Genomic DNA, 71,028 nt, shown 5'->3' on the forward strand with positions numbered 1-71,028 from the left:
AATAATGATAAACATAAAGATTGTGCACGCATTAAAAAAAAAGAGATTTAAAAGTCTGGTCTTTCAACGCCCAAAATGACTAATTATTACGTTGAATCGTACAAAAGCTTGCTGGTATTTTTTTGATATAAAAACCGTTATCTGTTGACTTCGCTCATACTAAAGTTACTCTATCATTTGTTATTATTTATATTTTCGTTTTCCATTCAACAGAATCCCATGAGCCCGTTGTTTATGTTAAAGGTCTTGCTGGTGTGTTGGGTGCTCTGGCACTCATCTTACTTATCGCAGTGGTAATTCTAATCCTCAGAAGACGAAAGTTGCGTGAAAACAAAAACAATACCTGGATTTTGCTTGCTACTAGAGAACACAGTGTACAAGAAGAAAAGCAAACAGACCGGTTACAAAAAGCCCAAGCGGAAATGTGAACTGCATGATGTTAAAAAATCATATATTTTATATAATCGTATTGAAATGGAGTATTTAAATAAATTTTAAAGTAAAGTAAAGAGGACTTATTAAATTGGCGCACTTCAGCTTAACAAATGTGAAAGAAAACCAAAATGGAAAAGATATACCCTTTGCTGACAGACTCAGAAGGTAAACTCGGTTACTGACCATTTTCCCTCTACAATGATAAAGCCAGAGCCAGTTTAAAGGGACTGTGACACGGATTTGAGCTAAATTTAGGCATGGGAAATGACGATCAAATTCGTTGAAATATAAAAATAACCTCTTCAAACAGAGAGGGAAAGTTTCAATGACACAACAAATACAAAAGAAGGTACGGATGCCCAAAAGTGACGAATATTGAAACAGATTGCGATATGGGTTTTTGAAATATTGTTGGGATGAACAGTTTTCAAAGTTAATCCCGTTTGCTAGTATTCTTAAATTGTAACCCCCGGGAGACACAGTTGGCTGTAGTGAAGCCATGGTTTTGTCATTTAGATCCATAGAAGTAATTTGTTTGCAAACATTAAGCCTTCATAGCGAGTATTTGACAAAACGTAATAAAATAAACTTAACTCAGCCGTGACACAGTCCCTTTAAGTCTAAGCTCCTTTTTTAGAAAGGAAGACTACTTTAACTATTAGTACATCTTCATTATGCATGGAAGACGCCATGGCTAATGTTAAGGATGAGACCGTCACGGGTCCGACTCTGGTATATGTAATGTTTTGTGCTCGTGTGGTTGATTTAGGTGTATTTGTGAGCGAAGTTCTTTACTCTAAAAGTGCGTTTCTTTGCCCACGAATGTACACGGATAATGGCAAATTCATTTCTTAGAGGAACTTGGCTGTAAGATTGAGAAAGATGGAAGGCAACCTGTAATGGACCAGTCCATGCAGGGGATCGAGTAGCAATTCTCATTTGCTTCACGCCACCGAAACTTGAATTAAGCACGATTATGTGAGATATTTTGCCGTTTTTAAGATGACCGATAAATCGTAACATTTTTTTGAAAACAAAAAGGCATAGCAATCATAAAAATCTATAAGTTGGTCTTTTCCCTAAATCGCGAAGACGATGAAATTGCATACCTTCTGGTTTAACTTTTCCTCTCTAATTTTAAATCAGTTTAACCGAATGATAGAGCAACCTTTGTTATGTATTAATCATCTGGCTGCAAGCCGTCCGAGTCTGCGTTATAAAATGCGATATGTTCAAATACTAATTTACTCTGTTATACTGTTACATTCAATAAAAGTAAAACTACAATAAAGTGCAGTTTGTGTAACTGGAATACTGGTGTCCGTTCAAGGGACGCCAATTAAAATGTCGGGATCCAAAGATTATCAATAGGGCTGAGGGGGATGACGAGCCTTTTCTTGTCTTAAAAGAAGGGCGGAGTCAACTGAGTTATTCTATAAGTTGGTCTTTTCCCTAAATCGCGAAGACGATGAAATTGCATACCTTCTGGTTTAACTTTTCCTCTCTAATTTTAAATCAGTTTAACCGAATGATAGAGCAACCTTTGTTATGTATTAATCATCTGGCCGCAAGCCGTCCGAGTCTGCGTTATAAAATGCGATATGTTCAAATACTAATTTACTCTGTTATACTGTTACATTCAATAAAAGTAAAACTACAATAAAGTGCAGTTTGTGTAACTGGAATACTGGTGTCCGTTCAAGGGACGCCAATTAAAGTGTCGGGATCCAAAGATTATCAATAGGGCTGAGGGGGACGACGAGCCTTTTCTTGTCTTAAAAGAAGGGCGGAGTCAACTAAGTTATTCCGTTTGTTATTGGGTTTCTCGATGTTTGGGCACTTTGAGCTTAATAGGTTTTTCTTTCAACGAAGAGCTGGGAGACCGTATTCTAAAACATTCCATATAAACAGATTCAGCCAAACACGAATAACATGAAAAGAAAAAAGCCGAAAACCCGGATTTTCGATTGCATGCGATTTCTAAATACAATCGACTGTTGTGTACCTCTTAAAATGCTTGTGACTCCCAATACCACCTTCCTATCTTGTTTCTATTACAGCGGCCAGCCAGATACGATTGGCGTTCAACCCCAAAACACAGAAACCAGGCTATTTACGCGACACATGATTTCTAGACTTGGAAAAGTTCAGCGATTGAAGAAAACAAAAAACAAAAAACAAAAAAATAACTAAACGGCGTACAATTTTAGAGGTCAGTAATAAAAGTCTATAAAACTGCAACCAATATTGCCTGTAGAGCTGAACTTGGAAGGTCCCGTTTAATATTGGTATTAGCTAGATAAAACTGAATTCATTACTTTCAGCCGAAACAGGTTGCTACATCTTTATAATAAAGACCACGAGTCAGTCATTAAAAAAAGATACTTTTATTTGTTTATATTCAAGTTATACAACTTGACTGATATTGATTCTGGCCATCTAAATCAAACAGTACGTCAGCATAACTGGAAATATATTTTTTAACTTGCAACATACTCTTCAGAATCCAAATTAAAAGAGCTTTATAATCACGCTTTCTTATTACTTAACCGAAGCTTGCAAATAGTGATTGAGCCCAGCAGATATAAAAAAACCGCTGGAATAATGAACCGAAGATAACCTCACTTTCTTTTCTACTGTCAAAATAACTTGACTTTCTGGGATGAGTTTTATAGTAAAATGCCAAAAAATGAAGGTATAAAAATAAAAGAAATAAATATATAAATATGCATGGTCAAATATGTATGAAAAAGTAACAAAATGTATCAAAAGGTCATAAAACGGTCTTACTACAAATTCGTCTTGAAATAAAAAACAAATTAAATGCTTCACTCGAAAAAACAATTAAAGAAATTTCAGTCAACTCCTTTACACGATAGCAACAGAAATCTCTTATGGGCTTTTGAAAGCAATCAATATGATGTCTTAACCACAAGCTCGCTAACGTTTCCGTAGAGATGAAAATATATTATTTCGAAATAAAATACATCCATGTTTCCAACATAAGTTTCTTTTAATTTCTTTTAAATTTTATTTATTTTAATGGCACGCCTGTGAATTAGCTTATAAAACCAAATTGATTGCAAGGCTGGTACAACGGCAGGAGGGCAAGATTTATTGGCCAATATTTCAACTAGCAGAGCTAGTCTTCTTCAGGGCCAGTACTATAATATAAGGAAAATAACGGCTCTAAAATTTGAATTTGGATAATACAGTGTGGGTTAATGTTTAACTAATACAGGCTATATAAAGATATACGGTGACAAGATATATAATAATAATAATAAAATTGAAAAAACCAAAAATAATGAAATTGTCAATGTTCATTTCTACGGTTAATACCATTAGGCGCAAGTGTTTGGACTCTGTGTATCAGGTAGGCCTCTCTAGCCTTTCTGCGGGATGCATCATTTGTCGGTTGGAGATCCAAAGGAATGAGTGTTATGTCTTGGATAGAATATGCGTAGGTACTGCTGCTGAAGCGTTTATTTTAATCTACCTGATCACTCTATCCAAGACATGACACTCATTCCTTTGGAACTCCAACCGACAAATAATGCATCCCGCAGAAAGGCTAGAGAGGCCTACCTGATACACAGAGGCCAAACACTTGCGCCTAATGGTATTAACCGTAGAAATGAACATTGACAATTTCATTATTTTTGGTTTTTTCAATTTTATTATTATTATTATATATCTTGTCACTGTATATCTTTATATAGCCTGTATTAGTTAAACATTAACCCACACTGTATTATCCAAATTCAAATTTTAGAGCCGTTATTTTCCTTATATTATAGTACTGGCCCTGAAGAAGACTAGCTCTGCTAGTTGAAATATTGGCCAATAAATCTTGCCCTCCTGCCGTTGTACCAGCCTTGCAATCAATTTGGTTTTATAAGCACTTAGAGTGACGTCTGGTACGAGCATTTCTTGAACAAGAGATCCGGCAGCAGAGAAGCCAAGCAGTTTTTTCTTCGTTGCGTGGTCCCCTGCATTTTTGTGAATTAGCTGATGCATCTTATTAATGGGCTCTAGATGCACCGAAACCCTAGCCAACTGCATAAGCCACTTTTAGTAAAGTTATGCTTATGCTTATTACCTGGCTCTTACACAAGAGCAATATTAAAATTAGGTAAAACTGACCTGCTGTATCAACGAGTGTTTTTTTTACTTTAAAATTACTGTTAAACACCAAGGCGCACTATAGAATGGCCCCTTCTAATTTGCATCCCAAATTTAGTTCTGCCCGCGAGACTTAAGAAGAAGCTTACATTTCTATTAAACTATTAGATTCGAGCTTCACTATAAGATTAATTTGCTTACCTCTAATTAATACTGACTATTGTCCCGTTCGCTCTTTTATTGTGCGTCTTCGTGTTTTACCAGTTTATCTTTCATTAAAAAAAGAGTAACGGTTTGGACTTCGAGGCGGAGCCTCCCCGTATAAAACTTCGTTCCGTACCCCTCCCCCCGAGGTCACGAAAAGGCAACTTGCTTTTTACTCAAGTGCTGATGTGAGGTCATTACTCTCAGTCAGAAAATTTTCTTCCATGGCCACGTTACCACTGTCAGCTCTATAGTCTCCCAAAATGCCCTCTTCATATTTGTTGCCGCTAGTTTTTCCATTGATGTCGACATTTCCAACCTTATACCCATTTACAGCACAGCTCCCTTCACTGTCACGAGTATTGCCAATGCGAAGAATACCACCACCGACTTCGACGAAGTCCTCCCCATTGCGATAAGTAACTGTATTGCGGGAACCAGCGTCGCCGACTTGGGGGGCACTACAGTCACGCTCAAAATAGGCCGGACATTTATTATACACAACTCCGCCCAATGCAAAAACAACAACAGAAACAAACAATCCTATGAACACCCCAGACAATACCTTCCAAATGGTGCAGCTCGTGCCTTTCTTGGAATTGTCTAAAATAAAAAAAGGAATAAAATTTGCAAGAACGATATCGTTGCTATTATTTCAATGTAAGGCACGAGAGGGTTTTTTGGTCAAGACTTTTTGAGTGGGGGGGGGGGGGGGGGGGGTTAATAGAGAGAAGGGCGTATTAGATCTAGACGAGGGGGCCTATTTCAAATCATGTATCAGAAAATACAAAGGGGATAATGGGAATAAAGTTGACTTTTTAATGTATTAGTGCTGTTTAGTAGCACATGTTCACAAAATAGTAAAAATAACAAGTAAATGCCGTGCTACCTTATTATAGGAAATTAACGATGCATGTTATTAACGCGAATTTCAAAAATGCGAGTTAATTTTATGCACCATGATTTACGTCATTGTTGATTTAAATCATACTATTTTACTGTATATAGTTTTTTGTTGTTGTTGTTTTTGTTTCTATAGTCATTTTAGTCACGTTTATTTCCAGCAAAGTAACATGTAGTCTACCTCTCTGCAGAGTCAGTCGACTTATCGTCATTTTAATTGTTATGTTACTTCATCTTTAAGATAAATATAGAAACCGCACACTTCTTCTACTTTCTTGTGCTTCATATTCATCGCGTTTCTGTCTTACCATTTACCGGTATTCTGTTGTTAGACGTTGTTGTTTTTGTCGTGTAAAGAACGCTGTAGCTATAGAAATTTTTACCGTAAGGCATGCGTGTAAACGAGTATCATTTGAAATTCGCGTTAATTAAGTGGATGTATACATAACTTTTCGAAAATTCGCGTTAATTTTATTACGCGTAAATTTTGTTCGGGTTGTTTAAATGCTTCGTTATATTCCTATAATAAGGTACCTTGTAGTTTTTTTCATAAAATGTGATCATCTACCATCTAGGAAAGAGGGGGAGGGCTTAATAGAAATATAGGAGAATTATTACAAAATACGAATTCCCGTTTTAGTTTTTTGCTGGAAAACCGAAATTTGTGGAAAATCTTAGGCTGATAACATAATACAAGCATTGAAAAATCGAATTTATGATTTCTCTTTCATTCGCTGTTTCAAATTTTCCCGCTATTCGTTACGTGTCTGTACTCAAATAACATAATGCTCTGGACAAATCGCAGTGCGAGTTTCACAAAATTTACTGTATAATATGATTTCTTACCCGGGTCGTCCTCGTTTCCACTGTCCGTGCTGTCGTTTTTCGGGGTTCCTGCACCTGTTCCTGTTCGTGGTAGAGAGAAATCAGGTTAGAGAACTGGAGGGGAGTTCAGCTGATATATAGCTGAATTGGTCAACATTTTGACTATAACATAAACTGATAGAAACCTGCGTCACAGACAGTCTAAACCGACGGTTTTGTGACACGTTCTGCAGCAAAGCAGGCTAACCAAAGGCCGTATCTATAAAATTATCTGATAGCTGAGAAATCTCCCAAAATTGAACTGATAACTGAGATCCCAGCATGCCAATTCAGACCCACAGGTTAACGGACTCCAAGGAGACGGTGCCATTTCAAAGACTGATAGTTACTCACATACAAATTATTCTGTCTAAAGTTGTTCTGTGAGATCTGAAATAGCGAAAATGTGTCTGAAACTAAAATCTTCCTTTTAATATTTTCGTGTAGAGACTTTAAATTTTAGCTTCAATTTAATTTGGATTACGAAAAATAGCTTCGATTACTACGAAGCTATTTTAGGATGAGAGTTCGACCTCGTCATTACAGTCTCACTTAAGTCGTAACAATTTTTGCACTGCTACAAAATTGAAGTACATTAACCATCGCCAAATGAAGTTAATCCCTCAAAATCTTCCACCCCTGGGCCCTCCCCTACTTTATCTATAGTTAGTTCTCCATCTTTCTTTTCGATTAATAATGTACTGACAAGTCCCTTTTCCTCACAATCCCAAAAGAAACTTTAATATAATATTTCCCGATTAACATGAGAAAATGAAAACAACCTAGATTTTAAATTTGTATAAACTAGGAATACCAACCATTGAAAACAATGAGCTCCACTTCTGAATCATCTGAAGCCGAAATATTGGTGTTCTTGTATTGGCACAGGAACTTGCCGGCGTCGTCCAATTGAACGTTGTTAATTATGAGGCCATAGCTGGGTGAGACGTTCACTCGGCCGTAGAATTGGACGTTCTTTAGGCTGGCATTTGGGTGGATGGTGTTTTCACCCAAATTCAGCTGGCGAAATGTTTCTTTCGTCCCGTTTTTATCTTTAGTGATTACCAGTTGATAACTGCTTGCTGTTTGCTTTGCCCACATTGACTCGATGTGCGAGGTTTCCGTTATACGGCCAAGTTTCTCGAAGGCGATGCAAGGTAGGTGGACTGTTGGCATCCCATCATAACCATAAATCACGGTAACCGAGGCGGAAGCTTGGAAAAATAAAGTGAAAAGAAACACATTAATGTTATAGTAATACGAGAAACAAGAAACAAGTGTTGTGAGTCTACGAACTAGAAACTAAGACTGACGGCAGTATTCTACTGAGGGGGATCTGCAAACATGTGCAGCTAGCACTAAAAAGGCGCGTTTACACGAGCGAGAAGATTGGGTACGGACCCGTCAAAAAATTGGTCCGGACCTCACCACTTTTGTAGAAAAACAGTCAAATCAAAACGGGGCCATAGGCGCCTATGGCCCCGTTTTGATTTGACTGTTTCTCTACAAAAGTGGTGAGGTCCGGACCAATTTTTTGATGGGTCCGTACCCAATATTCTCGCTCGTGTAAATGCGCCTTTTAAATTAAGGCTACGTTTACACGGGCCCGGTCCGGAACCGTTCCGAACCGGACCGGACCGGTTCGGCTTCAGTTTACGTGGAACCGTTTGGAACCGATCCAGGTGTTTACACGAGACCGTTCTGGAACCGGTCCGGAACGGATCCATAATTGGACCTGCAAAATAGTAGGTCCAGTTTTGGATCAGTTCCGGACCGGTTCCAGAACGTTCTCGTGTAAACAGCTAGAAGGCCTATCCGGTCCGATTTATCGGACCGGATCCGTTCCGGACCGGTCCCGTGTAAACGTAGCCTAAAATGTCAGGTCATTAGTTAACAGTCATCTTCGGAGACCCAGGGACAGTAAGTGGAGGCGGGGGAAGGTCTATACGGGCAAAAAAAAATATTTCTTGACTTTTCTTTGCCGATTTTTTCTTTTAGACTTTCCCCCCGCCTCCACTAACTACCCCTGGGTCTCCGATGATGGTCAACAGTGAAATTTTTGCCGTAACAGTTACAGCAAGGCGCCCAAAAGTGTGACCACCTTTAATTAATTCACATTCTTTCGTGCAACCACCATCCAATCAGAAGCCAAGGACAGGTTCCAGTTGACTTCTGATTGGATTAAATCTGCCCGGAAGAATGTGAATAAATTAAAAGTGGTCACACTTTTGGGCGCCTTGCTGTAAATAAAAAATTAAATAAAAAAAAAAATAAAAATAAAACAAAATAAAAAATAAAATAAAACACATTAAAAAAATCAAGTTAAATTAAATCAAATCAAATCAAATGAATTTACGCATTTTTAGTAATGCTCTGACCCTAAATTGCGACCACGCTATCTTTACAACACTTTGCTGTAAAAATATCAAGCCCCATAACACTTAACAGTTAACCCCATCTAGAGAGGGGGTGGGGTGGAATTTTTTTCTTTCTTGGCAATAATTCCTTTTTAACCTTTAGTTTCACGTAGTTTTTACAATCAATTTATTTTTGAGACATGCACTTACATCTACAAGCACAACATTTTATAAACATAACAATTACAATTTCTGACAGAAATAAAGGATAAGATCGACCTCAGACCGTACCAATACACTCTTTTTATTTTATATTGAGGCTGAAATTTGCGAATTTTTAAGAATATTTTAAGAATAATCCCGAGGCTGAGATTTTGAAAAGAATATAATTTTGAGTTGAAAATTTGTAAATACAACACAATTGAATATTTTTTAATTAACTGAACCGTATAAAATCCTTTATTTCCCTAAACAGCAAAACCTTTAACTGCCAATAAAACGATAAAAACCTGCACTAGCCAAATGTTCGATGCTTATGACAGTTCGAAGAACGGTACATTACTTGATACCCCAATACATGCTAAAACGGAAATGTCAAACGGTATTAGCCTTAAATCGGCAGAAAAATAAGAATATTCAGCCTGGGTCGGAAAAACAATACTCTTATAAAATAAAGAGAGTGTAGATATGTTTTACAATGTCCTTCATTCTCCGCATCCTCGGCCGACCCAGGGGCAGTTATTGGGGGCAAGGGGAAGTCTAAACAGGCGAAAATAAAAGGCGTAGAAAAGTCACCGTTTTTGACTTTTCTTCGCCGCTTTTTTTCCCGCCCGTTTAGACTTTCCGTCTTTCCCTCGCCCCTAATAACTGCCCCTAGCATGTTATTTCCGAGAAATTTGCATGCAAATTCCGAGAAGTCTGTCTGCGCCATCCGGCGACCTGAGAACAAAGAAACTGTCAATCAAGAGTGCAATCAAGCGATTAAAATTTTCACGTTACGGCATGTCACGTACTCGGTGCTGCAGATATTTTGTCTTCAAAACGTAAGCTTGATATTTCCATCAATAGGTCAGTTAAAAATGAATTTTGCTTCATTCGAATACGTTGTTATCCCTCAGGAACAAATGGTGCTTGAATATCATTGAGCTTTGGCGGGGAAAGACACGCATAGTTTATATGGTAAGCGTTTGTCAGTGAATCGCTTTAGAAGCATATCAGTAAGCTTATTAAAGTATTACTAAAGCGTGGAAAATTATTTCTTATCATTTTATTTAAATTCTTGTGTATACACCCTATATCAAGAATTTGGTTGTTGTGCATATGGACTCGCAGCGCTGGTTCGATTCGCTGTCGTTTTAACAGTTGCGTGTCCGTGGAAATTCTCGTCAACCTAAAGGCCGTAAACATTTGTTGAGTTTGCAAAATCTTTTAGTGCAAAGCTGCTTTAGATAATAACTTCATTTGAATTTTGTTGTTGTGGAATGGGCCTTAAAATGATGCAGTACACGTACCTTTCCTTTAATTTGTTATTGGACAAGAACTTCGTATACTGTGCAGTGCTTTGTCGAATAAACGCTTCGGGGAGGGGGGAGGGGCTTATTTGTTGATATTATCTGGTGGGGGTAGGGGGCTACTGGACGGGCGAAGGGGGCTTATTTCAAATAATATATCAGTTAGGGTACATATAAAAGATTACTAATTAAAGTGAACATTTTAAGACGGTTTCCGCTGAATATTTGAGCAATAAAGGCAAAAATAAAGTTACCAAAAAGACCTCATAGCATGGGCACAGTTTTAATACAGTAAGAAGAACCTATCAAAATTTTAGCTTTCAAGCTGACCCCGTGAGAGAAAAACGAATTTGAAGTTATCCATATTTTAGTTAAAATAGACGTTTCACGTCAGTTCAAAACAAAACAACATGCATTTTAAGGTTTGACATCAAGTCTCTCAAGAATGCTTTAGAATTTAATAGCGGGGTCTGTTGAAGCCACAAATGTAATAATTGACCACAAATGTAATAACGCCCTCAAGTGTAATAAGAGTGTGACCACAAATGTAATAACGCCCTCAAGTGTAATAAGGGTTTGACCACAAATGTAATAACGCCCTCAAGTGTAATAAGGGTTTGACCACAAATGTAATAACAACTTATCACACAGTGGTGCGATGCGATATGAATTTAAAACTTGAGTGGTAAAAACAATATACTACAGATGATAGCATTAGTAAAATATTGTTTTTAACACGAATAAATATGATTAATATCTTCAATTGGCCGTGTATTTTACTTTTTTATTTTACAGACAAAAACAAATTAGAAAGCACAGACATTATGAGAACTGTTGCAGCTAGGTGGCTAGAATTGATTATTTTTTCGTATGAATTCACTTTGCAAGGAAAGCCTTGAATTTCAAGTGACGTTTTCTATGAAGTTTTCTACCAGCTTCAGTAATCTACCTAATCTATTACTGGCCATTTAGCAACCGGCGTTTGGCAGCCAGCTTATACTTCGAACTGTGGAAAGGGGATAATGACGAAATCGATATCCTCACAAGTGAGAATATAAAAAAGGCCACTATAGAGTGCCAAATGTTGTTTTTATAATGAATTTGACATGTTGTCCAAAAATAAATACCGACTTCCATATAAAAGTACAGTTCCTTGTATACCTTGATCACATGGAATTGTTGTTTTCAGCCTGGATACCTTGTTAGCTGTATGCATATGTCACTTAATAGTTTGCTCAGTCTCAGTCTTTTCTGCAGTCGGGGTCTTAGTCTTCACATGCATAATTGAATTGTAAATTCCAAAACAAGAAATAATGAAACTTCAGTTCTAATTGACCACAGTATATAACACACTGTCACCTATACACAAATAATAAAAATGTAATCCACGAAAAACACATTCTTCTAGTTCTTTAATCGACAAAGATATTTTAAGTTATCCTTTAAGTTAAACTGACTTATAGAGTATATAACGTTTAACCCTCAGACGCAGGAGCAAATTCCTTTTCCCTCCCTGGTACAAGGGGGAGGTGTGAATGGAACCCCTCTTCAAGTTTTTGTTGAAATCATTTTGTGCTGAGCAGAAGGTTTTTGGCTTACTCTACAAGATGGCATGTTTTTTTTATGGGCTGTGATGCCAGATGACGTCATATGCCACACCATCTTGGATCTTGCCATTTTCTTAGAAAGTCTGATATTTTGGCACAAAAGAGTAAATTCTCTTTTCAAAACTCCGTCCGAAAAAAAAGCTAAAGAGGAGATGCATCAACCCCATGTACTTCCGTTAATTAAAGTTACCGAATTTATAGAACACAACGCCTTCTCAGAAACCGAACATTTAGATTATTTCATTGGGCTTCAATTGCATACAACATCTAGTAAAAACAGTAAGCAGCGCTGTTTTTTGCAAAAGAGAAATTTCCACAAGTCAGAAAATTAATAATGTAAAATAAATGACGCAATATGATTGGCTTACACAAGTGTAGGTCTTTGAATTTGAAATGAGCTGTTTCAATTCTTCCAATTGATACCTGTAACCCATTACATTTGAAAGGATTGTTACATTTGTGATCAAACCCTTACCATACTAGAGGGCGTTATTACATTTGTGGTCAAACCCTTATTACACTTGAGGGTGTTATTACATTTGTGGTCAGACCCTTATTACATTTGAGGGCGTTATTACATTTGTGGTCAGACCCTTATTACATTTGAGGGCGTTATTACATTTGTGGTCAGTTATTACATTTGTGGCTTCTACAGGGTCAACTAGAGAAATGAATTACAGTGAGATGTTTCAAACAGGATACAAAATGTTACTGCATGTACTATGAATAGATTTTTGGTAATTAATTTTTGCATTTATTGCTCGAACCTTGAGCGGAATTTGTCTTAATTTTTAATTTTAAGTACTCATGTATACTTCTTTGCAAAATAACAACAATAATAAGTAAATGTGTTGGATGAAAACCTTTTAAAGCATAAAAAGTTGCCTTGTTTGCTTGTTTAAAAATTTTCATGAGTTAAGCATTTAGAAAAGGGGTGGTCTTAAAAGGAGCTACAGCACAGGGGTTTGGCAGAATTTTGGTCTAAACTCTTCTTAAATTAGTGGTAGGCAACTATAACCCCTGAAAAATGTTGTCTTTGACCATCTAAAGGAATGTTACCGGAATTTGCGGAGAGAAATCAAAGCTGTAAAATAATATCGATTTTTTGCAGACGCACAGAAACAACTTGAAAACTTAAGCCTTAATTTTTCAAGTTGTAATCCATTTCCATCCTAGCCATCTGCAGCCAAAGACGCCAACAGTTTCAGTGCTAGACTCATATAGCAATTGTATGATAATAAAAATGGAGCATTGTTTTTTACAATAACTTAGGGAATTATCGCATGCTGATTGGCCAATTTTTATTGGCAATAAGAGCACAGATGGATGAAATTTGAAAACCTGAGGTAATCAGCGAAAGTTTTGTCAAACTTTTCAGCACTAAGATTCAGCGCTGCATTCTTGATAACGCAAGAATCATGCCACAAATCTAGTAGTCTTCAATGAGGAAATCATCGAAAATTCATGGGTTAAAACTGAAGAAACCATTGCAACTTTAGAGCGAAAAGATGAGGATGTTTATTGAGGCTTCAGACCTGAAAATCCGCAGTGAGTGGGAAATTTGTGCTGCCGATGAAATTAAGAAGCTGAACTGCGTTTTAGCGGATAATTTTGTGTTTCACAGTTTTCATTGGATAATTTAAAGGTTTAAGTTGGGCAATTCCTGGCCATATTCTTACTAAATGTTTAATTAATGAGCCTGTTCAATCTCCGTATTACAGCAATGAAATTCAGATTATGCGACAGTGCGGTAATCGCATCTTCCATATTTTGACTCTTGCATTTCATTTTCTTAGTTTGAAGATCAGTTTTCGAGCTTTTTGTTATTGTAAAAAAACAAGTAGATGTCAGTTTTTTATGCGTCTGTCCTCAGTTATTAATGATAAATTTCGTCAATAACAGCTAGGGCAGATGCATAAAAAAACTGAGGTTAATTTTTTAAACTGATGTGTTAGAGATCAGACTTAAATGAAAGAATTTGTATGCATAATTAAGTTGGGGCACTATAGGAAAATCTCTTCTCATTTGAACCAGGCATTTTAGCTAACCAAATCTGTTTAGAACAGCCTAATTGGCTACACCAGCACATGATGCGGTACACACAAAGAAAGAAAGAAAAGTATCTGTACTTGCAGTTGCATTACCATCCATGCAATGAATGAAGCAGGTAAATTGAGCATGCAAGCACTAGTAGGAACAATATCTAAAAACAGCCTCTAAAGGCCTGCATGTTTACAAGAAGGGAGGGTGCCCTGGCTAACCAAGTTACCTGGCTAACTGAGCTACCCTGGGCTAGCCAACTTTTCATACTTTTCTTTATAAAATACATTGAAGCGTTTACATGCTAGACAGGGTAACCCGCCTTCCTGGGATACCCTGTCTACTTGCCTGAGGCACCCTTCTAGGCAGGCTATTTTTTGCCATGTAAATGGTTAGTCCAGCTCTAGCCGGGCTACCTGGGATAAGTCTTTGCATGTGTTTTATCGACTGGAAAATATATCTTTGAGCAAAAAAAAACTACATTAATTATAATTCCAAAGTATTTTTTTTTTGAAGGAAGGATTATGTTAATTCATGCAACAAAAAATTTAATTTTAGTTTTGGCGGCCAAAGACTGTTGAAATTATAAAGCCCTAGCAAAATGTACGCAATAAAATTAATTTCTAAGAGCTTGAACACTAAATATAATAGCTTTCAGGATGGCTGGCCTTGATTATTGAGTAAAAAGTATCATGTTTTACTTCAATCATTTGAAGCAATTAACATGGTTGAATTTCCCATGCTGTGACACTTCAATGACGCGGCTGTCTCAACTTGTGTCAAAGGGCTGTGAATTCTGCATGTATAAATTAAAGGCGGGCTATGTTTCAGCCCTCTCATGATCAGCTGGGGTGCCCGGATAGCTGGGCTGCCCTCCCCCCATGTAAACAGGCCTAAATCATTTGTTAAGTTACCATGAATCTTCATTGCTACATGTGAGGGGGGCTGTTTGGGGGTCATAGGGTAACCTATGGGAGCAGTTTAAGGGGTTGACGGCCCAGGTTTTGTTCACATCCTGGTGTAGGCTACCAGTTACTTAATTCACTGCTTTCCATTTACACGAAGTAACAGTAGGACATCCATATTAGGACACCAACATGATGACTTACTGATAATTAAAATACTTATTACTAATAATTACGGTAAAGTTCCAAAAGTAACAACCCTCCAAAAGAAGCAGTTAGAATTTTAAAAAAGTCTGCATTCAAGCCTTTTAAAAGTGGCCTATCAGGCCAGAGCTTATCACAGTTTCAGTAGCATGAAGCGACTAAGAGCTAGTACTTCTACTCCCCCTTGGATGGGATGCCAGTCCATCACAGGGTTACCCCACTGGTGCATATGTTAGGCCACATGCCTTCAATATAGAATAATATGGGTGTAAATCCTGAAAGTAGCGACCATGGGTAAGTAATGATCCTCCAAATTAAAGTAGTGACCTCAGTTGTGTATTTGATGTTTGGGAAAAAAAAGAGTGGTTAACAGGTAACCAGAACGTTTACAGTGTTAATTCTGATGATACATTGTTTATTATTTTAATGGGACACTGTCCAGTGTCCTTTGCGAGCCTCTGTTGCTGCTGTTGTAATTGTTGTTACACAAACATATCAGAGACATTTTCAGTAAAAGAAACTATTTGGAGATATTGGGCATTAGAAAGACAACATGCAATCTGTTAAATTAGTTATCCCTATCACAATGTACGAAGATCCATAAATTCTGTAACTTAGAAAGAGGGATGAAGACATTAAGGTTGACAGTGGCCCTTTAAACAACTTCCTTAAGGTCGCGGGGGACACCTTAGGGCTCATCATTATGCATTTATTTAAAGCGTATGCACGAAGTACAACGACTGACATCGACAACTTTACGAGATATTTATGACTGGACAAAAATATGGGCGCGTGTGTGTGATTTGTAAAAAATCCCTGTTTCTTTGATATTTTAACCAATTTAAAACAACACTTAGCGATATACGTTCATATAGATTGTAGAAAGTATTTATTTATAAGCTTATTTTCATTTAAATTTGAATATTTCTGCAACTCAGAGTAATCACAAAATATTTGGCATAAACAATCGTGCCCTATTTAAAAACGCATTGCTCTCACCATAAAAGCGTGGAATATAATTACCATAATTACATCTTTCCTTGGCAAAATGATTGTATTTAGGTCGGGACACCTTCGGAAATCTCAAAGTTTGGACTTTTCCGACAATTTTGTGGCAGAGAATACAGCGCGGATACAGAACTTCATTACTTGCCACTGCAGATAGGTAAACTATGAATACTGTAGTGTGTCATAACAGAAGCGGAATTTTAAAAGAGCGCTTTTAGAAAGAGGTAGAAGACATTGAATTCAAATTTGCGCACTTAAACCACCATAATTTGCTGGCAAACTTTAAATTAAAAAATCCGCTTCTGTTATGACACTCTTGAGGTATTGACTGATTAGCTTTTGACATTAGATCACAGTGTGCTGTCTCCTACTCGTTCCGCAAACTCTGCCACAAAATCATGTTTTTCCAAATTTGGTACAAACGAGGCTATAACATCGCCGTTAAATGCAATCTACCAAATAAAAGATGACATTCACAATCTTTTGTCATTTCTTTATGTCTCTGTAAAATTTGAGCTTAATCGCACCCATAACAGCTGAGAAATAAGCGTTTTAAAAGATGCAGGTCAAGCAAAATTTTCCTTCATGAATTTATTCATGCAGTTGGTATCCCCCGCGACCTTAACAGAAACTTTGGTCTCCAAATTGCCATAATTTTTGTATGCATTTTTTGTAACGATTTGCAATTTTGTTTATGTTCACATTTTTTACCTGTTGATGTGCATTTTTTCACATTGGACACAACAATTAAGTATATAAGGTACATAGACCCATATGGGAGGGTCATTATGCTTTTGGAACTTTATGGTACATGACAAGTAAGAATGCAGAGATTTAACATCAATAATTTTGTTTAAGGTATGATTATCATCATCATCATCATCATCATCATCCTTTCAGCACCTCCTGGTGGTGCATAAGGCCACGTACGATTATAGCTAATCAATTAAATCAATGACTAAAAACTTTGTGGTCTACTTGATCACTCATCTACAATAATAAATTATTGTTCATTGATGTTAACTCATCTGTGTGATTAGGGCTATTCATGTTTTAAATGTAATAATTGTTTATGGTTACTAAACTGAATATCTTTTAATTAAATCAACAGATGAAGTGATGTGCGGCTCTGACTATTTAAAGACTTATACAACCCTCTGGGACTTTTGTGTGACTTGCATGACCATTTCCTTTCAAGTCAACAATACATGTAAGTGGTCAAACTTTAACCATCCAGTTTTGAGGTTCTTTAAGCTTCATCTTAATATACTTACTAAAATTATTAATGCAATTCATATAATTTAGTCTTAAATATTGTAGTTTAATCTGTAATTTTTAGGCCTAACTTCGTGATACATGTATGTTGTCAATGTACGTATATCATGATCTACTTGCAATAACTAATGTGTCACAACATACAGATGACCTTGGTTTTTGCAAATGTAAGAATATAAAGTTGATCGTAGCGTAAAATGTGTACTTCCTAACACAGAATTATCAGGAATTTATCAGGCTTTTATATTTGAAACACATGGGAGGCAAGAATCCATCCTGGTCTTATGTAGTTTAGTAAATTGACTGCCATTAAAGGTTTCCCAAAATTTCTAGCTGTCACTCTCAATCAACTACCTGTAGGAGGTGGGTTGTGTTAAATTAATTTCTGTTAATATTAGGTTGGAGGGTCCACCTCCCTCATCTTTGCTGGGACAATAAATACTGTACTACGTTTTAATAAATGTGAGCTACTCTGTGCTTGTTATAAAGATAGATGGCCACACTTGTGGCTAGAACATCTCCATTTATGCCATGTTTTTATTACATTTTTCATCCCAGCAAAAAAGGGCTCATCAAAAGCTTCACACACATATTTAGAAGGAACATACCCATCTTCAGGGTGCCTGTATTATAAGTGTCAGGTGTAATGTTCCTTATTTTGCTAAATAAAAAAACTCAGAGATTTATTTAACCCTAATTGATACGAATAATTTATTATCATTTGTAATTATGCTTTTGGTGATAAAAAGTAATTAAAAGCATGTTTAGGTTCTATCCTTATTATCTGTAAATCTGCTGAATCTGAATTACATGTAGTGGTTGCATTTCACTTTGAGCAATGTCAACTGGTAGTTAGATAATAGTCACAAAGTAAGATTCATGCTGTGTATAGCCGACGTGTATAGAATAATGTATGTTAACATGACAATATTTTGTGCTTATTAGGTCTTGTTCAAACGAGCTGATCTTGTATACCTGCAAAGTTATCATTTAACATGGGGGTTGAATTATAAGCCATCTTCTAGATTCGACAAGCTAACCCGAGAAAACAGCGCGATATAAGCAATTGGATGCATGAACTTATTTGTTATCTTTCACTATGCCTGAAATCAAAGCTTTCGCACAACCGGTCAGGAAAATAACGCTTATCTAGCTCTTTGTTATACACTGTATACTATATGATGAGTATATGTTGTCGATAATATTATGCTGAGTCATAGCACATTGTACATGTGTAGTATTATGTACGCTGGCGAACTTGAGTTCGATCTCGATTTACAAGCAGTTTACACCCGAATTCGATCAAAAATATAAGAAAATGATAAAAAGATTTATGGTTAGTACTTATTACGTTTCGTTCTGTCGATGTGGGCTCGCAACGTGCGTGTCCACGCGCCATGTTTGTTTACACCGGGTTTTCACTCGGTCATTGACACGAACCGGATTGATCGAAGCATCAAGCTTCCTTTTATAATAGTAAAATGTAAACACTTTCATGCCTGAGGTTGTATTAACAACCAACAAAAACTAAAGTGTTTTCTTCTTTTGATTCAATTTTAAACGAATCATTCGAGCCATGTGCGTCACGTTGCTGCGGATATTCTGGAGATGTTAAGCTCCCAGCCGGGGACTACTCCCCCTGTAACTTACAACGAAGAGTTATTGTCACAAAGCAGGTTGAGAAGTGTTTTAACATACCTTGGGTCCAGAATATCAGAAACAAGGAAGTCCAGAGGGTGAACAGAAAATTTCCCATCGATGCCAACATATTGATATAATTCGATAACATTCAGAAGTGCAAATGAACTACACGCGCCAGTGAGTTAAACAACGGACGTAAGCTGTCCAATCAGAATAACGCTGATCCATGACGTAAAACGAAAGGTCACGCACATTTTATATTAGTTAACATAGCGACGATTGATTTCTTGTGCGAGTAGACGGGTCGATCTTTCGGTCTTTCGCTCTGTTGCGATCGAGCAGAAAACAAGTTTAACTCAACAAAAAATCGCCGCGTAGAATACAAAAGCTTAGTACTCCCGTACAGTTAGAAGGGACAACATAAAGTAAATAATACGGTGTACGATGAGTATCATGCGTTAAAATCTTGAAAAAATACATGAAATCTTGAAAAAATACATAAAATCTTGAAAAGTTACATGAAATCTTGAAAAAATACATAAAATCTTGAAAAGTGACATGAAATCTTGAAAAACACGAAAAAATCTTGAAAACAAAGTGAAAAATCTTGAAAAACGCGAAAAAATCTTGAAAAACGCAAAAAAATCTTGAAAACGCGAAAAAAAATCTTGAAAAACGCGAAAAAATCTTGAAAACGCGAAAAAAATCTTGAAAAACACGAAAAATCTTGAAAAACTGTAAAAAATCTTGAAAAACGCGAAAAAAATCTTGAAAACGCGAAAAAGCTTGAAGATTAATAAAGGTCAAATGAGATATTGATCTCACGTGAGACGACGTGCTTGCATGTTGAATACATGTCAGGATTTAGTTTCGTCGGCGGCGCAGGCTAAATACATGTCTGTTAGGCCAAACACTACTCCCTTTGAGCTGTTTCGGTAAAAGTATTGGTTGAGATTTGCGTTTTGGAACTCAACTAACTGCCTCCATTTTTTATTCGTTTTGTCTCGTTACTTGCATCCAACAAATAAATTCTATTACAGTTTGATTACTGCATTTGAAGTCTCCAGGATGCGGTAACGATGATCTCTTCTGGCAATTTTTTTATTCTTAAGCAAGACTCGAGTTTCGGTTCTTCAGTGGAACTCATCAGTTGCTCCTAAAGTCTCGTCCAATTATTTGAAATCATTCGATTTGCCGTTTTTGTACAAATCTCAACACCCAAGCTAAGGGGAGCTTGAAAAACTGAAATAACTCACAATGCTTTGAAATAACTCACAATGCTTTGAGACTGCATTATCCTTGAAAGGACTCGGATCTTAGATCTTCGCATCCGTTGAAAAGACACAATCCTGCGAGCTGACCGCACGCTTATGATAAACAAAATCATTGTTCGAGATAGCCTGCGAAACAGGCGGTTTTTATATTTTTCATTCGCGCTTCGCGCTCGCCCTCGCGTGACCCGCTAAATAAAAACCTAGCACTTCGCGCCTCGACCCGCAAAATAAACCGCCTGTTCTGCAGGCTATGTTCGAGCGGTCTACTGATCCGATACACGTCCCAGACAGTGAGACAACAATATATTCTTTTAAAGGACTGATAAACGACTTTTAACTTAACATGCCACAGAACAAGCAAACAAAATGGCATTAATATTTTTACTGAAACAGCTCTAGAGATCTAGAGAACGTAAAATCCATAATTAAACAGACTGAAGGTTAACTTTAAGCGGCCAACGGGAGTCGTGTTTGGCCTAACAGACATGTATTCAACAAGCACGTCGTGTCACGTGAGATCAAGATCTCATTTGACCTTTTCATGATAATTTTCAAGCTTCCAGCGTTTATATCAAGATTTTCGCGTGATTTTCAAGATTGTTTGGCGTTTTTCAAGTTTTCTCGCGTTTTTCAAGATTTTTCGCGTTTTTCAAGAGTTTTTCGCGTTTTTCAAGATTTTTTTTGCGTTTTCAAGATTTTTTCGCGTTTTCAAGATTTTTCGTGTTTTTCAAGATTTTTCGCGTTTTTCAAGATTTTTTTTCGCGTTTTCAAGATTTTTTCGCGTTTTTCAAGATTTTTTCGCGTTTTTCAAGATTCTTCACTTTGTTTTCAAGATTTTTTCGTGTTTTTCAAGATCACATGTCACTTTTCAAGATTTTATGTATTTTTTCAAGATTTCATGTATTTTTTCAAGATTTTAACGTATGATACTCATCGGACACCGTAAAATAAAGTGCAAACAAAAAAGGCTAATTATATTGGAAGAGTTCTTTTAGTTTTAGAAGACAGAAATTTCTAAATTCTTTTAATAAAAAGGGCCCGTGAGCAAGACACCATTTGACCTTAAGCTTGCTCGCGTGTATCGTATGTCGTTTATTGGATGTACAATGTATAACGTCCAATGTTTATTGGATGTACAATGTATAACGTAACCTTTGTTGAAACAACAACGGGAAATTTAAAAGAAAATGAAAAATTCAATAAAATTAAATAAAATATTACTGTTGTTCATTTGAGCAAATCTATGACGAAAATGTATTATTTGCATCATGATTACCGTATCACATTAATTTGAGTTCCAACAGATCCTTACAAAGTCAATTCTAATTTATGCAATCACTTACATTGCGCATGATTGCGTCTTATGTCAAAACATGTAAGCTGCAGTTTGCTAACAGTCATTTCACGCACAAGTTGCCAGATACGTTTATTTACGTTAATTTTTTTCGACAAATTTTCCAAAAAGTATTGACGACCTTGTGAAACGTCGCTTCTGCATGCATTGCGTGCCGTTTACTTAATTGAATAATGGCAACTGCACTTAAGATGGCCCAGGGGCGTGGGTAATTCTCGGGCTGGGCGTTTTCAACTGTGAAATGGTAAGCGACCTCTTAGAAATTTCGTATGCTCACAGAAGAATCCTTAATAACACATAATTGTAACTTTTCTTTTGCGGAGTTCAAAAATGGTCCAAATCCAAATGGTTTCCAGCAACGGAGAAGTTTTAAAGTGTTCAAATACAGGGGTTTCAATAAGTTTTGAAGTAGGCGGCAGACCCTTTTATAGTAGGCGGCTGTGACATGGAGGGGCCGTAAGGCCCCTCCCCCCTAGGGGGGTCTGGGGGCATGCCCCCCCAGAAAATTTTTAAATCTAGAGGCCCGGAAATGCCATTTCCTGCATTCTGGCATCCATTTCAGTACTAATTATTGATTAAGTAACAACAGCATTAGTGACAACTATTTTTAGTTTTTCAGGTGAAGTTTAATTTAAATAAAAGGATTACGTCACCCATAGAATACTGAATCTTGGGAATTTTTCATTATATACATTATACAGCAATGTGAAGCATTCGCAGATGCATAGCTGAAGTCCAGAAGTATAACATCAAATGAAACAGGAAAACAATGTTTACAAATAAAATGAAAGTTCATCTTGCTTTGTTGTTGTCTTACTATCGATCTATGGTCACTAGCATATTCCATTACTGATTTCCACATGTGACTTCACTTGTAAAAGCTACTAAAAACTGCTCGTTACCTAAAAAGATATTTAAATACTGCAGCATTGGATAAATAAAGAACTGCTATCCAAGGACAAGTTAGCAAGGACGAAGCAATGTAACGCTTTGCTAGACTATAACTTCAGAGTATGACGCACATAACTATAACGTTAGTCATAATCGTTGTCTGACTCAAAAGCGCTATCTGAGTCACTGTCTCCACCATCTGGTAGTTTCATCACTGCAATAGCAGCATTAACCTCAACTTGAAGCTGATCTTCCTCCTCAATCTGAACTACTTCGCTCTCAGCAATATTCTCAGGCTCTTCGTCTTCAGTTTCAGAAATCTCCACTTGAACTGCAGCATCACTGGTTGAAACTGTACAGGTGTTACGATTACCAGTAACCCCAGTTGCAGTCTTCTTGGCCAGCTTTCTTCTAGGCTTCTCCTTTAACCACTGTTGGACCGACTCCTTCACAACACCACTGCATTCCTTCACCTTTGGACCATTAATAGAAATATGCATCAGTGCCTCAAGCATATCATCTTTGATTGTGCTTCTCATCCGCGTCTTAATGCGCTTGATTGCTGAGGCGCCCCTTTCAGGCCAAGCGTTGCTTACTGGCAAAGAAAGGCACACCTCAGCAATGCGGAGCATTCCAGGAAAAAAATGCTGGTAAGTTGAACGCAGTGAGAGCATCCGCTCTAGAAGCCATTCTGTTGGGGACTTGGTAATCATGTTGTTTGTTGGCTTAGCAATTTCAGGTGGAATGTCTTCTCTTATTTGCAAAAAGTTATATTTCAACTTTTGCCATTCAGAGAGGAGTTCCTCTTTCTTTTCATTTTTCTTTTCCTCGGGCTCTTCCTGGAAGAAGTGTTCAGCCAGAATTTCCACATCTTTGACTCCGTACTCCTTAAATCCCACGTCAGATCTATTGGGAATGGCAGTGACATCAAATATGCGGAATGCAGTTAGGACAGGAAGGCTCTCGTCAAATCGGTTGTTGATGTTCTCTTGTAGAGCTTTGACATATCGATCAGTCAGGTTAGTTAGATATTGTTCCTGATGGGCCGAAGGAGAAGACAAATCACAAACTGAAAGCCTGCCGTCTGTGCAAAGATCTTTCTGAAGTGCACTTAGTGGCCTCTTCTGTTCTGACACAGTCTTAAGCGCCTCAAAAGTGTAGTTTATAGCGGGGCCTATTGCTGCAAATGACACAGAACCTGCTTGAAACACTTTACTCAGGTGAGCAAGTGGGGGAAGAACCTGGTGCAACAAATAAACAGCTGAAAGAAACTTGATATTTCCAACCTGTTGCAACAGACCAGTAGCCATTGAATCTCCATCTTCACTCAACAAGCGAAGTGTTTGAGTGAGAGGAACGAAATCATTGTAAACACCGTCTATTGCCTTCTCCATGGATAGCCATCGAGTTCTGCAAGCCTTTTTGAAAGACTTTCCTATTTTCTTACGACCTTGGGTTGACAATGAAATCTGGTTGTAATTAACAACTGCTTTTGCATAAGCAGCCGTCTTCTTTGCTGAATTATGAAATAACGACCACAACTGTATAAGTATTTTTTCCACCGTCTTAATGTAGGCAACGTCATCATTTGCATCGTTACATGCCAACGCAAGGCGATGGCAAATACAGTGCACACTCAGCAGTAATTTGGACTCTCCACGAAGCTTACAGGCAACGCCATTCCTCTTACCTGTCATTACGCTTGCTCCATCTGTTGCCAGACCTGTCAGCTTTGACACTTCCAATTTCGACTCTGCCATTTGTGTCAACACAGTTGATTTTATTGTTTCAGCATTGGCTGACTCAGAGCTTGTCAGAAGATTCTTGGTGGATAGAAATTGTGTGGTTGCCTTACTGCTGTCAGGGTCAACGTACTTAATAAAGGTGACCAGTTGCTCATTGTTGGCAATGTCACAAACTTCGTCGCAGAGGAGGGCAAAGCAACTAGCTCTTTTTACTTTTTCCAGGGTTGCATTCTTAATTACCTGTCCAAGAATGAGAAGCATTTCGCGTGTAGCACCTGCTGATCTGTGGTTAAAGAATTTCATGTCGGAAAGCCCAAGGAGCTCTGTCATTTCTAGAAGGGCTGCAAATTTTTTGTTCGCCACCTCCTCTTTCGCAAGCCAATATAATGAGAGAAATGCTGAATGGATTACATCATCCCTAGACTGATCTCTTCGTTCAATTTCCTTATGGAATACAGAAACTCTTCTTATCAGCTCTGCTTCTACTGCAGATTTGTGTTGATGTGAGTTTCCATGTTCCAAAACAGCAGTGCGCTTAAATCTTACAGAGGCTTGAACGTTAAATTTACTTGACTTGTTTTGTAAATTGATCTTGTTGTGCTTTTTGCATATAAGACAAAACATTCCAACGCCCTCCTCGTATAGGAGCCAAAAGTAGCCAGTCTTTTCACAATACGATAGAGCTGGATCAAGGAGCCACTGATGATTAAAGCAATCCTTTCCGGGCCCACGGCATTTAATCCGCTTCAATTCCTGGGAGCTTAGATTTACGCAGTTCTTTTGCGAGCAAGTGTATTTACTATGGACTATGGAAACATCATTAAACGCTTTCTCTATAAGTTCTTTCCAGTCTTGAGGAGTGTCAGACGTATTGGGGACTTTATTTGCCGGCAGTTGGCTATTTTCACTCGCACCGGTGACTGACGACGACTCAGCGGATGAAGTACTTGTTAGCTCTTTATCGTTTAAGGCAGTACCTACGACATAAACAGGTATACTTTATGGGTCTTTATACACACGGTTTAGTAATAATAAAACTTACATGAATATAAGGCGTCCTAATTTCACGCGGTAAAATTTGCACGTGCAGCAACACTTTGCTAGCGGCGACAACACGCCGACAAGACAAGTCATTTCACAACACGCTGACAGCATGAAGTTAGTTTATACGAGCCTCGGCTCGGTCAAATTTCATTGAAGAATCGTTACTTATGAAAGTGTTTGCGGATATTAGCGAGGAAACCAAAGGGAAATCTCTTCAAAAAGGCATTTGTATTATAAAGCGATTGAAACTGCAATTTTGCCGTGTTAAAAAAATTCAGTCACTGTCCAGTGATTTTTTGCGGCGAGTTCGACGACTGGATAAAACTACGAATGGAAAAACAATGATAATAATTAAGTTTACATACCTGTTTCTGTTTCCGGTCTTGACCTTTTGTTAAGATATGCTAATATACTGCCGCCTCCCGTACGTTTTCGTCTTGGTTCCATCATCGCACATGGACCAGAACTGAAGAGCGAATGTGATCGAGGCAACTATTGACACCAGTCCCTCTCCTGTTTAATCGACGTGGGTGACTACGCAAGTAAACTATCGCGTGTTGAAATCGTTATACAGCCGTAACCTTTCAGAAATATACTAATACAGCGACAAAAAAAAAATGGACACAGCAAAGAAAGCGTTTTTTTTTTATTCCATATTTCATATTTAACAGGTGAGAAATTGTGTGACTCGAGAAACTCAAGGAACTCGAATGAAATTTAATGTTAGTTAATGTTAGAAGGTCTTAGAAAGTAGGCGGCGATGATTTGGAAAGTAGGCGGCGAAATTCGCCGGTTGCCGGCTTCTATTGAAACCCCTGCAAATACAAATTACCTTTGTGACGTTTATATTAGCAACAAGGGTGCAACAGATTGATTTATTGTTTCATAGGTTTGTTCACTAAATATATAAAAGTAATCGTTGTTGTCTAGCTGAAATTTACTTGAATCTAACGTGCGTCCGGTCATGTACGTCCTCATTGGTAGTTGCGTTTGCGCTTTAATGGCCAAATTCATTCGTGTGATACAGAATTCAATAACTGAGAGTTTCTAGTATAATATTCAGTACTGTTAGGATTCTAACTATAGTCCCAATTCTACCTGAGCAAGGGCGGCGTAAAATAAATCGAGTTAAGGGGAAGAGGGAAAAGATCTGTTACAGATTGTAATTAAAGGGACAGTGTCACGAGAAGTCTTCTAAGTTTTTGTGTAAACTATGCTAGAACTGCGAGGGTGCACTCTTTGTTCAACAAAGTAATCTTGAAAAATAAAAGAAAGGCATAAATCCATTCTCCAAGATGTGAATAAACCGCAATCAATGGTTTTTACGTGATTTTCTTCCAAGCAACACTGTGAAACTTGAAAACATCGGCCCGACTTTTTCAAGTTTTCGGCCACTTCATTCCTATCCGTCCGTAGCCACACCACTATTTAACAATTTTAATGACTAGTACAGTGTGTTAGCAAGGCCAGGCCACTATTAGTGGATTTCCAATTAATACCAACATTTTTATTGGATTTTCAAGTAGCACTAAATCTTGGTGAGACTCCCCCTTTAAATTTAATTTATGGCCACTATACACGATGAGACAGAGATATCAGTACAATGCGGGTCATATGTGTTAAGAGACTTCATACTGCGCGTCTTGCCTCTATATTTGCTACGACAATTTTTTTTTTCCATTCGCGCTCTTTGTTAGCTTCACGCACGACGGACTAAGAAAAAAAAGGGACTGCTCGTAGTCTAGGACACTTAGCAGAATTCTAGGGAAATTTCAGACGGATTCTGCTGAAAGTTCGAGCAATGAGTGCAAATTTAAGTACCAAAAATTTGCTCATTTCACGGCAACGTTTTGTATACTATTTAAAAGGTCTTACTGACATTCATTTGTCTTAGTGACCCCGTAACTAAATTCTAAAGCATTCTCGAGAAAATTATAGTCAAACCTCGTAAAAATGTTCAAAACGCGCGCCATTTTGAACTGGCGTGAAACGTCCGTTTTAACTGAAATAATAATTTCAAATCCATTTTTCTCTCGCGGGGTCAGCTTGAGTGCTAAAGTTTTGGTAGGTTTTTGTTAGTAGTACTTAAACTGTTACCATGCTAAAAGGTCTTTTCGGTAACTTTATTTTTGCCTGTATTGCTCGAATGTTGGGCGGAAACCATCTTAAATTGACTGCTAGCCCCCCTTTCCCCCCAAGCAATGTTGAAAATTGACCATCCCACACACTAAAATAAGGTGATATATGCTTGTCAACATTGCCTAGGGGAAGAAGGATTAAGAAATGAACGAGAAGCATTGAAAAAACGTTCTTTTACAAGAAGAGTTGTACCAAAACATTATTCTCTATGATTAAAAGATCGCTTTAACAAGTGCCCAGCTACTTTTGACCTACATTGTAGTTTTAAAACATAAAACAGTAAACGCTTCTTTGAGAACAGCAGTATTTATTCTGGAGTAGACAAACTTGGACAGTTAAAAATATGTAACATCTTTCATATTTCTGGTAAGCACAAAAAAATAATGTATCAAAGGTTCTTAAAAACGATCTTTTTTACAACAACTTTATAAAAGTAAAAACAAAAGCTTCCTTAAAAAATGTTATATTGGTTTCAAATTATGAAATATAAAGGCAAAATTGACTCTTCCTTCTATAATGATTAAGAAATAGAAAACATGTTCCGTGTTTCTATCGAGTTATAGAAACACGAGTGGAAGTTTGGGAGAACGAGAAATGCTGTGGGAACACGAGTCGATAGACGAGTGTTTCCACAGCTTTTTCGAGTTCTCCCAAACTTTCACGAGTGTTTCTATAACTCGATAGAAACACGGAAAACATGTTTTCTATTTCTTTTAGAAAACAGCACAAAGAAAATAACGCACATCAAAGTAATATTTAGCGCTTTATTTAACATCAAAACGTAGATTCTCTTCCCCTCGCGGTTTTACGTCATGAACATAATCAACCAATCATAGTAAGGGAGTCGATGAACAGAAATAAATCAACTGTTCAACATTCGCTTCAAGGCTAAAATTCACCGGTTTTTGGCCAAACAAACAAAGAAAACAGGCCCCAAAGTTAATGTAATTATGAGAAATACCTAAGCCCATGGTTTAACTGAAGTCAAGCACTGGAAGGAGTCAAGAATTGTGGTTTTATTTCGCTTCATTGACCTAACCGAATGGTTTGACGACCGACGCTGCCGATCGAGCGACTCGAACCTTGGAGGTGAAAGTGCATTATTTTTCTGTTAAAAGAAGTTTGACTCGGCATTCTGGACGAATATCTTGTCCTGTTGAGGAGCTGTGAATAGTTCTGAAGTGCTGCAAAGCCTAGAATGGAGTGAAGTTGCGCCAATTGATATTTTTTTAATTGATCACTTGCAAATACAAAAAAGAAGCAAATAACGTATACAGTACAAACACTAAAGCACGTAATATATACTTCTTGATATACTTGATATCTTGTTATACTTCTTTGAAAGGTCAGCCGCTTCGATAATTTCTTTCACAGACTATTTTTGAATGTGTAGCGGGCTCTGTAAACATCTTACTCGCTTGTTTTCAAGTGTGCAAATATTTGTTTTGTCTTAACCTGCGTTTTGTCAGCTGTGACATTAAAATTTGGCACAATTCTTAGTTGTTATTTTTGCATTGCTTATTTCAAGGCCGTGAATATTGATTGCTGTGTCTACGACAACTGTCTGTGTCTCCATCGAGTTATAGAAACACAATTTTTAACCAATCAGCGCACGTATTTACTTTGTGCTATTTTCTAATACTCTATAACCAACATGTTTGTAGACCATACGTTCAAATACTGTACATGTACCAAAAACTCGAAATAGGTAATTATATCTTATCTATAGAATTATACCAACATCAGCCTAGTACCCAGGCATTCCCTTCCCGCTTAGCGATTTGGCTCGAAATTTCGTGACGTCACCGCCGGCAAGCCAACCCCATCCCGGGCCCTAAGGTCAACCTCGCGCTCGCCTGAGAGAGGAGGAGAACGCCTACGGACTAGGCTGTATCAACATTATTTTTGGTGCTGGAGCAAGTTTAAATAGCTTTGAAAAAATATTCACTTGTTATTTTACCAATCCTGTCAAAGAATTGATAATATGCACTTTCATCACTGCTTGCCAGAGCAAGATAAAAAGGAAGCGGGTTGATGTGTCCATAATTTTAAAGTCACGGGAAATAAGCAATTAAAAACTACTGTTTTAGCGCTTAAGGCCCTTAGTGTTGGTTGGTTTTTCATCATTACTACTATAACCGTCATCAACACTGCAATTCAGGATTAACGATGACTTCCACATCATTCGCAGCCCCATTATTATCATTAACGTCTCCAATATCAATTTCATCATGACGAGCATTGACAGCCTCAGGGCCACCACAGATGTCCTGAAGGGTGCGTTTGAAATAGGTATATATTTTAAATTTATTTGAATATATAACGCCTGCTAAAACAACAACATTCAGCGCAAACAACGCCCAAAACGCTGGTCCTGTCCACTCGTTAGGGTTTCCTGAAATAAAATAATTTAATGAAAAAGTTACAGTAAAAATGACAAAAAAAAAAACAACAGATTATAAAAATCCTTCGAATTCAATAAATTGTAGCTAAGATTGTTTTAGTTTCTACCCCTCGGATAATACCCATTTGGGAATAGTTATTTCCCGTGTAGTGACCTCGCTCCCGCTTTCTTCTTTGACTATTATGGCGAATGTACGTAAGCAATCCGTTTTTGACACAGGCTATAAATCCCGGAAATTTCGTTTGGGAAGCAGTAAAACAGTAATCTTATGTACAAAACAATTTAAGTCTTGAGAACTCAATCAACAGTCCGTGTACGTCTGCCCTCCCCCAGGTCGGAGAAAACGTTTCTAGGTGCATAGTTTGCATATATGTAGGTGCATAGTTTGCAACTCCCAAGCTTAGATGCCGAGGGTGTAAGTTGAGATTTCTTCTTGCAATGCCATCAAAAAATTAAAGCTCTTTTTGACAGCCCCCCCCCCCCTAGTTACTTTCTGCTACTTCTGTTTTCTCACTCATGCACACTGTACTCACGTGCGTAATTCTTTCTCAATACCTTACCTTCTGTCTTCTTTTCATAGTCAGTGCAGTTGGTCCCTGATGATCCTGGTAAAAAAAAAAAAAATGCGCTAATGTAAACGACTAAAATGCAATGAAATTTATGGCAACGTTTTTCAGTTTCCCTAAGGAGACATCATTCCCCAGTATAAGCCTTTTGCTGACATATCTTTACCAATGTACACTGTAGTCACCATACCATACCTTTTTTCTCGATTGCATCCTCAGTACTGTTGGTTTCTGTTCGTATCAAAGAAAAAGACGTTAAAATGACTTAAAACCCAGGGAAAATTAAAGAGAACAATTTATTATACTTATTAGCTTTAATTTTTTTTTTCCAGTCAAGATTCTCTTGTAAGAAGAAGCACGTTAAAGTGAACAAAATACAAAAAAATTGATTGATCAAATTCACGGCATTTGCAATGAAGATACTGATACTCTCCAGTAACAGCGCATTTTTAGTACATTTTCGCCAACTTATGTGTACTGCCTTTATTGCATAAGTCACAATGTCCGTTACCTTTTGTCTTTTTTTCATGGCCAGTGCTGTTTGTTCCTGTAAAGAAACATTAATTGTTTTGATGCGAAAACTGGCAAATGCAAATTAAATTTACGGTATATTTTCTTCTCAGGGAAAATAAATTGATTCATGTACCTATGACATCTAGTTCACATGCCGTTTGGTTTCCAGGGCTAGTGTCATTCATTTCTGCTGTTGGTGAAGGTGCTGAAAAAGAGACCACGACCACAATTGTTGAAAGACGATCAAATGGTATGGTTCAGTGCTTTCTAAACGATCAGTACAACGTCAGCCTGAACCGGCGCAGACGAAGTTTTAGCTGTTGTGTCAGTCTGCGTTCGTAGGCTGTAAAACGTCTGAAATTACGAGGTAAAACACCCTAGCCTTGGTGTTTGCACAAAATGCCCTCGAAGGCCTAGAAAACAGTAATATTTTCAAAACCCAACCCAAAAACAGTTTAGCCTTGAAAACATTTGAAATTTAGCGGCTACGAAAACAGCCATGTCATACATGTAAAACAATCCAATTGGATGCTATCTCTCGAAAGGTCGAACATTGGGGGTACTAAAGTAACTCAATTTCTTTTCCCCGAAAATGGCGAGGCGAAGGGTGCGTGTGATGGTGTGTGTTTCTCTGAGTTGTATATAGGTATATACTAACCTTTAAAAACGACGAGTCTTACTGTCGCCTTGCCATGTTCTCCAGTGCGCATGTTCTTGAAATGGCACAAGAACTGCCCAGCGTCTTCACTTTTAACGTCATTGATGACGAGGTCACCATACGGTATAGTGACGTTTACGCGACCGTAGTACTGCCAATTTTTATAACTTTGGTTTCCGATGGTATTTGAGCCCATGAAGGGTTGCCTGAACGTTTCCATAACCTGCCCATCTTTATTTATCACAATTATCATTCTCCAAAGCTCCTTGTTTCTCGTCTCTTCCTTTGCCCAAAACGAGTCAATTTCACCAGGTGAGACAGAAGTGATGTGGTTTATTGCGTTGCATGGCAGCTGAACTTGTGGCATGCCAGCAACAGCATAAATGGTCGCAGGAACGGAAGCTTTAAAACGAAGATGGAAACGGACGCATTTAGTAACATGAATACATGTAAGCTTAATTATTAGTGCTAAAAGCTTGGGTAGTAGCTGTGAAAGCAGCAGGCATCTTACACTGCTGGAGAGAGGTTTGCAATTTTTCTGCAGGTGTAGGGAACATTTGTGTAAAATATTTACCGGTCGATACTTCAAACAAACAAAATCAAACAAAAAAAAAATCAAGCAAATGAACAAACGAACAAAATAAATCGACAAAAATCGCTTTGGTCCCTGTGGTGGGCAACAATTGAAACAGAAACAAAATCATCAACATAAATTTGAGTTTCAACCAGAGAAAGAATAAGAAAAGTTTTTCAGACTAACAAGAGGGTTCGGATCTGTATGGAATTAAACTTGTAGCAGAGAATTGGTAAAAAATTTAATTGTCAGCTGAGAAATGACACTCTTTTAGCTGATAGCTGAGTTCTGCAGAATATACTGCGTGACAACTGAGTAATTGGGCTGACATTTTACCTTATAGCTGAGAAACCGCCGAGAATTAGCCTATAACTGATATTCCATTCTCGTCCCCATAGCCCTTTCGTTTCTCTTAGCCGGCTTGGCACGAGAAAACGGAGGGCTCTGGGGACATAGAATTTTAGAATTAATTCGAATTTTTTTGATTGGCTGTTTGGAACAAGGAATTCCTAAACGGAAGTCGAAAAACAAACGACTCTCTTATACATTCTTTTGAAACGTCAGGACCGCATACATGAAGACCGGAAGTCCTAGAATCTAGGACTGGAAATTCTGTGTCCCCAGAGCCCTTCGTTTCCTCGTGCCAAGGCTCAGCCGGCTAAGAGAAACGAAAGGGCTATGGGGACGAGAATGCTGATATTCTAGCCCCCCAACATTCAAATCCAGACCTTTTATATAAATTACCAAACATTGGCGATCGAAGAGGCCTAGGAACAAGGGAAATATATATGACGAACAAAGGAATTTGTCAATCACACATGCAATCAAGCCAAAAATTGTCGTATACAATCTTCGCGTTACGGCACGTCAACAAGTCTTCGCTTCAACGAGATTTACTTAGTCAGTGACAAAAGTAGCTGTTTCTTTTTTCTTCTTTTATAAATTTCGAGCTTCTTTGTGAGAAATATGTTGCTGTTACCTTGTAGTACATGATTATTACTCGGAAATGGTGTCTGCGAGCATGTGCATGGTGAAGGCCATCCTAGATTTTTATGCATCGACTTGGAAAATGCAAAGAATAATTTAAACACGTACGGCACGGTATGTCAGTGACTCATGATTATTTATTGTTTCATATGTGAGATTAATTCACAGATATAGAGTTTATCGAGAATTGTGTTGCCATTATGTACTTTATTCATGAATGTGTGTTAAGATGTCAGCTTAACTTCACTCACAATTTTGTGATACAATTTCGGTGAACTTGCTGTAAACGAATAGACCTTTAAAATGATGCATTACCTTCAGTGTGATTTGTTTTGTGCTTGTGTACATGTAAGGTAAACAGCTGTAAACTATAATTGACTCTGTGTTATGCTTAGCCTATGTACATCCTCCTCAACCTTGTTTTCTGGCGGTGGTATTTTTTTTAGGGGGGGGGGGGGGGGGAGTCGATCTATCTTTATATGTTTATAACACAAGTATAACCATAAGAAAACTTGCTTTGGCTAGTGCTTATATATTCCACAAGTGTGAACCCGTGTGTCTTGTGTACATGAACACAGGACTCTCATCATACAATGTTTATCAGAATTTCAAGAGCACCACACCTGCATTTCGTTCTGGTTGTTTTGCAAATGTAAACATCCTTTTGAATTATGCTTGTGTTTTAATTAAGACTATTATGTTTACTTCTCAAGCTATTAACTCAAGTGTGGGCCATTAGAAATAACCGGGGTGACTTTTCCTCAAAGCAATTTCCTGCAAGGGAGACTTGTTAAAAGAAATCTAGCAAGCAGTTGAAATCCCCACTATTTTCTGGTGTTCTGGGGCAGTGGGAGACACGACCAGACTCACACACATTACAAAATTATATTTTTGTTAGAGTCGATTAGTTGAATTAAGTCAATACCTTGTAAAAAGAGTTTCAAGTGGTCCGAATAAAGTAACAAAAAAGCAATCACTTCTTCATCTAAACGTAATTTGACATTCAGTCATGACCTTTCGAATTATTAAGGATGAACATTTCCCTGCCCTAGTATTTTTTGATGTGGTTTATCTTTATTCGCCTCCTAGATGATGTGTTGAATCAGAATATCCCAGTTACATGTATATAAGTACACTATTTCCAGAGGTGAATAATTTTTTTAGAACCTTCAGGAAATTCTCACTGAATGAGAACCTGTATATAATCTTCAGTGTTTTAAGTTATAGCTGCTGACAGTAATTAATTTGTTAAATGACATTTTTATTTTTAAATTAAAAAAAAATATATGAAAAATTCAGTCCATTAGTCATGTATTGTTTTAATTTGGCATTGGCAAAAATGACTAGCATTTGAAGGAAAAATATGTTTAAGGCATTTGAACTGATTCGGTAAATTCACACCTGAGCCATACATATATGGTCAGAATTAACTTTTATGAGACCAGAACTACTCACTTCTAGTCAATGTAAGTACATATCGCTTATGTAAACATCAAGGATAGGAATAGGTAATTATTAAGCTATAGATGGATGGTTTTTTTGTTCATTTAAGTGCCTTACTTTATCCACAATCAATGTATGAAACTGCAGTTTATGGTGCATGTATGTTGCATTAAACATTTATCATTGTTTTCCATGCTCTAGATTTTTGTAGTTCTTGAGGAAAAAACATTTGGTTACCTCAGCTTTTTCTCTAGGAGTAAATATTCACCAACATAATTTACTTACCTTTTTAATTTCACTGTATAAATAATAATAATTTACAACAAATTAAAGCACAAGCAACCATGTTCTATACATGGTTGCTGTACATAATATAGTAATTCTTTAACATTAGACAAGGTGCATTTAATGTGCTCTTAATTATTTAAGCAAGAATTAAGACATTGTAACTGATATTTGATTCAATTACCTTTTACCTTTTTTAATACATTGAACAGTTACTTAATATGCAATTTTGAATGCCCTAAACTGGTTAGTGACTATTCATTGTTCATCTATGACAGAAGATTATTGTATTTTTGATTATGATGAAAAGTTTAAAAGCGATTATTGCAGGGTCAACAAAAGTTATTAACAATCATGTAGTTTGTAATCTTAACCAGTTGTTATTTTATCACAATAGTTTTATCCTATTATATTTACATCGGGGGGTTAAGTACCTCTAGGAACCCAATACTCTATTGATTAAAAAAATCAATGCCCCTTTAACTCTCCAACCCTTCTTTCATGTTTGTAAGAAAATACCAGTTTTAAGATTAGCTTACTTTTTAAAAAATAGGACCACAACCAACTTGTAATAAATTTTTTGGAGTGTTTATTCCCATGAATATACCTCCTTTTTTGTTTGAAAAGTAAATTATAACCATTTTAGTACATGAAATATATTTTTAACAATGAACAGTAACGAGAATGCCTGTCTGAAATTTTAATGCTCAGCTTCACTTGAAATAATTTCATAGTAAGATGATCATAGCAAACCTAGTGTAATTTACGTATAAAATACACTGTACAGTTGTTTACAAACAAACATGTTTAGTTGTATTTTGAAACAGCCTATCCATAAATATTTAATATTTACTGCCTTATGCCTGTTATAGTAAACTGGTTGACAATCGATCTTAATCTACACTAATCGTCACCATTCTTGTTGCTCTTTAATTAATTGATTAATTGTGATATTTACATGTATGGTATTTTTCTACCTTAGGAAACCTTTGATTTAAGAATTTAAGAATTTTGTAAACATAATAGGATAAAATTATTGTGATAAAATAACAACTGGTTACTATTACAAATTACAATTGAATGTTAATAACTTTTGTTGACTCTGCAATTATCTCTTTTTAACTTTTCATCATAATCTACAATACAATAATCTTCTGTCATACATGAACAATGAATAGTCACTAACCAGTTTAGAGCATTCAAAACTGCATGCATATAATTACAAGTGTTCAGTGTAAAAAAAGGTAATTAAATCAAATATAAGATACAATGTCTTAATTCTAATGCTTTAATATACTTCACATATTTACTTGCTTAAATATATACTAATTCTTGCTTAAAATAATACTAAATAATTACTACAGATTACACATTACGGTATTTTATGTTGCTGAATTTGGTGTTTTTCCATGTTAAAAAACTATTATTTTGAGGTCTCCTTTAATTTGGAAGTAGTCAGAAAATGTCTTAAAATATTGTGACATTGCTCCTTTAACTGTGAGGAAAAACCATTTTAGATGTTTAAATAACCAAACCAATCTACGCTACTGACTGTGTTGATTTAATTACAACAGAAATTTGAATTCTAAAAACATCGTTAAGATTGAGAGTAGAATGTGGAGATCAATTGTTAAAAAGAGATAATTGCAGAGTCAACAAAAGTTATTAACATTCATGTAATTTGTAATAGTAACCAGTTGTTATTTTATCACAATAATTTTATCCTATTATGTTTACAAAATTGCTCTGGAGGGTGGGGTGGGGGGGGGGGGGTACAAACCCTTTTTAGTACCTCTAGGAATCCACTACTCAATTGATTAAAAAAATCGATGCCCCACGAGCTCTTCAACCCTTCTTTTATGTCTGTAAGAAAATACCAGTTGTAAGATCAGCCTACTTTTAAAAAAAATTAGGACCAGCTAGAACTCATCATGTAGTATTTTTTTAAGTGTTTACTCTCATGAATATTGAATAGTTTTGGTAAATATAATATATTTTTAACAATGAACAATAATGAGACTGCCTGTCTGAAATTTTAATGCTCAGCTTCACTTGAAATAATTTCATAGTAAGATGATCATAGCAAACCTAGTGTAATTTATGTATTAAATACACTGTACAGTTGTTTACAAACAAACATGTTTAGTTGTATTTTGAAACAGCCTATCCATAAATATTTAATATTTACTGCCTTATGCCTGTAATAGTTAACTGGTTGACAATCGACCTTAATCTTCACTTATCGTCACCATTCTCGTTACTCTTTGATTTATTGTGATATTTACATGTATGGTATTTTTCTACCTTAGGAAACCTTTGATTTAAGAGTTCCTTGGATTGAACGGGTCAGAAAAGCAAAGCAAATTTAGCCTTTAACTGAGTAAAAACCATTTTAGATTTTAAAATAAAAACACCAAACTTCTCTACTGACTGTGTTAATTTAGAACACAAATTTGAATTCTAAAAACCATCCTTTTGTGCCAAACAACCTCCTGTATATGTGAATATTGTATAATTTTACTCAACTCGATTAGCTTTTTAGTTATTCTGAGTAAATTTACCTATTTGTGTTTTAATATATGTTTGAATTGTAAATCTTATTTATTCTTTTGGTAATAAACCGTGTGTTGTTGTTCGTTAAGATCGAGAATATATTATGTGGGGATCAAATGTAAATTCAGCAACATAAAATACCGTAATGTGTAATCTGTACAGTAGTAACTGTTTATATTATATTTACACATCAATATCCCGTATATTCCAAAATCATCAGGTCCAGTTAAGAAATGCTACTATAGCGTGATACGCGTAAAATACTTGCTAACGTTTAGTTCTTAGTAAATAGGGGCATTTTTCTGGTTTCTATGCGGCTATCAGTGCAATATCATTCGATTAGCTGACTAAGCACCTTGTGCATGAATTTGAACTTCAGGTTTTTCACTTAATTTGCGAACTTGAGTTTGATCTTTTAATTTGCTAGCGCATCAAAACTTAAGACGATGTGAAACCAAGTTGGTATTAAAACGTAATTTTTTGAGAGGAAAAATTTCTTATCGCGTTGTGGTCGCATTAAATAGGAAGTCTGTTGCCGAAGTATCCAAAATACTGCAGAATGCAAGTCGACACTATCGGACGTGGATGGCGTTGTTATAAGACATTTAACAACAAAATAGTAAAACATACCTCTTGCAACAGGGACTGTAAAAATTTGAAGAACAAGCAGCCAAAGAAAACACGTTGAAATAAGAAACATCTCTTCCATGATACAACGCACAGATACGTCGTGTAACAATCATATAGTGGATTGATATATTCATATATTTGCATACATACAGTGTATGCACAATATACCCATGAAGCCCTTTAGCAAACCACTTTGCGATTGTTACATAACGTACCTACTGAAACAACCGTCATGTGATTGTGAATGACCCAAATAATTTGATCCACTTTGCCGACCGTTCTACTGAAGGCAGAGCATCAATTTGGCGTAAAAACCAGCGACATTTTAAATAAGCTAACACGAGGCTGTTGTCTAAGGAAGGATAAAAGGCCAGTCAAAGCTACTCATTCAGCCAAAATTTCATATCTAGGATAAATTAGTTTAACGTGTAACGAGTGTCCATTTTAGCGGTCGTCCGTAGAGTTGGGTTTGCACTGTACCAAAAACAAATAGGCACCTATCACTGACAAATTTGTTCCTAAATAACAAAAGTTAAACGCCTTTTAAATGTCGCTCGTGAAAAGTAAGCAGTTAGTTTTATCACAGAAGCTCTTAAGCTCGCAAAGAAGTCGAAGAAAGGTACAACTTGCCACCTTGCTCGCGTGAAGCAAATCACGCAACCACGTTCGTTAAGTGACTGCCTACGGGCGACGACCGCGGACACTACTTCAAAGCGCGTTTTGTCGTTTTATTCTGGGGACATGCCATCCGTGTAAATGAACTTTGAGGGAAGTTTAGTGAGACAGAATATAGATGTATTTGTTGCAGTGGTACGGACAGGAGTCGAGGCGTACTGTGCGTCAAAGATTTCCATTTTGTGCATGCTTCTCATACAACCTGCCTGAATTTAAAATTCGCCTCTTGTGGCGGTCTTTTTACCGACATAGTAAGATAAACTAGATATCGCTTGGTCAACTTCTTCTTGACGCATCAGCGAAAAAAATTAAGATTAGGATACACTTTTCGTCATGACTTTGTACTTAATGTACGTACAGCTCGTCTCTGCAAAGTATGACTTCTGTGCCGTACTTGTTTTATATTACTATAGGAAAAAACCTTAGGTCTCTTTCGTTAGATAGAAAACCGTAATCTTTTTTATGATTCGCAAAGAGAAAGAGAACTGTGGGTTATTTCAATAGGTTTATTCGGTCGAATGCGTTATGTTATTGTTGAAGAATATGTAAATCCGTAAGAAGGCTCCGCTAACTACAACTGGAGGCGTATGAGGGGCCCGCACGCGTATCACAAACGCTAAATAGGAAAATATTTGTTAAGTTGTACCCACCTTGAGTCCAAGGCACCAAACAGGCGAAAATCAGTAGGTAATCATGCGATAAAGCCATGTCAGTTTCTATCAAAACGTCAAGAGCAGCCTACCATCAAGTATATTTACTTCGGGAACACGGCGCACGTGAATGTTGCATAAATATAAATGTAAATGAACAAGTCTAGCTGTCCAATCAGAATGCCGTTGACATTTAAGCTTGACGACGAGAAACGTCACGCAAACTAGTTTTTGTGTAGCTTTGTTTTTATAGTAATGTCGGACTAAAGCGGCTAAATTATTAGCCTGCGAGCAGGCTCGCGATTTGATCCTCGACCCGAGAGCCTGTTCGCAGGCTAATAAATAATGATCGAGATAAGTCGAACGTTTGTGCTCGCTGTCAAAGTACATATACCTTGGCCAAAATGTATGAGGATTATTGCCCCTTTCCAAAGGTTAGTATCACTTTCGACTTAATCTAAAATCTTCGACTTACGCATTATAACATATAGTTATACGTGTTTTGTAGAGACATTGAAGTCCCTTGACATAAATCATCGTTTGCTTTGTAATTCGTGATTCAGTCAGCTGTCATAATATTCAGCTTCCATTGAATCCATGATCACCTCTTCTACCTTTTGAGCTTGAAGTCTTGTTTATTATAACTGCGCATTCAAGGTGGAAATGCTACCACCGTATTTAATTTGTAACACAACTTCTTATCACGTCTCGATATAACAGCTGCAGGATTGCAAGCTTTAGTTCGTCAACTTTTCCTTCGGAATACCGTGACTGCAATCGGGTGACCTTTATAAATAATATCGATCAATGGATCCATTTATATGTCTTTCTTTTTTTCTTTTCTTTTTTAACTTACATTCTTAACACGGTTTTGAAGGTGAAAAGAACCACCTCAAATGATCATGTAACCAGATAATTGCCACTTTTTATCTTAAATATTGCTTAGAAAATTGTACGTGTGCAGTCAAAAGACTTTTACACTGATATTGCAATTATCAAATGTCCTAAATTACACCGTGAACAATTATTATGGTTATGTGAATTCCAAAAGGCAAGTTATAACCCTAAAATACAAAGAATTTACTACACAAACGTGTTGAATTGAGTAAATAATTAACATTTAATAGTAAATTAAAACGAGATAGATATAAGAGTACCTTTGTACACGAGTCACACAATGTTTTTTACATGTAGAACAAAACTAATGCATTTTTTTTTTCAACTTAAACCAACAAGGCTACCATAAGAAACTAACCAGTATTATACTTTAAAAGACGTTTTCAGAGATCTACTTCAGTTTTCATTATGTGTAATTCTTAAGAACATTAAGCTAAAAAATAAAAACATAAAAATAAACAAACTGACATATAAGGTAAATTAAAAATCCTAAAAAACAATAAAATGTTAAAAATGTTACAGAGAAGTTTCTATATTTACAAATGTTTTACTTGATGGTTTATTATTCACTTTTAACATTAATTATAAACAGCTACCATATGCCTTTTATAAAACCCAAATATATCGTGGTCATGTGTTACCTTGAGAAAAAAAGATTGGGATGTCCTTACAAATAGTTGTGCCTATAGAGCCTTTTGGATATTTTCAGAGGGGAGTTGTACTACAGTAAAAACCTGCAACTAAGAACCTAACATTTCAGAACCTGTTAGGCTAAAATTTGCAAATTAGATACCATTTTTATAAGAACGTATTTAGCCTCAAATTTGGAAACAGGTTCTTATTTACTAAAATTGATTAAAAATGTTAACTTTTTGGAAATAAGTTCGGACAAAGCATTAGTGTGCATGTAAATCATGTCGTATTCTTAATGTTGTAGTAGTGTTTCATTTTTACATAAGCACTTATGTGGTTTGCAAATTTTATACCACTTAAAGTTCTATTAGCATCAATGTAAATTTTCTGAATAGCCTAAATTTGTGTTAAATACTCTTTATGTAAGAACCTGTTTACGCTAAACTGGAAAAAGTTAGGTTCTTACTCGCGGGTTTTTACCATATTAGAAATCTATAAGAATATAAAACTAAGTATCTCCAAGCCAAGTGCATCCTGATCACTATAAACGTACATTTTTATTTTATAAACTTTAATTGTAATGATTTTGAACAATAATGGTTGTGTTTGTTTTTTAATCTGCAATTTATTGTGACTATGAAATGTTATTTTAGTTATAATTCTTTATTGTTCAAAATAAAACTATTGTTCATTATCATCTGCCTAGCAGTACATACAATCTTATTGGCATGACACTTCTTTATTTTTTTTATTTTATTTTATAGCATTTCTTTTATCGATTGACTATGACTGGATGTAATTCAAATAAAGTTACTTTTTTAAACAGCAAAACACACTTTATTGAGAAAAAAACAATGATAAATAATTACAGTATGTCATTTGTATATTTACATTTATTTATCATCCATAATAAAATGCAAGTGGTCTAAATTATGCTAATATGAAACAGATAGAAGACAATACCTCTCGCTCTATATTTTTCCAATTAAAGTATGAACAATAAATATATAAAAAAATCATTTCACTAATTTAAAATAAGGTTATTTTAGGCTTTTTTTTACTGTGACCTTTGTCTTTTGCCAATAATTATAAATGCAATTATGAACAGTAACTATACACACTATAATCAATTTATTTTTAAATTACAGGTTGCTATATGAAATCCGATAAAAATGACATCGAGACGAAGCATTGCTTTCACTATACCGTGCAGCATCAGTTATTATTTTAGTCTGCAAGATAAGAACCTCTAGAATTAAGTTATAATTAGAATCGCCAAACAGATGTCTCTGTCGTCTCTCTTGAGGGTGTCTGGAAGTTAGGTATTAAACGACAGATATGCATTTTTTCTGGTAACACATAAACACGAACCAAAGCATTTGCTAAATAATCAGCCACACTTCGCTATGACGAAGAGGCGTTTTCTTACACTTAGCAACCCTTGTCTTTCCAGAATGAAGGTGACTGCGCTTTAGATAAATTTCCAACAATTTATCCAGGAGATACCACATTATTGTTCCCAATATAACTATCATTGGTATCACCATTCTCATCACTGACGTCAATGACAGTGCTTATCTGTAATTGAGGAGGACTTGATGTATTTTTCCGCTGCATGTAGTACATACGGACTATCCATACAACAATACTGAATGTTAAACTGATAAAAATGCCTATGGGTATGCCAACCCATATTGTATTCCAGCCTTGACATCCACCAGGTCGTTCTGCAAATTATAAAAAAAAAACTGCATGTAAAAAGCAAAAGGCACAACACTCCTTACCAGAACTTTGATAATCTATTAACAATATCTGATCAAACACTCCAGAAGCGTTTTACACTCCAGAAGCGGTCTTGCTGTAAAATGAATTTCCAAAGACTGCTCACCTTATTAAAGGGGCACTCCTACACCTCATAAAAATTGTAACCCTCCTGCTTTAAAATATCAGAAGGACGAGCTTCAGTCACCCTAAATTTTTACAAGATTTGTACGGAGTCTTAAAAAGGTTGGATTTATAACGTTACCTTCGTTTGATGGGGGTGGCGAAGACTCTGTTTTTGTTGGAGGTACAGTCAGATTTAACGTCGACTTTGGCTTGTCTAAATAAAGAAATTAAAAAAAAAACAGGATGAATTTGGTTTAAATTATACTCGATTGCTATGTAAGCCATGAATTTTAAATCTCTATGGTCTATGATACTTTTTGAGATACAAGGTATTCATCTTATACTCGAGTTTTATTGTTACATCAGTTTAATGTCACTTTGTCAGTCAGCTAGCGTAAGTCAACCTGGACGCTGTTAATTTACACATTACTGAAGTTTATTAAAATATTGCTTTCAAGCGACAAACTAACAAATTCAAGCAAACATTGTGTAAAATTATACTGATCTTAGTTACTAAATCGGAGAAAATGTAGACATGTTGTTCCTACATGTACAAGTCAAATGTCAACTATTTTGAACAGGTGGGCAAAAACAGTTCCTCGCTGGTCCATAGGGTAGACTTACCTTCAACAATCAGAGCTGTAAAATACACTCGTGGCGATCTATGGCCAATCCTCTTCACCGTACACATGTATTTCCCAGTGTCTTTAAGTTGTATATTTTTTATTTCAAGAGTACCATCCTGAGTAATGCTGATGCCTTTTCTGTCCACTTTAGGAGTTCCTGTCCCGTTCATACCAGCCATCCAATCCCATGTTAAATTCACTTCGTCGCAACTGGACGTACAATTGGACCAGTAGACGTTATAGAACGCACCGTCCAGTTTAATGACTTGTTCGAAAACAGGACATATCATTACTGCGTTTTCGTGGACGCTGACACGTTGGGAATGTTCCGTGTTATTGACACCTGCAAAGAAAACCGCCTGGAAGGTTTGATTGTGAGCATTTCTTTTGTGATGTCAGCATTAGTGTGATCATGTGACAAAAAATCTTTCAATTGAAAACTGGATTGATTGAATGTAATTGTGATTCTATGGTGCAGTAACGTTAAAACAAGCTGTTTTAAGTTCATTTTGGATATAAATACTCAATTATTTGGTTAGTTTTGGTGATTCAGGTTCGAAATAAAAAAAGCAAAGCGAACGGAAATGGCCACCAATAGGTTAATTATGTAGCCTTAAAGCCACACAAAGGAATTAAAAAAAAAAGAAAAATGTTTAATTTGTTGGTCAGTAACTAAACGTAAACGTAATAAAAACATGGTGTATATACAGTGCACCGAGAGAGCAAAATTATTATATTTTTTTTTTGATGAGATATCACTGTAATATAACTTTAAGTAATCTATTCTTGTTGAATTGGTAGGCATAATAACATGTCCTCAATAACGATTAGTGCTCATGCGAACGTGTGAATATTCATTCATGCGTTGAAAGGGAAAACCCCTAAACCTGGTCTTATGACACGGGGCAGCTGAAAAGAAGCGGAGACCCACACTGAAGAAACATTTTTCGCCAAAAGTAGTGTTTCGGCTATAATTAAGAACGAAATGAATTGCTAGAAAATATCTTCTCTGCAGTCTTTAATTTTGGTCTGGCTTTCAAACAGAAGCCATTTTTCTACTATGAATTGCATAAACGTAAAAAAATAGGATAAGCGCAAGGGCAGCTACGGCGATAGGGCTATTATGTGAAAACAGCAATAAAGATCTGGCTTTTAAAGTGTCTTACACACATACCTGTCACTGGGGAGAGCCACAGCATCCAAGGGAGAACAGAAAAAAGTATTTCGCGTTGTTTCACAATTTTGTCTTCAAGTAGTAGTACTGAACAGCTCTATTTACACCCGTTAGCGAGCTGTGGCAACTTACCGACTGACCGCCGGGTTAAATGCTACACACACATTTATTTACCAAATACGTCATCAGCTTGCCAATATTAGTGTCCACCACGTTTGTTTCGTAACCAGGTTTCTCGTGCAGATGCTCTTTGGACTAAGCCTCCTACGCGTGCGTCTACTTCTACGCTCTTGGGCTCGTCACAAAGCTTAAGAGCGTCTTTGTAGGAGGCTACTTTGAATTTGTCATGTACAATGTTACAGGAAAGATTCACGACGAGCCCAAACAACATCTGAGAAAGAGACTTTTTACCCAATCATTGCAGGCCGTTTCACTGTTGGAATACTCCCGTGACGCTTTCCTATGAATTTATTATCAAGTGAAAAGAAAACAGAGGATGAGCGAGGCTTTAGGTCATGCATTTTTTAAATGCTCTAGAATCTGACAAAGCGTGACATAGCAATTTTAGACAACATTGTAATCAATGTTGTCTAAAATTGCTATATGTCACGCTTTGGTTGACTTTGCTACTTGGTGAACAATCTGTCTTGTCCCTTATCTGAACATTTTGTTGAACGAACTTCCGTAAAGTTCCGAAAGGTTAAAAACTTTTATGCGTTTTCTTCTGGAAAGAAAGAGTTATTTTAAGCGTACACTCAATAGACTGCAAATTGAAATGGCGGCTTCAAAGCGGAAATCTTGAAGCTCAGTGTTTGGAAGGTGATTAACTCATTAATATATTTACATCTTTGATTTCCATATTTCGAACTTTTCATTCTCAAATGCGAACAATTAATGCTTCTGAAATATTTGTTCGATCTTGTCTTGTTGTTTTTTTTTTTGTAGATATTTCTTTATTCAAGTAAACAGTTGTGTTGAGCACGTAACCGTCCTGAAAGTATGGTTTTCGGACGTTTAAAAACTTACAGTCATTAACTTTCGCACGTAGTAGCGGGAGCGATGAGAGGCGGCTGCATTCGCAGGCTACCATACAAATGAGAATGACTCTTCCAATAGTAATCAACAACAGAGAGAAAAAAAAGAACGGTTCTTTTAAAAAAAGAGTGAAGTCAAGTAAAGAAAGCCACATGTTCTGCGTGTGGATCACTGCTAAATTTATCGAGCTATCCTTATTTGGGATACGATTGCATCATGTTTATCCTGCCAGTCTGGCATGGGCGCCGGGCAATCATGATCGCGACGGACAAAAGTTAAAATTCTTGTCCATCTTTGTGGTGTATTCACTTTCCATGCTTTGAGTAATATTCATTACTGTATCAGTGGGCTTGTGAGATTATTTGTGACATCACGTTATTTATATGCGGACATCTGAAGATTTTAAAGAGCTTTAGCAAGCGTGGTAAAAGTTTCATTAAAATTACTCTGTCTCATTCATATATCGGCCGCATTTTTTGCCGAGTTTTCCACACATAAAAATAAATCTCGGACATTTCTTTTAAAACAGGATATATCCTTGCTTTTTTAAACTTGACCTTTGTCAATATTAATGAAATTTCCTAGCGCAGTAAATTAATGTAAACACATGGACATCATCGGTTAATGGGGAATATCAGCAAAATTGTTTGAAACTAAAACACCATCCTGTTGAATTTGGTTCATATTTCTCAACAAATGCCTCTTTCACTACTCCGACAGTAGAATTTAAGAAACATGACAATTCATACGAACAAATTTTTAATTGATGCACAATATCTGATTCCTTGTTTTTTCCCTTTTTATCGACTTTTTTGCTTGTTTACAAGCAAAAAATAGAAAGATATAGTGGGAAGTTTTTCCCCTCTCTTACCGCATTCTTGTTCTTCTTCTTTTGTTTCAGTTTTCACTGAGATATAGATGTATGCAGTTAACCGGCCGTTAATTAAAACACATCGGGGAAAATCCCTCGCTGCTTTCACGTATGGGTCAATATCAACACGTGGCGTGGCGTGATGTGGCGTGTTTACTCGTCATCCTTTAAAACCACAAAGTTAGCCGAAACCAAAAGTTTATTTACGTTACACACTATATTTTGGTACCGCTCTAGATATGATTATTCAATGTTTACATTAAGTGGCGAACTATTTATAGGTCTACAATTTCCTGTGATGCCCTGTCTGTGAAGAAATTGCTGAATAAGCATCTGCGATCGCCGATTATTATTGATGATTATTGGTAACTACGCTCCTGACTTCTTTTCTATAAAGATAAACACCATAAAAACCCGAATCATGAAATCTAAGGATCAGAATTAAAAACACGGTTTTTTATCTAAAAGTAACTTTAAGAATATATTGTTCTGAATGCGAAGCAGCATTCAGTAAACTGGAATCCTGTAATAAGCTAATAATAACAACGTATAATTTGTGCTGCCCTTTTAACCAAAGGTGTCTGCAAAAGATAGGTCTAAACATACGGACATTAACATTATTTCCTGCTTTTACAAAAATGTACAGCAGCCTCTATTGAATAACTTACAATAGCATGTTATATATATATATATATATATATATATATATATATATATATATATATATATATATATATATATATATATATATATATATATATATCTGTATATATTTTTTTTTTACAATATCTTTTACATTATATCATACAATGCTTGCACAACATAAATTATTAATCCCTTTTAGCTTGAAAATCAAGCTATATCGTTACAATTATTGCTTTAAACTGATATCAAAATATGAAATTAGAAGCCTGAATTATTATGTTCTGTCCATTCAATCAAACGTAAAGTAACTTTACAAAATCAAAATTAAAATATAAAATTTACATTAAACTTATTAGCACGACAAAATATGTATGGGCAAACTTACGCGGATAGTTAGAAGATATAAAACACAGCGTCGGTAATCTGCCTCTCAGATATAGCACTCTTTAGAAAATCCATGATTATGTCACGTATTTGAAATAATTATATATTTGTGTTTGTTTGCCCATTTCCTTCATCTTTTGCTAATAAGACGTGATACATTTATTATTTATTTATTTGCCGTGCACCAAATTTTATGAAGGGAAATTTACTCCAGTCTCTTAATGTTGGCTACCGCATATAACTAGCCTTTATACTTTACTTTTCTTTCTTATTTCTGATGTTTTCAACTGAATATTTTGTACACTACATCAGCACCAGATACGCTTTCTCAGACGGAAGAATTTCTCTGGTTCCAACAGCGAAGGTCATTTCTTTTTAAGTATACTATGTACCCAACTGCAAAAACCAAAAGCACAGAAAGTCCGCATGTCGCTACAATCAACATACAGACGATATTTCCACTGTCCTCAGGGTGATCTGTGAAAACATAGAAACAAGTCGAGATAAAATGTAAATAAAAGTTAGAAATCTAGTCAAGAAAGTCACTGACCTTTATAGCTGGTATAGCTCTAAGCACTTGTGGTTAAGTCATACTTTATCATTGTTCAAAGTTTATTGTGTGTGGTATTTTAGTTATAGCGTTTTTAAAAGCACTGTAAGATGACTATGAAGTTGGCATTCCAACCAGTTAGAGCAACTTACAAATATATGTAAGCTTCAGCCAACTTGAGTCTAAAGTGGGACATATCGCTTGAGGGTATACCGGTTTTCAAAGCATGGAAGACCTCGCTCCTCCCCCAGAATAACACGCTAAGTCCGCCCTAGTCTTATATGCAGCTAAAGAGCCATAGTAAATTTCTTTCCTTTTGTTAAGTCTCTAAAAGTCATTTGACCAAAAAATACGTTCAGGGCTTATTTTCAAAATGCTTCAGTAATTACCTTTTTTGCACTCCTTTGCATACGGCTTGTTAGTGGATTTCGCTTCTCGGTGGCTTGTGGCTGAAGGCAAGAAGTCAAAGAAAACGTAAAGGTTGCATAAAAATCTACGAAAATGAATGCGAGTCGGATACGACAAAATATTGATTCGGATACAGTAGTTACAAAGAGTTTATGTGAACTAGTCAAACTACTACTTGATTTCTTTTACTGATTAAGGACATGCACAATAAAGCACAATTTTAACTTACCATCGTTAATGACAACAAGAGTTGCAAAATGCTTTCGAGGCGATCTGTAGTTGATTCTTTTGACTGTACACATGTATTTCCCGGTATCGCTGAGGCGTACTTTTGGTATTTCCAGGGCGCCATCACTCCTTATGTTGATTCCTTCTCTTCCTTCTTTGGTCTCTCCTTCACTGTTCATGCCAGCAAGCCAAGTCCACGTAGAATGTTGATTGTAGCATTTTCTTGAGGTGCATATTGACCAATAGACGATTTTGTATGCACCGTCTTTTTTAACCACATCATGTAATATGGGGCAAGGCATTATTGCTTTTTCGTGCGTTACTGGCTGAGAAGGCTTGCTGGTATTGAGGGCTACAATAAAAATATTGGAATTAATCAAGTCAAAAACAATTCAAGTTCATTAAACGAATAGCGTATTTAGTTTCTCTTACCCGAAAAAACGTGCACCTACAGTTTGCGATTGAAAGCTCCAAGAGTAGACGGTTTAATGATTGATAAAGAAGGCACAATAAGGCCCACAATAACGCCAAAGATGACATAAAACGCCGACAATACAAAATAAGTCTCGATTTGTTTTTACAACTAATCTAACTTAACTTGACTAATTCTGGAGCACCGTGGAAGCACTGTCCTTTCATCTATATGATCAGTGCTCATACGTGAGTAATCGAGTCATTGTGGAATTTTCATGTGACCTATACTAAAAGGAAAGGGAAAAACCCCCAAATGGGTGAAGACGTATTAGCCTTCAACGCATCAACCAAAACAGAAAGGAAGGTAAAGTAAAAGTTATCACGAGAACTAAATTTAAAGAGCATTTATATTGGAAGTGAATGATTTGCTGCCAACGAGAACAACTCTTCATTATTAAGATTTGCCCTTCGAAACGAACCCTTCCTTTTCCTTTGTGAGGGTTATACGTAAGGTCAATACGGCAATTTAAAAACGTTAAGGATTTAAGAACTGGATATTACAGTTTTTAAGTTGAACTACCTCCAGCACATACCTGCTACTGTACAGACCCAAAAACTCAAGAAAAGCGGAAAATCGCCCACGAAGTGTTGCATCACGAAGTTGTGGTAGGCTTAGCTCTTGTTGACTGACTGAGATTAAATCTTCGAAGAGATTTCACTATTGCGAGACAGACTAGACGTCATCAATGCCATAATTAGCTTGACGCATACCGGTAATATTGGGTCATTTTTTGACACCAGGTCAATCTTATGGTTTTCCCTTTCTCTTATGTTTAAATCGTTTTTACGCCAATTTATAAAGGAGAAACTGAGATTAGGCAAAGAATAAAATGAGGGAGAAATGAATTCAAAGGTGCCCCTCATCCCGATTCCTGCCAGTGATGAACAACTGTGTCCTGGTGTTTTTTTAAAACAGCATCTGAGTATCATGTTGTTATTTAAGCAGATTTTGTCAATAACCTTGGGTGACTCTTCTTTGTATTTTCTATGCAGAATCAACATAGTTATCAGATTTGCGTGTTGAAATAAAAATCCCGTCATTAAGGTGAAAGTGAAAGTGATCCAAACAGTAATCATTAATGACCTTTTATCCATTTCGTTTTCTATTTATTTGGTTTATATTTTATTGGCATTGATGCAGGGGACGTAGAAAACCTAACAGCAGTTAAAAAGGTACAATTCGCGGAAATCAGGCAAATATCGAAAAAACCGGGTGATATAAATAGTGGAATGTGAAATAGTAAGCAGTTGGTTTCAGTGTTATGGCCCTAGATCGCTTTAAAATACCAAATTCCAAAAAATGACTTGATCAGCAGTAAGTTATAGCATTACAATTTTTGTAGTGTAGACGTCTGGCCGGGAGAGCTGTATCGAAAGCTGCCTTGATTTTCTAAAGTTTTGATAAAATGTTGTCAACAAAGTTTTTCGAAAACGTTTCTACAGTGCATTCTTTTGTATCAATGCGGCCCGATATATATGTGAACACTCTGAATAATTTATAAAGCTTTTCCTGTTATTTGAACATATCGTACTATTTTCATTTTCGGTATTGACGTGCTTTCCCTTTGATCGGTCAGTGATTAATCGGTCACATGGATGCCATCGTTAGACCCTCCGATCCAATTTCAATTTCCCATGGACTGAAAGTTTCCTTCTAAATATATGATGGAGTAAAGCAAGTTGTTTGTTTTGTCTCGTGTACTGTTAGGGCGCTGTAGATGATGCAATGGTAACACAAAGTTGCGTAATTCGAAACTAAATGTCTAAATCATGTCAGCTACAGCTACAATTAAACATTCTTCGCGAAACTGATTTTCGTTTTCGTGCACACAAAGGCAGGTGCATAGTCTCCTTCGCAGCCGTTGTCTGTAATAAGGTAACGACTGCGATGGAGACTAGCAGGTGCTTGCCGCGCAACACGACCTTCGTGGCATCAGTGCCCTGGTGGCATTCACGGTAATCGAAAACCCTTACTTGTAGGTGGTATTACGCACAATAGATAAATAGATTCATCCAGACCGTTAGGGAGACCCAGGTAGGGGTTTTGTGTAGATGTTATAATGGCGTTAAAAACCAACACTGCTAAAAAAAATGGTGTTTTACTATAGGGTGATAGAACATTTAGTTACTGTTTATTCCTAATAAGCATTCAGCATTCGCTCGAGAACATTTTGGTCCATTCAATTTTTGACCACGGTTTTTTTTTTCTTTTTTTTTTTCATTATAAAGTGATGGTTTCTTCGTCAAGTTTCCTTTGCCTATCAACTAAATATACCTATATCATGCAGGGCTGCTTTGCAGTATACGATTAGTAAAATCCCGTGAGGTATATCCACCTTTCCCTCCTTAGCTGTCCTTGTACCACTGTTATGTAGATATTTACTTTCCAGGGTTAATAAACCACAAAACACGACAAATTTGAAATGTTTTGTCTGCATATCAAGAAATGAGGATCAAATTTGACAACACGCTCGGCTTTGTTATACGATCAAAAATGATCCTATATAACCATTTTAGAACAAATTTCAAATAAACAAACGAGCTGGGGATTTAAACGGTCGGGAAAACCGGAGAAAGAACAATTTTTTTTTTTTCTGTGGTGATGGTACTGGTACAAATCGTTTGTGCAAATATTCACGCTGGGGTGGGTGGTAGGGGTGACAGTTGCTATTATTAAGCAAAGGCTACAGCTTTCAAGTGTGGAATCTCCAATGTTTTGTTTTTATTTATTAGAGTGTTACAAAATATACAGCCAAGCCTTTATTAAATGGTTTACAACGGGGAAACGTTTATTTTATACATATTTATTTTTTACAATATTTTCTACAATTGACACCATATAATGATATTGTTAAACTTCAAAGCGGCCGGCTACGCTGCTTTTAAGCTATCGTTATCACAGAGTAAGACGTTTTAAAATAGTTCCAAAACAATACTCGCAAAGACAACGTTCTATATTCATGTATTTATATAAACGCTTTAAATAGCTTTAAATATACTTGTTTCTAAGTTAATAATTAGAAGTGTGGAAAACAGCTACTATACATGGAAGTCTTTCCAAAAGTCACGTGGAAAACGTTTCGTACAATAAGAAGCTTTAAAATATAACTGTTTTTGGAATTTATTTTCTCCATATATTAAATTTTAAAATTGCGATTCAGCTGTGATATTCAGTCAGGTTATCAAAAATAAGATTTTTGTACGACTATTAACTGTCTAAAGATACATACAAACCTATTGGCGTAACAAAACACATGGGCAAATAGTCAACGGAAAGCGGTCGAAAGACACGACTGACTGCATTTCTTTCCATGACACATTATTTACAAAAGGTTAAAAAGAATATCATTATTATTTTATGTGTCTAGACTAATGAAATTTTAGGACTTTGTTTGCCCATTTCCTTTGTTTTTGCCAATAAGAAAAACGGATCTGTTTAAGATCCAGTCAGAAAACAATAAAATTTAATTTATATTTTGAAGTAACTATTCATGTTACTGGTCTGAGGGAAAAGCTTTAATAACCCTTTGAGTACCTCATTTATAGTAAGATAAGCTGCACGGATACCCCTATAATAAATATATCGTAAACAGTGTAGTTTTCATGCTCAAATCGCAGTAGTACATACCGTGGAAGGCGTAAGGATCCAAGATACTAGAATGAAGTCAACTCTATCTTAATATTACGGACACCTCTATAATACGGACACCTCCATAAGACGGACACCTGGTGTTGGTCCCATCCCTGCCGTTTTTAGTCATTTTTCTGTAACTAAACTCCCTATAAGACAGACAGTTGGAGCCGGTCCCGACGTTGTTCGTTTTAGAGAGAGAGTTAACTGTACTCAGTTTCTTGAGCTAATATAAGGCATACACTAAAACGCATGCCAATTTATTCATAATTAGGAACTATTGAAAAATAGAGGTAGCAAATTATATCTTAGTTATAGTATATGAGAGTTAAACTCTACCCTTCTTAATGGACTACAGCATAACTGAAATTTCTTCTTGCCTCAGTTTTTTTTTTATTTTTCTTTCACTCGCTTCCTGATTGTATCACTGAAAAGGCTTTATCATACCGAAGCATTCCCTTGGTTCCCACAGCGAAGGTCACTACGCTTGAGATAGACTATGTACCCCACTGCAAGGACCAAAAGCAAAGAAAGTAGACATATTGGTACAAGGTAGATTAGATTTCCACTGTCATCTGAATAATCTGTGAAAACAGAGAACAAAAACGTTTTAGTTAGGTTCAAGTCTGACTACAAGCATGTAGTTGTAGGCGGCTTAGCGTGCTGGGCCACCTTTATTGGGTTTTCATAGCTATAGAATGAAGCAACTGGAAGTATTGCTTTTCTACCTGGATAGAATGCTTGTTCACGACATGTTACCTCCAAGCGATTCTAGCAGGTGTCCTGGAACATTCGCCTGAACCCAGTAAGACCCTCTAGTGGATAAGTCTTTCCCAAGAACAGAACACAGTGACTAAAGCCAGCGCTTCAACCCGGACCATTTGGTCATCGTTCGGTCCGGAGTCCAATGCCCTTAATTAAGCCAACGTATCACCCACTCTAATACGAGATCAAACGTTAACCAGTGTTTAGTTTGACTGTTCACAGACCCCTATACATTTTTCAGTAAAGTCGTAGAGATTCCGTGAAGTCACAGAGATTGATCGTTGAGTTCGACGTCGATCTCTACGACTTCATTGAAAAACAGGGGACTGTAAACAGTCCAGTGTTTAGTTTCTGTATTTGAATATTTCCCAGTACTGGCTTTTAATTTCCATACTAATATTTCAAAGTTAAAATTGAAAGAAATGTTTACCGACAACACAAGTGTTTTCGGAACACCAATTTCTTTCGATAATGAAGCTCGAAAAAGCTTTAAACAAAAAAAAAACGGATTCAAATTTTTGCACCAGTTACCTTTTTTGCAGTCCGGTGGATCTGTCTTGTTCGTGGTTTGCCTGTTTTGGTCGGCGGTTTCTAAAGACGCAAAAAAAGTAATTAGGATCAACTTTTGCACCCATGGCCATAATAGGCAGCTCTATCATAAAAAAACATATCTGCCATGCAACTACTGGAGCTCTCTTTGGCAATCTCCTTTTTTCCTCATTAACATATGGATATGGAGACGTCATAGTTACTTTTTGTTGCTGCCCACAGAAGTAACATTACTGCTAATGTGAGCTTATGTTGACACGCGGCTATATGTTGGTGCCTGCAAAGGCCTTACTCGGGTAGCTCTCTGCCAATGGACTGTCAAAAGGAAGAAAGCCCAGTCAAGCGGACTACGTAACGTAGTTATATTTTAATGCAAGCAACAACACCAGCCACAGACCTACGAAGTTCCAACTTACCGACTCTGTTGACAGTAAGGGTTACAAAGTGCCTGCTTGGAGATGTGTGGTGAATGTTTTTCACGGCACACTTGTATTGGCCGGCATCGCTGAGCTGTACGTTTTCAATTTCCAGAGCGCCATCACTGTTAATCTTGATTCCTTCTCTTGCCACTTTTGTCTTTCCTTTATGGTTCATTCCACCCAACCAATCCCAGGTGGTATCTTGGTCGTCACAACGCTCTGAGGTACAAATCTTCCAGGAGAGGAGGTCGAATGTGCCATCCTTTATAATAACTTCTTGTAGCACGTGACAAGGGATTATTGCTGTCTCGTTAACTGTCACAGACTGTGTGGTCTCGCTGTGCTTGCTGTCTTTAAGAGCTAAAAAGAAGAACCAATGGTTTAAGAGCATATTGCTATCACTGTAAAATTTGAGTACTAATATGTAGTATACAATGATTAAGAACAATAAGGGGATGCTGCCCTTCCGTGTAAGGAGCTAAAGGCATACTGTGGCCGGTGAATAAAAAGTGCCCATCGTTTTCAATTTTCGTTATTTTTCAGTTAAAAATAAAAATTATAAAATTAAAAAAAGAAAAGAAATCAAAGAAATTTGACCTTAGACTACATCGACAGTCGCAAGCGATACAGCGTTTCATGATCCTTGACGAAAACATAACAACAGTTGGACAATCCACGCCAACAATTTTTGTGTCGACCGATTTATTTTCACGTCACGTCACAACTAATTTGAATAGCTAGAACACTCTAGAAGTAAACCACTAATGATCATTGCTCATGCGTGGATATTCATGTGATCTATCGAAACTTATGGATGGGGGATTCCCCAATACGCATAATTGAGGACGAAAGTTAAACACAGTACGCCAAGACAAAATAAAGCAAAATTCATCGCGATCGCGAGAACGGTATTAAAAATTGTTGGTAGAGTCGCTTTATGTGCTATTCTGTAGGCTTCTTTTCGGCGTTACTGCTCGAAACATTTTTTTTTACGTCGAAATAATGTAGCTAAAAAAATAAATAATGTAGCAGCAAGGTCAATTACGGTGGTTGTAAGTCGATTAAATTAAATGTTAATAAAAGTAGAAAAATATAATTTCCCTCTCGGTTAAAAAGTTTTAGCCTACTTTCAATGCGTACCTGCCACTGCGAAGACCCAAACACACAGGAAACAAAGCGAATCGGTTACGCAGTGTTGCACCATTTTAGCTTCACATCGAGAAGTGCTCCGTTTAGCTCTCGACGACAGACTAATCATTACGTGAAATGCTGTCCGATATTTATATTTTAGACACATACGTCATCGATACCACAATTAGCCAGACGCATTCCTATCATACCTTGACCTTCAGTTTTGACACCAAGCCAATCTCACGGTTTTCCCCTTTCCCCCTTCGTCAAAGCGCCTTTATGTCAATTGTTAAGTTCATGTTAAGATTTAGGCAAGGTATTAATCTCTAGTCTACGTGTAAATTTTTTTCAAGCAAACTATCAACCTTTGATAATACTCACATGATGTTCATTATTTGTGCAGTTGTCAGATTTGCGTGTTGAAATGAAATCTCGTAATGAATGTGAAAGTGAAAGTATTCCCCAAAATTAAAAGACCCTTCGTCCTCTTTATACTATCTTTCATTTCTGAAAATAAAATATCATTTTGTACAGTCGATATTATTGGCTTGGATGCACGGGACGTTGGTCTGAATCGTGGAATGTGCAATAAAAAGCAGTTCTTTTTGTTTGCTTTAGTAATTAGGGAAAACCCCTTGACCAACTGACAATCTCAGCTGTAAATTTATACTAGGAATTACAACACAGTCAGTTTTATGTTACATTGTAAATCTTTGTTTTATCCGCTCACAGGTAGACGATGTGATAATTGAAATGGTCCCAATCGATCTAAATGTCTACGAAATACCGAAAAGGTTACTCGCCAGTAGGTTAGAATTATATTTTTGTGTTGTGCTAGCCGCCTGCCTTGGAGTGTTGGATTGAAACAAGAGAGAATAGCTCTCTTGATTGAAAGCTGTCTTGATCAGTTCCAAACTTTTGATAACAAAAAATGTTACTAACATGCTGATGTATCGCCAATATCAACAGTTTTGGCACAAACGTTTCTGTTTGTATCCATGCGGCCCGATAAACAAATAACCTGAAATATTACACAGCGCTTCCCCTAAAGGTATTATTTTCAATTTCCTTTATTGACGTGCTGTCAATTAGATCCACCAATGAACCAGCAATTAATAGAATTTGACGTCTACAATATAATCAGGCCTGAATATTATTTTAATGAAGAAAAGCAGCTGCTTTGCTTCCATGCATTGTCTTCAGTTTAACCAAATGGCCATGGGTGATGCAATTGTAACTAATAATTGCGTAATCCTAAGAAAAATATCTATATAAATTATTATTTTTTTAAATGCTTTACAGGCAAGTTTCCTGAGAGGTCTGCATCTGTTTGTAACGTTGTTGACAGTTCAAATTTTGTAGGTAATCTTTTGTTTACGTTCTACAACGTTATTGGTCCGTTGCAAAAAATGTCCCTATCCTTTGATTTCAATTAACACTGTGATTGGTTAATTTTGTTCAGGGTGCCTCGGTTCGAGAAGTCGCACTGTAAAAATAATTCAATATCCCTCGCGAAACTAATTTTCGTAGGATCTTTAATAATTATCGTAAGTCAGGTATGACTTACGATAATCAGTAATGAGTTGGCGCGTTTTTGAAAAAAAAAACTGTTATCCCTTTTAACTGAAGCCAACCTTTCATTTACCCACAAGTGCACTCTACCAATATGTTCGTAATTTTCTAAACAATTTAGCGACTATATATTCACCTTGCTATGGATATGTAACTCTTTGAACTTCACCCTTTTTTATAAGAACGTTGAGGCTGAGATTTGCTGGGTGACCATTTCGGAAACGACATAAAGTGCTTCTTTATGTTCTGAAGAAATAGTTATTTTAGCCGGATTAATGTCGCTGAAGCAAATTTTTAAGTTGCTCTTGTACAAAAAGGGTCGACTATAATAATTTATAAAAGCGGAAATTGGTACCGAGTATGAGAATAAGGGCGAAACGCCGTATATTATCAAACAGCGTTGTGAACACAGCGTCATCGACAACTTTATTTTACGGTATAGTTAAGACCTCTTAAAATACGCTTCTTTTGGTTGCCTTGTGATCATGATAGAGATGACTTTCACTGATTCTGGCACAGTTTAAATTTTGACTACCTTATTATAGGAATATAACGAAGCATTTTAACAACGCGAACACAATTTACGCGCAATCAAAATAACGCGAATTTAAGAAAAGTTCTGGTTAAATGCTTATAGTAATCGTGTTAACATCAATTAAATTAACCCTTTAAGTCCTAGCCACGCATATGTGCGTGGAAAATACCAGCAGTGATTGAAAAAACTCTAGCTTTTACATATCTGGGCACATGATAGTAATGACTGCTTTTTATGGCAAAGTGATAATTTTCATAGCTTTAAAAGCCAACTAACTGACTAAAACTCTTGATTTCTGTTGCATATGGTTGTTTGTTCAGCAGCAAATCTGAAAATGCCCGTTTTCTACGTAACAGGACAACAACAAAAAACACACATCTTTGCCTCCATTTTTTTTAATGAAAAAATAATTCTGACTTCAAAAATATATATTTGCAGCAAACTTCAACCCTATTCCCTTCCGTTCACCAAGGAAATTTCCCATCAATCATTCAGCAGACTCAGCAATTACTATTCGATTAGAGCTATGCTTGCAAACCTGTAATTTCCTCGTTGCTGACCGAAAGGGATGCTTGGGAAAAACAGTCATATATTTTTTATAAGTGTCGAGCCACCCAATCCTGCCGGCAAAATGTTGCACCGATTGCATTCTTTGGAAGTCAGAACTCGTCCAAAATGCCTTGGCAGGTCTTGGAATCCACCCACAGAACGGCCAGAGAGACAACTTTACCAATGAACCGCCATCTTTCGATTCGAATATTTCTGGCGTTCCAATCAAGACAAAATCATCTCTCACCTCTGGTTTCTTTCAGATGCTGGCCTCTACCCACCATTCTAGCTTAATGATGCCAGCCTGGGGGCTTCTGCAGTGGAAAATGACTCGAAAAAACACTTATAAACGAAATATTCGCCAGATTCGAGCCCGTATGCTCGCTCAACAAGAAAGAAACGTTTGAATGCTGACGTCACAATGAAACTTTGAGCCCTCAGTGTTTTGAAACAGCACACATTTTTACTTGAGCTTCTTATATGCAATCACGAAATTCGACAGATTAGTTTAAGCCCAGAAAACTGCTTAAAAAATACCAGAACCTTAGGATTCTAAGGGTTAAGCGAATTTTTGAAATTCGCGTTAATAACATGTATCGTTAATTTCCTATAATACGGTATGTTTCTGAAAACACTAACTGAACTCGGTTGAATAGGTCTTTATTTAGGTAAAACTTCTCACCCGCCTTGATGCACGTTTGTTTAAACAGAAAAGCGCCAACACATATGTCAGCCAGATTCGTTTTAGCTGTAAATGGTAAAATTCACTTTTCTTTGCTTACCTGAGACTACAAAGGCTGCTGAAAGAGTGATTAACAGCAAATAACTGGATAGTAAGTTTTTTGGACCCATAGCGTTGTACGTTGAAGAGCGCGTAGACAATGCATAAAATTTTTTGAAGATGATCTTTTTCTCCAGTCTCGTGTTTATCTTGAATGGTTATGTTATATTTCCTTTGCGGTTTTTTTGTCCGATTTCTGTCTATGTCAGCAAATTCCGCAGAACCTAGCCTCCTACGCAGACGCTCTTTGTACCAAGCAGTAAAAAATATTAAGGCTTATATAAATAAATGATAACATGTCATAAGAATAAAGAAACTGATCGGCAAAGATGCTCTCGAATCGATTTTTTACTATCGGACTTAAATTTATAGAGAAACAAGTGGAAGGAAAAGTTTGCGTTTATCTTGTTTGTTCTCAGCGTCCGTTACTTTTATTCATCCCGGCGGCGTCGCAACGGTTTTACGCTTGTCAAAATGAAGTAGAGATGGTATAACAATTCTACTTTTAAAATGGTATAATATTCTACTTCTAAAAGCTCTGTTTTATCGACATTTAAAATTGATTCGTTGCTGTCTCCTCCGGCTCTTTCCGAACACTGGTTTCCAACCCTTGCCCAATATCCGAATGGGAAAAATCCCTTTTCCTGCCTTTTGTTTGTACGTGAACGATAAACGTATGCCATCCTTGACGATCCGTGACGCCAGTGTTAAAAATAAAACCATGAAAAACGGAAAGTCTTGAAAGTTCGTACTGACTCGAACTGTCATTTGAATGACGTTAACTAATTTATCGACGGAAGCTTTTTGTAACAGATGCTAAACTATCTGCTTAACACGTGATAAGATCGGCAGATCAAACGAAAAAAAAAGACTTTAAATATTTCAATGATAACATGATAAAGAATGCTTTAAACTAAAAAAACAATTTCACAGCACTGAGACTGAACACACTGTTAGGCTACTTTTTTTTAAATGAAGATTTGCTCATCTCCTGGGTTTATTCAGTTGGTATTAAAAATAAAGGAAGGAGTAACAGTATTTGAAAAAAAGCTCTAAAAACTATAAATATTTTAGCGAAAGTGATTTTGAAAGGGACTTATAAGTCGAATAGCCAGTTTGAATAGTTCACGAACACAATGGCAGGTGCGCGGCGCTCAACATGACCTTCATGGCTTGGCGAAAGCCCTTATTGCGGACTATTGTTCATTGAGTAAACAGATTTGTACGAGTGGTCTAGATGATCTTTAAAACAATTCCTCTTACCCCTTTTAGTCGAAGCCAACCTTTCATTCACCCACCAGTTCACTCTACCACTGTGTTCTTAATTTCTCAAACAATTTGGCGACTTTGTATTCACCTTGTAACTCCTTTTGTTAGAGCTCCCGGCAAGTACTGTAAACAAAGAATTATCACCGATATCAATGTGTAATACAATTCAATAAAGACGTCAACACTGTGATTAGTATTCACTGTTTCAAAACAAAGCTTAGATGTAGATGGGCCTATAACCAGGGGGGTTTATAAGCGCAAGGGGGAGGGGGGGGGGGCTTAAAACCGGTATTTTACTGTATTTCTGCGAAATGTTAAATGTAAGACGCCTACAGGTCATGAGAATAAAGGTACTGATTGATATCAGAGAGATTAATGAGTAGATTCCCACGCCCTTTCTTGTTGTGGGTCGTCACAACGTGTGAGGCTGCAAGGCGTGCGATCCATTCCTGTTAGCCTTAATAGCACTCCGGTTACCCTACAGTTAGTTTAGGTTACTTGCTGTTAGCCTTTTTATTGGTATATGGATTTCTGCCTCGCATGCCTCGCTGTCTCGCATCGCACGCCTCGCTGCCTCGCAGATTTGTAAGAATCGTTATTGTTATTTTGCGGGGAATATTGACCATTTGCTCAAATTCTCAGATTTATGTGATTCTGTTTCTTTCTAGATTATTAAACGTTCGTTTTTCAACACCTGCCTAATATCAGGGAAAAAACCTTTTCTGTTTGCACAGCAAGCATGGCATTACTTAATTTAATAACTCTCATCATTATAGTACAAAATTGATTTGTCCAATGTCAAAAAACAAACAATCAAGCGGAAAACGAGGATTCTTGAGAGTTTGTACTTTGTACTAACTAAATTTGGCTGATAGTATCATGACTTTGCTCCATCACGAGACTGCAATCTAATTAGAGATTCAACTTCCTTTTGATGACCCTGTCTGTGAAGAAAAGGTGCTGACGTCAGCGTTTGTGATTGCGTTTTTTAAACTGACTGACTTTCTTGATGTTTCTTTTTTGCTAAAATAAACAGCGCAAGTCTCAATTAATGAAATAAGCTATCAAAAAACCCTTTTTTCGAATTATTCGACTGTGTTATCTTCTCTGTGTTATAAGTCCTGTGAAACGTGTGGGTTTGTTCAGAGGATTTCTTTATCACATCATCATTGAAATATTTTGAAAATGCCTTTTATAAATCGCTCCTGTCACGCGTCAAAGCGGCTAGTTTAACATCGCCTATGTTGACCATTTGATTTATTACAGATCAGTGTTACAGGTAGAGTAAGAACCTTGTTTTGTGTAATAAAGTCGCAAAAAAAAAAAAAGAATCCACGATATTCCAACATTAAGCCACTGCGCAAAAAAATAAGACATAAAAATCAGAGAGATTGTGGTCTGTATTTATCTGATCTGATAGGTTTAAACCTTTCTTTTAAATATTTTCGAGTCGTCAAGGAGACATCTCGAACAAGTTGTCCGGTTTGAGCTCGAGGGTTCAAGACTGAAATTGATTACTTCCTATACCGAGTGAAGACTGTAACGTACGGTTGCATTTGCATGACATGTGTTATTAGGAGGTCGGTCTGTTTTCAGCGAATCATGCGCTAAATACCTCCTTCCGCACAGGGGTATACATGACATAATATGGTACCAGAGAATTGTGGGGTAAGATGACAAGGGAGAAGTCGATGTCATATTCAGTGGGAGTACCTGTGTTCTCTGAGTCGATTTATAATATAGAAAAGCGAAGATATGTATATGAAAGCGATGGACTTTCGAGCGACGAGGCTCTGGAAACTGGGAAAGACTTCTTTAACACTTTAGCATTTTTGTTCTCTGGCGCAAAATAAAACACTCAGCCATAATTATTTTTAAAGCATTTATTTAAAAAAAGGTAACTGATTTGTTTATGCTAACTTCGAGAAATGCCGTTGCTTATATGGGATGGTCTAAGATGATACATGCCCCTCAGTATCATATAAAAAGCGATATAATTGACAAACTTCCTTGGTGTTAGGGTTGGAAACCAAAACAAAAGGGGTCACAAATGAATTCTGAGCTGTATTCTGTAACTGCCGACGTTTATTATAATTAATTTGCAATAGTCACTGGCAAAGCATCAATAAAGTTGAAAGTTGTTAAAATCTTCTGCTAAAAGCTGTGGTGGTTACACTCAATACACTCTTTTAAATATCACCTACATGAGCATTTTTATTTTCTTTCTTTATGTGCATAATATTGCTCTTATTTAACTGCAACTGTAATTCCCTATAATTGTAATTCACTATAATTCTAAACATAACCTTATTAGCATGTCAAAATATAAGTGGGCAAACTTTTCGCTGATACTAAAGCGAAAGAAAACATTCCTGCCGGAATTTGGTTTGTCGCCAAACTCATCAATAAAAAATATTTTATGCAAGTACCTTATTATATATATATTTTTTAAGATTTTATAATTTTATTATTATTTTTTGCAGTCAAAACGGCTGAAGTGTTTTGGCTAAATAATGCCGGACCATGTCTATTTGATTTTCATTTTTTCCCCGACTTCTCTGGCTTTTCATTTCAAACCAGTCAAACGCTAATTCTAACTGAAATTTGCTTATTTGACAGTTATACTCATAACGGTAGGTAAGATAAGTGTTCGTCTAATTGAAGGAGAGTGCATCATAGAATGCTGTCGCTAATTCGGTCGGTTAACTGCAAAATGTGCCAATTTCATTCACGTTTGGTCATGGGAACAAGCCTGTGATTTTTTTTAACTAATCACCTAATTTTTCACTTTGTGACATTTTTGTTTGCCCATTTCCTTTGTCGTTTGCTAATAAGAATATTTATACTTCATAAAATTATTGCATTTACGCCAATTTTTATACACCAGGCCCTGGTTGTTCGAAAGCTGGATAACGCTATCCACTAGATAAATTGCTGTCTGATGGATAGCGTAGTATGTTTTGCTAGCACTTATCCGCTGGATAGCGAATTATCCGGTGGATAGCGTTATCCAGCTTTCGAACAACCGGGGCCAGATATATAAATTCTTTCTATAGCTGTAAGTTTAAATTACGCTTAAAATAGGCCTAGAGAAAAAAAACCGCTTTCACAATATCGATACGTTTTTGTATGTGCTTAGACTGATTTTAATTAAATAAAAGAACTGTCTTTCTTGAAGCATTTTTCATCCTAAAAAAATAAACACTATGACCTGGGCTCAGTTTTTCAAAGCGTGGATAACGCTACCCACCGGATAAATCGCTATCCAGTGGATAAGTCTCAACAAAACCGAGTACGCTATCCACCGGATAGTGATTTATTCGGTGGATAGCGTTATTTCCACTTTCGAAGAATCGAGTGCACTACAGAGGTTCGTTTAGTGCATGTTGGATCTTTTCAGATATTTGAGCAATCTAAAGCCTCACTCAATCTCAGCCTGCCACTTGCACTCAAAAATCCTGCATAACAATCAAGCAATAAAAATTTTTCAACTGAGCATGCAAAAGTGTAGTACCATAAACAAAAACATGTTACTGTTTAATTAATAAGAAATGGAAGAAGTTCAGCCTTTTTTTATCTACTAGTCCCCATGCACAACAAAGGAAGGTTGAAACTGCACTGTCACCGAAGGATTCTGCTCGTTCCTTCTACGATGGTCATCGTACTTCCTTTTGAATATGTAGCAAACACAAAGAACCAAGAGCACGAAAAGTACAAATATTGCCACTACATAACCTATGGAAACAAACGGAAGCTACGTTACATGTAAATTGAGCAATAAAGGTAGGACATGTGAGTGAACACATGAACGTATGAACAAATGAACGAACGAACGAACAAACAAATGAACTAATGAAAGAATGAATGAATAAATGAATCAACGAACGAATGAATGAATGGACCAATGCATGAACGAATGAAGAAAAGAATGAATAAACGCATGAAAACCTTATCATGTCATGTCAATCATTAGTACTTCGTATATGTACTAATTGACTGGGTGGAAGGGCAGTTCGGGAAAATATTTAGTTCGTGGTCTTTACGTACGAACCGAACGCCGCCAAATATTTCCCTCCTGGCCCGACTGAGCTCAGTCAATAAGCACATATTTATACTATGTTGTGAAGACCGTTACATGCCTTGTTTTGGTAAAACTTTTACCTGTTGGTTTAACACACGCTGCTGCTGGCTTTTTCGTAGTTGGAATTTCTCCTGAAGAGGCCAAAAAAAATTTAGGATTGGTGAAAACTGTTTACTGAAGGTAAAAAAAGCCATAAAAACGTGCACTAAGGCACTTTTTCACTCCCCCTCCCAATCAGAAAAGCAAGCAAAAAGGTAAATAAACAAATAATCAAGTCAATAGAAAGGTAATAACTTGTACTCAGGTGGAAGTGGCCGTATACGGCCGCTATTTTTGTTGTTGCAATGTACCCACCCGTCTTGGTTCCTTCTGCCAATATATATATTTTTGTTTTTTGGGTTTTGACTTTAACTGGAGAACTGAAAGCTGGGTTAGGGTGAGTTGGCTTCCAAACAAAAACCAGCACGTAACCATGATCGTTCCTTGAATCCAGACAGCAAACTGATATTAAAACATTTTTATGTCAAATATACCTGCTGCATTTTCACTTGTACTCTTTGGCTTTGCTGTTTGAACACCTAAATAAGCAAACAAAAAAGCAAGGAACAAACAAAAAAATAAGTAAATAGGAAGAAGTACTACTAATGGGTACTGAATGCAAAGCATACTGAGAAACCATCGAGTTGCACATCTGGTTTCTTATAAAATGCCGCTTCTTAAAGGGAGACGGTGTTTTACCATGCTCTTACAAGGCGTCTACAAACACAAGCCAAAAAAACACGGTGTTTGAATGGACATCCGATGCTAAATAATTCCAGGAAAATTCAGTTTTTTTAATACATTTGCAGTCCTACTGTCTTACCACACCTGGTCAAAGATTTTGTAGCTCAAATAGGAAAAATGTGTATGTTTTTAAAGCACGTATGTTCGTTTTCATTTTTGAATATATCTGCCTGACGACAGTGTCTTGGCGTTAGTTTACAGACACACGTAGCATAGAAAGAAAGCCACTGAGAAAACCTTTCACTAAATGCGCTCCCTGTCACGTAGCGGCATTGCGTGACTTTAATACTAAATGTCAATGAGTTTTCGGCCAATCAATTGACTTACCATTAGACTGACAACTGCACGTTTCGTATTGCACAGTATTAGGACAATCTAATACAGTGGGGCACTCCCTGCGGCACTTGTGAATTCGGTACTTTACACCCAGACCACTCCCCTCGCTCAGATTAAGCTCGTGGTTACACTCGCACACAGACCACTCATCCCAGCTATCGACATCGACTAAACCTAGTCAAGAGAAACAAGAGTCTCTTTCAGGGGCCACGACTGGCTATTTACTAACTTATGTTCGCTTGTTTCATGACAATGAGGTGCCTGCCTGTTATATAACCGGTATGCAATGCATACTAAGGCGAGGACGTTTCAGTAAAGTAAGTCAGTATATTAAAAATTCCAGACGAAGAACTGAGAAGAGACCTTTCGGGCTCCGTTTTTTTGTTGTCCTATTTCAGACTGTGACATCACTCTTGAGAATCACTTCTTTCAAATTCAGAAAAATTCTCTTGGTGTTCAGATAGTTAAAAACAAGTTCTCTGGGGAGCATCACGTGATTTTGAAATGGGCAATTTACACTGACAAAGCCAAAAATGTCTATTGAGTGAAAATGCGAGTCCAAAAGATGTGTGATTTACAGCAAGGAGCCCAAATGTGTGACCACTTTTAATTAATTCACATTCTTTCGTGCAAGGAAAATTGTGATACATTTAAAGTGGCCACCCTTTTGGGCTCCTCACTGTAAGTCGAAAGTTGAGACACTGAGTCATTTGCTATAAAGGGGGGAAAATGGGTTTGTCAGGTAAATAAAATTTTAAAATACAGTACTTTGTTTCCAGTGGTGTTTTTAGTTGTGCATTCCAAGGAAAGGTTAGTTTCTAACCAATGTTACTGTAATTAATAAAAGGCAAATTGTAAGCTGCTTTGATCACAAAATTGGCAATTTAATTCGTACAACTCTAATAAGATGTCTTTTATCATGACTTTTGACAATAGAAGGCAACATATTTTGTAACTTTACTAGACAGCGAGGAAACTTCAACAACTTTGGCAGAAATAAAATGTCTTGAAATAATGTATCTAGATTGCCTCTTGTTTCAATGTGGCTTAAAGTTGTCTGCACTGACTGTACAATCTGTAATGTAAATTTTGTGCAGTAAGTCCAAAAACTTAATATCATTTAGAGGTAAAACACGCACGGCAAGGAAGTACAAGTTTCCAGGAAGTTAAGTTGATATAGTATCTTGATTTCCTCTTGTTAAATTTAAATGGGGCTGGAAGTTGTTTGCACTTTCTGTACAATTTGTGATGCAAGTAAGTCCAATAAGTCCAACATCTTGATACAGTGCATGTGGAGTCTAGGAAGTAGAGTTGATACAGTGGTTTGTCAGAGATGAATTTGAATTGAAGAATCTTTCAGTAGCAAATCCAGAGATGTTTTACACAGTTTATTTTTTTAACTTAGGTGTTATTGCAACATGTTTTTTGTTGTGTTTTGTTTAAATATATCGGCCATTCATAGTGAGGATTGGGCTGTCTATATATTGCATAGAGGCAGAATAGAGGCCAATAACCAGTTAACCAGTTCCAGTGAGAGCAGTTCCAATGCAATAGCCACATTCACACATTCACGCTGCTTCTTGACAAAGTGCAGATTAAACATATTGAAGCAATTAGGACAAAACACAGCTGTCAGTGGATTCTTTGAAAACTGTATTTTGGATGTTTTCTGTTGTTTTTTAATTTTGTTCTGTAATCATAATAAAAGAAAGAATCAATTGTTAAAAATTTAATAATTGTTTAATAATTGTTTTACACATATTTGATTAGACAGCAAGACTTTTTCCTGAAACAAATCTTTCTACATGTACACTATGCTTTTTAAATCATTTACTAGTTATTATGGCCTACAAAAATGTATATACTCTTTTTTGGTTGCTATTAAACCGCACAGCTTTAAGGTCAGTTTAGTGTGTCTTGAGAACACCAGTTTGGACTCTTGATTTATTTAGATTTGTATAAAATTAATGTGATCAATTGTAGTTCTGTTATCAGTGGTAAAGCCTGAAATAAGTTTGTTTGTATCCATATTTTACAATCATTTGTTTATATTTACTGCTGCTTTGCACACCATTAATAAAATCAATGTTGAAATCTGACCTAGTAGTATACGAAAACGTTCTGTTGACAGAAGGGATCGCGAATGAAGCTCTCTCAATGCTTAGTGATCTATAAATTCTAGCAAATTAAATATAACAACATCTAGCAGATATTTAGCCTTTTAAAATCGTTATTTCGATTCCATAAATACTTTGACCATTATGTTATTCAATAAAGTACAAGCAAACTGATATAAATTTTTGATAGCTCACCTCAGCAGTTGTGGCAACATATTCTTCTGCACTTCTCCTCTTCAGTTAAAGCTCAGGTAACAATGTCGCCAGTAGTTCAGATCACAAATATATCAATTCTGATGTTTTATTAGCCGTGCTTATATTGCTTTCAATGCTTTATATCCAGTTCAACTTCAGTCTTGAAAGGCAAAGGTTTGGCCGAAACTCTACTCACCAGCTGACTCCCAGCTCGTAAACCACAATTTAGTTCGGTGTGTCGATAAGGTTTTTGTGTACTATGATATCTCAATATGTTTTTAAGTGAGCGCAAAAAAATATCAGCTTGTAATCTTTCTTCGAGTCAAGGCTTCTGGCTGCGAAAAAGTCTCAAACCAAGATGGCGGACGCAAACAAATCTCAAGCCATATTCTTAGTTACCAATCCCCCTCGGTTCGAATCATCACATCGCCCATCGCCCGCTGTAACATCAAACCCCAAACCGCTTATCGCTTCATAACATAATGCTCGGGACTAACGTCCTCGCCTAAAAACATGCAAATTTTTCAATGTACTATAAGCCAAAAATTTAAATTTCTTTTATTTCTATACACCATATGCATAACTGGCAGACGCGCGAAAAAAAAGCTGGTTGTAAGACATGGAAACAAGGTGTCTTCAAACGTGAAAATTACGCGAGTTCCCAAGCTTTCTTCTGTTGAATGGATGCATTAGATCATTTTATTTTACGCTTTTGAGATAACTAAGTTGGAAGAAGCAAGAAACCTAGATCTACAGGAAATTATAGTTCACCACTAAATTTTCTCCGATTCTGATTGGTTTAAATTGAACACGTGACGTGATAGTGCCCGTCCGCCGGAGGGCACTATCAGCCCATAGTGCCCTCCCGTGAAAAATGCCCGGATCGATAGTGCCCGCCCGTAACTTTTTTTTGTAAACAAGCGTGCCTGCAGACAAAAATACCCAACCAAATTCACTGCATTTAGTGGGTTTCTCGTTTGGTTTTGTTTCGTTTGTTAAATTTCGGCTTTCAATTGAGTTTTTTATCCTCAAAAATAAAAATAATTCACGATGCTTGTTTTTGTATGTGCGCGCGGAAGAAAATTTAGTGGTGAACAATAAAGACAATAGAGTGTTTCTGTCTCGGAACTATCGGTCTGATAGTTGCCCCTTGGAAATTTGATGTTCTTAAAACTAGCATATTTGCCCTCGAAGCTTCACTTCTCGGGCTAATATTTGTTTTAAGAACATCAAATTTCCGCGGGGCAACTATCAGCCGATAGTTCCTCGACAGAAACACTCTATTGTTAAAATAGTGTTACATTGTTAGATAGCTATTGGCTAGTAAAAATATTTCATGCCAAAATGGTGGATAACACAACATACCTTTGCATTTTTTGGATGCTGTTGGTTCGCATTTTCTCTCTTGTATTTGTTCACCAACACAGGGCTCTGTTTTACATTCTCTTCTTCGAATCTGAAATCCTTCCACACAGCACTGGCCCCAGTCACTCCACTTGTCCCATTCTCCCTCTAAAACAAGAACGCAATGTCATAACATTAACAAGGTCGGACTACAACCTCGGCCCCCTAACACACTTGCTACTATAACTACTTTAATGTGTTGTAGCTCGTCAATGATATACAGAGGCATCTTTGAAAAAAATGTGACGGATTTGAAAAACATAAACCGCGCTTGAAAAGCATCAGAATCCTATTAATGGCAATTTACAAAATAAGCCCCAGTTTTCCGTGATCGGTCTTAAAACATTTAATACTCAAGTTGAATCACTAAGAAAGAGAGTGTTTCTGCAAAGTTTTGAACATTTTATGGTGTCGTTTTTATGTTTTTTTCTGAATGTCATCAGTAGACCATAGAAAAATGTGGTCGAACTGTATGTTGGTTTGTTGTTGTGCTTTTTGTTGTTTTACAATATCCTTAAAACTTTACCGCCGAATAAGAGGAAAAATCAGTGCAAAATCGCGCACGCGTGTATGACTGCATGAAAGGTCACATTTTTCCTCCTTTAATTATATAGCTGTCAGTAAATCCTATATTGTCAGCGCAGCTATTTTTTCTTAATTTCTGAGAACTGTCCAATTTGGAATTAAATTTGGATAGTTTCAATTAGGACTTTCAGGTAAAATGCACAAACTGTCCAATTTAAGAAAAATTGGACAGTTTTGTCTCAGCCAATCAAATCGAAGAAAAAACAACATGTGACGGATATTAGCCAATTAGCACAAAGCATAGCGTCAGCCTTGTAAACTTGTCGCATTGTTATTTTAGTCGACAATGGCGGAATTCAGAGGCAAGTTTGCTACGTTTTTCCATTCTTTTTGAGCTTTTCAGCAATAGTAACAACAAAGAGAAATTTTCTACGTTGTCAGAAGAGGAGCTAGCTACACTAAGAAGCAAAATCCAAGAGCAAAACACCTCAAATAGTACAAAACTTGGGTGAACGTAAGTGCAGCGAAGCGAAGCAAGAAATCTGTCAGATATTCATAGCCATGAGCTAGATGCAATTCTTTGTCGTTTTTTTGCTGAAATTCGAAAAGAAAGACGGCGATGAAGTACGCACGAGATAGTGGAAAGGAGTTTGTCAGATTCAAGAAGTTGTTACGCTCTTCGGACACTTTGTTTACGACTTTCATTGATTGATGCAGTGTTTTCACTCACTTTGTAGCAAGCTTCGCAAACTCAGGTGAATACAATTGCACTGTTTTGTTTAAGTTTGATTTGTGAAGACAATGCTTTGAATGAGTTGCATGTGCTGTGTTATACCTACTATTGTTGAATGCTTTTCCCGTTCTGGACATAAGTTTATTGTTTACGCTGGATTGACTGACTACTAATTAATATGCAACCAAACTACATGCTTGTCCAATTTGGAAATAATTAGATTCAAAAAATTCCTCTGACAGCCAAATTGGACTCGGCCTACGGCCTCATCCAATTTTGGCTGCCCTCGGAATTTTTTTCATCAAATTATTTCCAAATTGGACAGCATGTAGTCCAATTACGTATACGAAACCCACGAGTGCCTCAAAAATTACAGT

The 71,028-nt window shown here is 36.7% G+C and overlaps 7 protein-coding genes and 1 long non-coding RNA gene across 10 annotated transcripts in view; 2 read left to right on the forward strand and 6 right to left on the reverse strand.

Moving 5' to 3' along the window:
- The window catches only part of LOC144664341 (uncharacterized), a 42,102-nt gene extending 41,593 nt beyond the window's left edge, over positions 1-509 (forward strand). The window contains exon 10 of the mRNA XM_078525443.1: positions 214-509. Within this exon, the coding sequence (XP_078381569.1) occupies positions 214-428 (215 nt within the window). The 3' untranslated portion in view covers positions 429-509. The remainder of the gene's footprint in view (positions 1-213) is intronic.
- A 2,297-nt stretch (positions 510-2,806) lies between these two features.
- Positions 2,807-19,245, reverse strand: LOC144664362 (uncharacterized). The gene is made up of 4 exons (XM_078525478.1): positions 19,137-19,245; positions 7,350-7,745; positions 6,514-6,573; positions 2,807-5,367 (listed from the first exon to the last, which is right to left on the reverse strand). Exons 1-4 carry the CDS (start codon positions 19,225-19,227, stop codon positions 4,937-4,939), a joined length of 978 nt encoding a protein of 325 aa, XP_078381604.1. The 5' UTR covers positions 19,228-19,245; the 3' UTR covers positions 2,807-4,936.
- On the forward strand, positions 9,872-44,235 carry LOC144664387 (uncharacterized). Its single transcript, XR_013572797.1, has 4 exons — positions 9,872-9,931; positions 10,007-10,067; positions 17,275-17,373; positions 43,659-44,235. It is a non-coding gene; the product is annotated as an uncharacterized LOC144664387 (long non-coding RNA).
- LOC144663647 (zinc finger protein 862-like) lies at positions 22,354-24,126 on the reverse strand. The gene has a single exon (XM_078524656.1). It carries the CDS (start codon positions 23,990-23,992, stop codon positions 22,742-22,744), a length of 1,251 nt encoding a protein of 416 aa, XP_078380782.1. The 5' UTR covers positions 23,993-24,126; the 3' UTR covers positions 22,354-22,741.
- On the reverse strand, positions 27,547-39,625 carry LOC144664363 (uncharacterized). 2 transcript variants are annotated; one of them, XM_078525481.1, is made up of 7 exons: positions 39,465-39,625; positions 31,668-32,069; positions 31,143-31,214; positions 31,008-31,043; positions 30,692-30,727; positions 30,491-30,535; positions 27,547-29,921 (listed from the first exon to the last, which is right to left on the reverse strand). In XM_078525481.1, the coding sequence occupies exons 1-7, from the start codon at positions 39,520-39,522 to the stop codon at positions 29,671-29,673; spliced, it is 900 nt and encodes a 299-aa protein (XP_078381607.1). In that variant the 5' UTR covers positions 39,523-39,625; the 3' UTR covers positions 27,547-29,670. The 2 variants fall into 2 exon arrangements, with proteins under 2 accessions (XP_078381607.1, XP_078381605.1); XM_078525479.1 differs by lacking the exon at positions 39,465-39,625 and adding an exon at positions 38,140-38,210.
- Positions 44,236-47,378: 3,143 nt separating the features above from the next.
- Positions 47,379-49,897, reverse strand: LOC144663650 (uncharacterized). Its single transcript, XM_078524658.1, has 4 exons — positions 49,810-49,897; positions 48,804-49,154; positions 48,556-48,615; positions 47,379-48,093 (listed from the first exon to the last, which is right to left on the reverse strand). The coding sequence occupies exons 1-4, from the start codon at positions 49,868-49,870 to the stop codon at positions 47,945-47,947; spliced, it is 621 nt and encodes a 206-aa protein (XP_078380784.1). The 5' UTR covers positions 49,871-49,897; the 3' UTR covers positions 47,379-47,944.
- A 3,421-nt stretch (positions 49,898-53,318) lies between these two features.
- LOC144664368 (uncharacterized) lies at positions 53,319-56,031 on the reverse strand. Its single transcript, XM_078525487.1, has 4 exons — positions 55,781-56,031; positions 54,638-55,000; positions 54,204-54,263; positions 53,319-53,491 (listed from the first exon to the last, which is right to left on the reverse strand). The coding sequence occupies exons 1-4, from the start codon at positions 55,935-55,937 to the stop codon at positions 53,349-53,351; spliced, it is 723 nt and encodes a 240-aa protein (XP_078381613.1). The 5' UTR covers positions 55,938-56,031; the 3' UTR covers positions 53,319-53,348.
- A 6,314-nt stretch (positions 56,032-62,345) lies between these two features.
- The window catches only part of LOC144664359 (netrin receptor UNC5B-a-like), a 22,178-nt gene continuing 13,495 nt past the window's right edge, over positions 62,346-71,028 (reverse strand). For both annotated transcript variants that reach the window (XM_078525474.1, XM_078525473.1), the window contains 5 exons: positions 69,355-69,501; positions 65,669-65,851; positions 65,092-65,136; positions 64,639-64,689; positions 62,346-64,212 (listed from right to left, as the gene is read on the reverse strand). In XM_078525474.1, the coding sequence (XP_078381600.1) occupies positions 64,058-64,212; positions 64,639-64,689; positions 65,092-65,136; positions 65,669-65,851; positions 69,355-69,501 (581 nt within the window). In that variant the 3' untranslated portion in view covers positions 62,346-64,057. The remainder of the gene's footprint in view (positions 64,213-64,638; positions 64,690-65,091; positions 65,137-65,668; positions 65,852-69,354; positions 69,502-71,028) is intronic.

Source organism: Oculina patagonica, chromosome 8 (assembly GCF_052425735.1).
Source record: "Oculina patagonica isolate OP01 chromosome 8, crgOcupat, whole genome shotgun sequence".
Lineage (NCBI taxonomy): Eukaryota > Metazoa > Cnidaria > Anthozoa > Scleractinia > Oculinidae > Oculina > Oculina patagonica.

What these genes read in the sequence shown, in the direction of transcription:
- LOC144664362 (XM_078525478.1), bottom strand. Translation starts at nt 19,227, where the DNA reads ATGTTATCGAATTATATCAATATGTTGGCATCGATGGGAAATTTTCTG. An exon ending in GGAGCTCATTGTTTTCAATG is followed by an intron (nt 6,574 to 7,349) that starts GTTGGTATTCCT and finishes TACCACGAACAG; the next exon opens with GAACAGGTGCAGGAACCCCG. An exon ending in TGGAAACGAGGACGACCCGG is followed by an intron (nt 5,368 to 6,513) that starts GTAAGAAATCAT and finishes TTTTTATTTTAG; the next exon opens with ACAATTCCAAGAAAGGCACG.
- LOC144664363 (XM_078525479.1), bottom strand. Translation starts at nt 38,209, where the DNA reads ATGTTTCTTATTTCAACGTGTTTTCTTTGGCTGCTTGTTCTTCAAATT. An exon ending in ATGTGAACTAGATGTCATAG is followed by an intron (nt 31,044 to 31,142) that starts GTACATGAATCA and finishes GTTTCTTTACAG; the next exon opens with GAACAAACAGCACTGGCCAT. An exon ending in CTATGAAAAGAAGACAGAAG is followed by an intron (nt 29,922 to 30,490) that starts GTAAGGTATTGA and finishes ATTTTATTTCAG; the next exon opens with GAAACCCTAACGAGTGGACA.
- LOC144663650 (XM_078524658.1), bottom strand. Translation starts at nt 49,870, where the DNA reads ATGCAACACTTCGTGGGCGATTTTCCGCTTTTCTTGAGTTTTTGGGTC. An exon ending in TTGGGTCTGTACAGTAGCAG is followed by an intron (nt 49,155 to 49,809) that starts GTATGTGCTGGA and finishes TTTTTATTGTAG; the next exon opens with CCCTCAATACCAGCAAGCCT. An exon ending in TCTTGTTGTCATTAACGATG is followed by an intron (nt 48,616 to 48,803) that starts GTAAGTTAAAAT and finishes TCTTGCCTTCAG; the next exon opens with CCACAAGCCACCGAGAAGCG.
- LOC144663647 (XM_078524656.1), bottom strand. Translation starts at nt 23,992, where the DNA reads ATGGAGAAGGCAATAGACGGTGTTTACAATGATTTCGTTCCTCTCACT.
- LOC144664368 (XM_078525487.1), bottom strand. Translation starts at nt 55,937, where the DNA reads ATGTGTCTAAAATATAAATATCGGACAGCATTTCACGTAATGATTAGT. An exon ending in TTGGGTCTTCGCAGTGGCAG is followed by an intron (nt 55,001 to 55,780) that starts GTACGCATTGAA and finishes TCTTCTTTTTAG; the next exon opens with CTCTTAAAGACAGCAAGCAC. An exon ending in TCCACCGGACTGCAAAAAAG is followed by an intron (nt 53,492 to 54,203) that starts GTAACTGGTGCA and finishes CTGTTTTCACAG; the next exon opens with ATTATTCAGATGACAGTGGA.